This window comes from Calonectris borealis, chromosome 17, assembly GCF_964195595.1.
Source record: "Calonectris borealis chromosome 17, bCalBor7.hap1.2, whole genome shotgun sequence".
Classification (NCBI taxonomy): domain Eukaryota; kingdom Metazoa; phylum Chordata; class Aves; order Procellariiformes; family Procellariidae; genus Calonectris; species Calonectris borealis.
In genome coordinates this window covers 1,094,701-1,164,906 of record NC_134328.1, presented here as the reverse complement: position 1 = coordinate 1,164,906, position 70,206 = coordinate 1,094,701, and the positions used below count along the sequence as shown (strand labels likewise).

Sequence of the window (70,206 nt, the reverse complement as noted above, 5' to 3'; positions counted from 1 at the left end):
GCCGGCTGAGCTGATGCCACGGCTACATGCAGAGTGGCCTCAGCTGCCCTGGTGCAGGGACGTGTCGAGGGACATATTACTCCCACTGGCATTTGGAGGCACCTGAAAATGCAGATCAGCCTTGGTGCTGGCCTCAGACTTCAGGTCCCACAGAGCTGGGTGAAGATCTGGGCGGCCCCAGCACCCCTCCCCGGGCACAACCGCTCTCCTCCCCCGGCAGATCTTCCATCGCGGTGCTGTGGTCACGGACGCTGCCCGCTGCACGGCGCTGGGCACAGAGGTGCTCAACAAGCAGGGCTCCTCGGTAGACGCGGCCATCGCCTCGGCTCTCTGCGCAGGAATCGTCAACCCCCACACGTCGGGGATCGGCGGGTAAGTGTTGATCGCTCACCCCCGTGCTGTCATCTGCGGTTGTCCTCAAGCAGGTGGTTTCCCCACCAGCTGAGATGTGCCTTCATGGTAGCCCGAGTCCCAGCGCATGGTACCAGGTCTCTGACATCAGGCTATGGACGTGTCCACGTCTGCACAGGGTCGGGGACCCGTCCTGTGCACCGAGTTGAGAGCGAAGGACAGAGACCCCCAGGGAGGGTAAAGCTGCGTCTGCCATAGTGGCTGCCAGGAAAGTCCAAGCCTCACACTTGAGAGGGTTGAAAAAGTGACCACAGGGTGCTGAGCCCCTCTGCGAGTGTGCCAGGAGCTTGCAACACCCTGGGCTCAGTCCCAATGCTTTCAGAGATCGAGTGCTTCCCTCCATAAGCTCTGCTCCTGCTGCAAGAGGAGGCTGAGGTCCGGGCCCGGCTCTGGGCAGCAGCCAGGGGAGCCATGGCGGCGCGGGGTGGCCTCCTCCCAGCCCTCATTCCCGGGGCGGCATCCACGTGAGCCTGGCGCTCTCGGCTCTGCAGGAGGTCTTGGAAGCGTTGCATAAAACATTGCCACCTGATAGCTTCTCCAGGCTGCGCCACGGATTGCTGTTGTAAGCAAAACCCCTGTTTTGTTGCAAAACTGCTTGGATTAGAAAGAAAATCCCGGATAGTCACAGCCTGGCAGTGGAACAGAGCCAGTGGCCCTCTGGCCAGGCTGGCAGGGATTGATCCAGCCTCGCTGCAGGCTCAGCACGGGGGCTGCCTGCGTCCCACACCAGCCCTGGCTGGGTTGTCCTGAACTGCTCTTTGGGGAAGGGCAGCAGCGTTCCCCTGCACCACTGGCCAGCCCTGGGTCGCTGCTGAGGCTGGCGACCTGCTACGATGGCCCCATCACGCTGGGACTGGCCCCGGCCCCGTGCTTTTCACTTTGGCTTTACGGCAGCGGCTGTTGCAGGGACAGCCGGTGCCGTGCCGTGACCCCCGTCTCGCCGCAGGGGTGGGGTGATGCTGGTCCACGACATCCGGAAGAACAGGAGCTGGGTGATCGACTTCCGTGAGGTGGCTCCCCTGGGCATCCCACTGGCAGGGGACCTGCAGAAGGACACCAAGGTGAGGACCAGTGTCCCATGGCTGACCTCTCCAGGGCTGTAGCTGGCTGATGTCTCCAGCTCTCCTCTCCCTGCAACTCTCGGGCCGAGGGGGAGATGCCGGGGAAGCGACAGGAGGCCTCTCCCACCATGAGAGATCCTGGGCCCTACAGACATGGGGAATCCAGGGAAAACACTTCTTTGGCAGCCCCAAAACGCCTGGAGCCTGCAGGGCTTGGGGAGTAAAGAGGCATGTCCCTCCGGCAGCGGGGAGCTGGGAGAACAAGAGTCCAAGGAAGGAGCACAATCCTGTGTTGTTCTCCTGAGTTATTTCTCCTGACCAAACTGGCTTGAGACCAGGATTGAATTTGCCTCTTTCTTTCCAAAAACTTTTATTCCCTAATTTAGCGTGTTGCTACAGACCTCTTCCCCTCTCCTAAAGACCGTGCAGACACTTCCCATGTGAACATGACTTGCATCTCCTTGACTTGCAATCGGGGACCATGTCCCATGTCCTCATGGGAAGGAGACTACTCTTCCTTTTTGTCCTTCCTCTTTTACAGCCAGGTCTGCTCGTGGGCGTGCCAGGCATGATGCAAGGAATGCACCAGGCACACCAGTTACACGGGAGGTAAGACACGAGGCTGGCACAGGTGGGCTGTCCTCGTGCCGCACAGGCTGTGCCCTGGGGTCCCTGCCAGGAGCTGGGAGCACACGAGCCCTCGCCATCAGACCACGTTTTCAGCCACCAGTCAAAACCGTTAGCTAAGGGGTACTTGGAGGCTTGTGTTGAAAAATATGTTCATTTTTTTACTTCATTTAACAAAAGAAAGAATTCCGCTTAGTCAGGTTTTCTGCAAAGTGAAATTTTGCCTAACAAGATGGGCGATAAATGTCCTCTTAGAAATAGGCGCAGAACGTTTTCATGTATGTCTGTGTTTTTTCATTCTCTCTTTAGCTGGACCCTAACAGGGCTGTCCATGATGCCCTGTTGGGACAGGGAGGGAGGGATCTGAATGACTTGCTCAGGGCTGGGGCTTGGCTTGAGATTTTGCTCCAGAGGTGCCCCCTTCCCTGTCCCTGCACTGACATTCCTCTCTGGTGCACATCGTGGAGCACTGAGATGATCCTGCTAAGAAGAAACAACCCGCTGAAAGCTCAGTGCTCCTTTTGGTCACTGCTGGCCCCACAGCCTGGTCTTTCAGGAGCCCCCTGACCGCAGAGCCGAGCTGTGCCCCTGCTCCCCACCACCCTGCCCTGCTGCACCCCTCCAAGGCACGTTTCTCCTTGTCCCTTTCTCCTTTGGCAGACTCCCGTGGTCCGAGCTGCTGGGCCTGGCAGCCGGTGTCGCCCAGGATGGGTTTAATGTCACGCATGATTTGGGTGAGTACCTGATGGGGAGGCAAGGGTGGCGGCTCAGCATGGAGGAGCGCACTGGCCACTGCGCTTGGGTGCGAGGCAGCTGGGGACGTAGATGGTTATTCGTAGGAAATTAAGGCGCTCTGGGCCTGGAGATGGATGGTGTTGGGAGCTGAGCAACATGTGAGCCACGGTCTGCAAGGGGAGAGCGTGGTGGCAGCAAAACTGGAGCCCTTTCCCAGGGCTGGTTAGGGACGGGTCAGAGCAGCCCACGCTGGGCAGCCACCCAGAGCCAGCCAGGGAAGGGCAGCGGGGTTTTTTGGGTTTCCTTCCCAGCTCTAATGGATGCACGATCCAGCCTCCCTCTAGTTTTGAAATAGGGCAAGAGGCAGCAGCAAGTCTCCAACATCCCCATCAGGCACACAGTGATTCCGGGTCTCCTGCGCGTTCCTGCGGTCAGGAGGCTTTTCTGAATGTCCTTCTCGCCCGCAGCCAAAGCCATAAGTGAACTGAAGGACCTGAACTACTCTGACAAGTTTCGGGAGATCTTCTTGCCGGACGGCCAGCCCTTGCTGCCTGGCATGTTCGTGAGGCGCCTGGACCTCGCGGCTGTCCTGCAGCTGGTGGGCGCAGAAGGGGTGTCAGCTTTCTACCGCGGAAACTTGACCCAGGAGATAGTCTCCGAGGTGAGCCCTGTCTGTCCTTGTCTCTGCCCCAGACCACACAGCACAGCCCGGGCCGGGGGTGCCACCTGCCATGTCACCTGCTTAAGGTGACAACCTGGAGATAAGCCATAGCCAAGTGTCAGCACAATGATGGGGACAAATGCGTGGAACCTCTTTTTTCTTTCCTGTCGCTGTCACTGCAGTGGTGTAAGTGACACACAGGTCACTTCCACAGCCTACAGAAGTGAAACTCCATTTCCTCTATAACCAGGACAGACTGTTTTTTCTAAGGAAAAAAAATCTCAATTTCAAGACCCCCTCTGGGCTGTGTAAGTATTAGTGACAACCCCTTTTTCTCCATAATGAGAGGTTCCCCACTGTTGAGAAGCAAATTTTTGTTGCTAATGGGACTGTAAGATATAGACTCCGGGAAGATGGTTTAAAAATAAAACCGTGAGCCTTGTGAGCTCAGGATCAGACAAGCTTGGTCCCACTTAGGGTTGCCCTAGTTTAACTCCTGTTGTTAGAGGTGCTCTGGAAAAAATAGCAACAACAAACAAAGTAATTATTCTGGTAGAAAAAACCAAAACAACTTTTACAGCTGTGTAGCTGCAGTCAGGGTGGTTGGTGGCACCATTTTTCCCTACCACCATGGTTCAAGTGAGGCACCTTCAACGTGTTGTCAGTAATCTGGAATGGGTTCATTCACTCAAGCCTTAGACATTTGTGAGCTCTGTGTTTGGAAATCTTCTCCTACAGTTCACCTGGACCACAGCAGAGGTGGAGAAAGAGGAACAAGAAAAGTCCCAAGCTTGTGCTGCATCTCCACAGCTAAACCCTGCTTTGTCACCCTTTCCCCTGACCTGAGGGCTGCCGCAGGGAAGCACAAACTCTTTATGGAGGAGCAAGGCCCAGGGTTGCAACACCAAAGACCCTGGCAAGCTCTGGGATCAAGTGCGCAATTCCAGCTTTGGTTGGAGAGCAGAGCGAAGTGCTGGCTTCCCACAGTGTTTATTGTTCCAGCAAAGGGAGGGCATCGATGTGGTGAAATCAAGTAAAGCTCCAAAACACCCTACCCTTTCTTTCCATCCCATGGCAGGAAGGCACAGGTGCAAAAAAGTGCTCTCTGGGGAATTTGAGATGGTGTCTGCAGTGCGTGTGGCTGACCAGGGCTTCTCCCCTTTCTGTGCCATCAGGCTCCTCCTGCCCCACTCCCCGTTGCTTCGCCCGGGCTTTCCGCTGGCCGAGCTCCAGGGAGCCAGCTCCTGGCACAGGCACCTGCCTGCTCATCTCAGCCGTTGGGTTCAACCTGGCCAGTTCTCTGGGACCGCTTTGGGAGGCGGGCAGGGATCCCAAGTAGGGGATACGTCTTCTTTTGAGCTTTGGGGTGGTTTGACATGCTGCCCCCCATAACATGCCCTGCATTAGCTTTCCGCTCTAGCGATTCATCCACTTCTGCCAGAGAAGGAATTTTCCTGCCAAGTTAGCTTGCTAGTTTAGAAATCAGAGCATGCACAGGTTATTTGTTCGTGCTCATTTTTGGATGGAAATCCAGAGGACTCATAGCAGCAACTCACCCCAGCAGAACCTCTCACCAGGTTGTGTGGCTTCTCCCGGGTGGAAGGAAAGAGTTGGCCCATGAGCACAGTAGTACCTGAACGCTGACTGTGAGTATTACCTACTTCAGGGGATTTTAAGATCAGTAGAGTACAGTTATGATGGTCCTACCTCACCTCTATCATGACTCAACCACAGAAGACCTGCAGTGGAGGGAATTACCCATCTTTACTGCGTTCATGAAAATTACCAAGCCCAGTGAATTGTACCTCTAGGAGAGTCTTACAGAAAGACCAAGGGTACAGCAGATCCACTATCACCTGAAATAATTAAAAATAGGATGGGAATTGTATGCTAAAGATTTCTAGTGGTGGCGACCTGCTACACCCAGGTTCCTTCTCTCCTGGATCCATATATGTCTTTTAGCCTGGCAATACTCAAATGCTTCATAACCTTTAACACACTCGTGCTTGCCACCCAAGGAGAGAAAGCTGTGAGGCAGTGCCAGTCCCCATCCTCACAGGTAGGCAGAACGTCTTCAGAGCACCCCTGGGAGGGCTTTTGGAGGTGAGCTGCAGAGCCTTCCAGCGGTGGTGAATGGTCATGAAAGCACAGATTTTCAGGCTATCCAGGAACCTGGCACTTGGCTTAGGAATGTCAATGGTATTTTTTTGGCAGCGTGGTGTGTGTTCACCTGGGCCAGCATGAGGAACACCGAAAGTCTTGGCCCAGCTTTCTCAGTGTGCTCTGCTTTGCTCTTCTACGCAGGTGCACGACTACGGAGGAGTCTTGGTGGAGGAAGACTTCAGCAATTACAGTGTCACAGTGGAGAACCCTGTCCAGACAGTCTATCGAGGTAAACGCCTGACCCGTTGCCATGCAATTCCAGTTAAAAGTTTGCTTCACCTGGCGAGAGGTGGCGACAGTATTCAACAAGAGTTGAAGTCAAAGCTGCTCTGAGGCGTCTGCAGAAAAGCCTTCCAGGGAGTTTCCTGCTACTGCCTACTGACACTGATGCATCGTAGGCAGTTCAGGAGGTTTTCAGCACTTTGAAATGGGCCTGTTTTTTCCTTGATAGTGACCCATGGTATTTTGATAGTGTTAGAGTAAAGATGCAACATGATCACATATTGATGCAATGTCTAGATAAAGCTGGACGATAGGCTAGCACCTACATCTGAAGACAGTTCCCAAAGTTGATCTACAAAGGAGAAAAACTTACTGTATGCAAAAAGTTTCTAAAATGTCATTCCTTTCTAGAAATCCTTGTATTTACTCTCCTTATAGCTGTAATGTTGCAAACCCATTTTATCTCTGTTCTTCCATGCTGCAGTCCAGAAACCAACCAGCTAACCAACAGGAACTGGGTTTCAGATGTAAAAAAAGCATCACTATTTGGGCTTCCTTCATCCGTCTTAAAGAAACAGAAAGATACAACAGGAATGTTTTGGGAAGTCCTTTTCAAATCATGTTGCTTTTCATTATTTCCCCTCAAATCTAGAAAGGTTTCCCTGTCCTCAAAGACACTAGCTTATAGGAAAGTATTATAACTGGACAGTATCTGACAAAAGCAGCTTCATTCCTCTCTTCTTCCCTTCACAGGTCATCTTGTTTTCAGTCCCCCACCTCCACATGCAGGTCCTGCACTGATCACAGCACTGAACATCCTTGAGGGCTTTAACATCACAAGTCAAATATCCAGGGGGAATATCTTGCACTGGATGGCAGAGGTAAGAGGAGGTTCAACATTTGGCTGGATTTCTTGTGCTGCTAGAGAATAATTTATTTATTCCTTGCTTGTACAAAAATGTGTGTAGGTAATCCCCAGAGGAGAATGAGCAAATAGACCACTAAGGTGTAAATCTGAGCTGTGCTGCAGCCTCAGGTAGCTGCAGACGCTGAAGCCTTCCGCTCAGCTGAGTTCGTTCTTGCTCAGGCAGAGCTTTTTCAGAAGAACAAACTGTGGCTTTTGCCCATTTCGTGTCTGCGATCGTCCCTTCAGAATGACCCCACAAGCAGCTGAGGGTGGTCCCATCTATTTCCTCCCCCTCTTATGCTCCAGTGGCCCTGGCCATACCAGGCACTGCTGGGGCACTGCAAGGAGAGTCAGCAATGTGATGCTGCAAGCAAAAACCTATACGTGGCGATGACAAGGAAAACTGACCCAACACTTTATACTTTTTTAAAATCTTTACATTTTAGCCCACCTTATGATCTCAGTGGTCCAGATCATGATTTTTCCAGTATTTAGGGCTGTCAGCCCTACCAAAACATTGCAGCTTCCCAGGAAGTCAAGCAAGTGCTCCATTTCCTGCTCTGTAAGCAGAATTATGTTCTTAGATGCTTAATGGATCCACAGCTGGGTTTTACGAGTTGGGAATTTTAAGCAAGGATATAACCACATCCTTGTAGCAGACAGGACAGCGGGTGCTTGGAAGTTACTGCCTCTCAGCAAAAATGCAACAACTGGAGGTGTTACAGGCTGCTAGGCCTGTGCAGAGGCAGAGGAGGTTGACTCACATAAGTTATTTTTGAGCTCTCTTCAGGAAGCTTTGGATGAATCTATTTGCTCTGCGTTTGCACCAGGCCAAGAGTTTCACCCATTGCTTATCATGTCGCAGCTGAGGAACAGCAACCTCCAGATACAGGGCAGTCACTTCAGAAGATGTGTAACCCTGATTACTTAGGATCACACGGCTGAACACATGGCTGAGATTCAGTGCTAGGTCAGCACCAGATAGTCCGGTCCTGGGTCAGCCATGACCAAGACATCCTTAACCTGTGCCTGTGGGGTGGACGTGGTCTGCTTGTTTCAGTGCCACCAAGCCAAGGAAGTATATATACTATACATACAGTATATCCTCTGTATGGTATGTGGTCAGGAGACTATTTCATGGAAATGCCACCTTCTCCAGAAGTTAATCGTGTTCTACACTGTACATCAGAAGATAAATGATGACACTTCAGGAGAAGTTGTGGATGCGTGGCACATATCAAAACAGAAGTCACATCTAGCTATCTCCCTGCAGGGTAATGTACTGTCTTGAATCTTAAATGAAAATGGCACGACCTGCAAGCTGGAAGTCTAGTGCGTTTCTGTTAGGCACAAGCTAGCTTGACTGAAGAGCACATTTCTCCTTGTGTCTGTCCACTGTAAAACCAGGGCTGGATCAACTGTGTCTTTTGAAATTGCATCTTCCCATTTTTAATGGATTGGCTTAGGCAGGATTCTGCATGTGTGAGAAACCAGATCCCTTCCTCTTTTTGCACCATCATTCCCTTAAGTGTGCTGGGACTAACGCTTTCTGTTCAAACACTTTGGATGACTTACAGCTAGGAGCATGGGTAGCAGCTGGTGAGCGGAATAGCTCACTCCTGCTCGGCAGTGGTGCTGTGCCCATGGAGCTGCCATCCAGAGGCAATAGCGAGCCCAGGACCCACTGTCCCACTGGGCTTCAGTGTGATCTCTGCTGTTGTGGTGACCACTCAGGAATGGAAATAGAAAGTAAGTGGCATCCTGGTGACCCTGTCTGCCCGCTGGCAATGCAGCTGAACCACTGAGCTGGGCTGAGCCAGTTGGTCAGCTCCTGCCAGGCATGTTCCACCTTGTACAAACACTGCTGGAGACGCTCGGCTCCCTGAGCACACAGTTTGCCATGCCAAACTGATGCCCTTTGGTCCCCATACCCACGTGTGGCAGCCCTTTGCACTGAGGTATTTCCAGGCAGGACCAGGCTTTTAGACATTTTTCTTCATAGGCTTTAGCCAACATGCCAGGAGACCAGATACCTCTTCCTGTTTGGAGTATCAGAAGTTCTATTTCCAGGGCCACCTAAATGTTTTTTCTTTCTTTCTTTCTTTTTCTTTCTTCTTTCTTTTCTGTTCAATTTAGACATTAAAAATAGCCCTGAGTCTAGCTAGCAACCTGGGAGACCCATCTGATGATGTGTCCGTCACTCACGCTGCGGAAGGCATGGTGAGGTAGGTCTGAGGCTGACAGGCACGGTGACAGTTGCAACGTGTGTGGTTTGGATATCATTCCTGGAGTTGCTCTTTTCAGTGCACAGGGAAACATGTTTTACGGAGGAAAGGTCAGTCCTTAAGTGTCCTCCTAGGGCTCACTCTTCCACAAGGATCACAGCTGATACCACAGGGCTCTGGAGATGGGTCGTGGGATGTCCTCATACAGAGGCTTCCTGGAGCCAGCTTGATCTTGAGGGTTCCTCCAACCTTCTCACCCCTCTAAATATTCCTTCTCAGCAGGTCGGACAAACGGCCATCCATGTGGTCATGACCACACGTACAGTTTCTGGCTCTCCCTTCCCCACCGTGGGGCTCGGTGCCTTTGCAGTACACCCAGATGTGCGGGAGAGGCCAGGCCTGGCGTTTCAGCCCAGCCTCCCACCTCAGATCCAGGTTTAGCCACGGTTGGTGGCCAGAGCTGGACCTGACTTGCCTTCCTCCTGGAGGACTGGCATTCAGCCGGGTGGTGCCACCCCTTGTCCGTCGGGGGTGAGTTTACCACTGTAGACAGAGCCTGGGAGGTCCACGGCATTGCCCCTCTGTGCAGACTGAGCCATCTTGCCTCCTTCCATCGGGTGAAGCGAAGGAGCTCCCTGTCCTCGGTGCCAGCCCCCTCAGGGAGACACCGCCGGTAGCTGTGTAGATGTACCCCCCCAGAGAGACCAAGAGATGTTCAGCTTCCTAGCTCATGCCTTTCTCTCCTCTTTCCCTCCCTCATTGCTGAAGTAAATCGGAAGCTAATTCCCTGCGCCAGCTGATTAATGACTCCCAGTCCTTCTCCTCTGATCTCCGCATGCCTCACTTCTCTGTGGAGAGCGGACCCGCTGCTAGCCAGGTCCTTGTCATGGGACCTGATGACTTCATTGTTGCGGTTGTGAGGTAAAGGATTTACTTCTTCCCTCCGTGATGTACTCAGAGGGTGGGAGCAGAGAGAAGAAAGCAGGTTCAACAGGACAGGACGGGACCAGACCTGGAGCAGCTGGGCTGCTCTGTCCCAGTTAGTCCTGCAAGAGGAGAAATGGGGAAGATGGGGTGGAGGTGCTGCTCTGCCCTGTGCAGTCCGACAGCCCTCTCACAGCGCAACATGTCTGGATTGGCCTGAGTCTGCTCCCTGGAGAAGAGATGATGGCCAAATCTGAGGGCTGATGGGGGCATGGAGACAGACCCATCATCTAGAGGGGAATCCTTAAACACAGGGGGGACAGAGCTGCTATTGCCCACATGGTTCCTGCTCCTAAGTACGTGGAGACTTGCACTCCTCACATCCAACCAGCCCTAAAGGACTACTGAAGAGTCTCTATCAAGCCAAGATGGGACAGAAAATTGGAGCCCTGAAAGCCTCAAGGTGTACAAAAATCTCTGGGAGGATTTTTATGAGATTTCTTCATGTTTCTTTTCAGTTCTTTGAATCGTCCCTTTGGCAGTGGAATAATAACCCCCTCTGGAGTCCTCCTGAACAGCCAGATGTTGGACTTCTCCTGGCAAAATAAAACAATGAACCACTCCATTCCCAGGCCGGTAATGAATGACATGACAAATTCTTTATTTGAGCTGTCTGTACCATTTTTTTCAATTTTATTCTCATCTCCACAACAGGGAGGCTATTTAATGCCTTATTAATAACTGAGAGACAACAGCCTGTAGAAAGCTCCTATTTTTTCATTATATGAGCCACTGAAACAGAGTAAACAGAAGGCTGGATGTTATCGTTACAATGCAGTTTTGTCAAACAACACTGCACATCTCAGCTACCTATTTTCCCTGCAGTCCAGATACACTTTAAAGCAACCGTCCTTTTCTGTGGACTTGAATTAAGGACTCTCTTTATGAATTGCTGCTCTGCAGGTTTAAAAGTAACAGATAGCAGAAAAAAAATCTTCAGGTCTTGGAAAAAAACAATTACAGGTCAGTACTGGTGGCGTCCAGAACAACATTCTTCTTGCCATGTAAAACCATCCCACTTTGCTGGCTTGGTAGTTTGGAAGTGGGTGAATGGCTCCGTATACCTTCTGTAAAAGAGAGCCACGGTGTGAAACGGGACGGATGCTGTTAACATCACAGTGCATTATCATAGCAGTGAGGGTGTCAGCCTTGTCAAACTACACAAGTGCAAATGCTGGCTGAAGCATAAAGAGTAAGAAGTTAACCTGCACAACCTGAGCGCTAGCAAAGCTTTAGTCTGCTTGTTGAAATTTTTTGGTGTGTCTTTTCTTCAACTGCAGCAAAATCTCATTCAGCCTCGGAAACGGCCCCTGTCTTTCCTGTTGCCCACCATCGTGAGACCGTCCGAGGGGATGTGCGGGACATACCTATGTCTGGGAGCTAACAACGGGGACAAAGCCTTGAGCAGCATCGTGCAGGTCAGTGCTGTGTCTGGGCACCCGCCCTCTCAGAGCAGCTGCTGAGCTCAACGCTGAGCAGGGTCCCCTCCTGCAGTACAGGCTTTCCCTTCCTCGCGTCCCAGGCTGTGTTGAAACTGGTGGCCACAGGATTACCAGTTCAGTCTTTGATGTCACCCGTTCCATACATTTGGTTTTTCAAATCTCTAAGGGCTACCAGTTTACTTCTCTTGCACCTTTCCTGGTGGCACCACTCATAATTGTAGAAGAAAAGCATCTTGGCAAAATCTGTAATGGTTTTGTGTCATTCTAATACCTGTTCAAAGCTCGTCTTAAGGATCATTAGGAAAAAAAAGGAGCATTTTGTATTCAGAGAATTGCAGGAGACTGGCAACTCTTTAGCCTTTTCCCCATGAAAAGCTCCTTTTAGTGCATTCCCGACTGAATTCCTCCCTGCTCAGCACTTGCTATAAATTGGGCAGCTCCTTCTAACTTATGATTTGTAATGAGGTGAAGTATTTGCCAATAGCTTGACTGCATGCACAACAGCAATGGATTGCTAAAAAGAAAGGCACAACAAGAAGGGCTCCCATTTTCCTTACCTTTTGGAAGGCATTATTCAGAGCAAAACTAAAGCCAACCATTGCTTGCTAATGCTTTGTTTGGAGAAGTCACGTGCTGAGCTTTTGGCTGTAACAAACGCGTATCTAGAGATTACATCACGTTCCAGACACACAACTCTCCTAATTTAGCAGGAGCTATGTGACAAAAAGCCCATGCAATCCTGAAAAGGTACCACTTTCCCACCAACAATATACAGGCCATATGTGCAAAACCCTGCATTAGTTCATGCAGTTTGGTAAACAGTTCAAAATCTTCTTTGCCTGCTACATCTGCAGATGTTGGAGCCACCAGTTAGGGGGATGCTTGGGAAGTTGGCTTCTCCTGTTCTCATTATTCTTTTTTATTATTGAGGATCTTTCATTCTCTTGCAGGTTTTGGTAAATGTTTTAACATTTAACAAGAATCTGAGTGAAAGTTTGTCACTTGGTCGACTTCACCCACAGCTTCAGTCCAACACCTTGCAGGTTGACAGTGAGTATGGACACTGGGTGTGGTGCAGCCTACAAATCTAGCGCGTTTAGAACAGGAGCAGGATTTTCTTAGCACACTGCTGTGCCCAGCGCACAGCTCACCGTGTTCTAAGGTCTCCAGCAGGTGCGGGGGTTTTGGGGAAGACAAAAAGCAGCAACCTAGGTTCTTCAAAGCTTGGAGCCATGTCCTCTCCCTCTTGACTTGGGAATGCTCCCTGGCCTCTCCAACACCACCTGCCCAAACTCTGTCAGGTGCATCTCCCCAGCCCTCCCTCTGTCCCAGCTCACCTCATGGTAGCAGCCTTGTCCTGTCCGTAAGACCTTTTGGCAATCTGATGCCATTGAGGATATCCAAATAAACAAGACTACAACCACAGCTTCACCCAGACAGGTCGTGAAAGCTAGCAGATCTTCCTACCTTTTATTACCAGTGCCATAAATGATATTCTTTCACTTTCCAGTCTGTGTCCCTTAACTTCACCAGCTGGGGAGAAGACAAGGCTTATGGCGAGGCTTGTAGCTTGACAGTGTCGGAAATGCAGCATCAGTGCTGACACTCTGGAGACCGTACTGCCAGCTCTTGTCCTTGTTATTACAAGTCTTGGTCTGTTTGGTGTTTTTCACAAAACCCTGTACCTTACCACAGTGAGGTTCTCATTTCACACAAAATAGCCAAAGTTTCTAGGCCTTCCTGTTTCAGAGGAAAATCTAAAAATGTCTGTCGAGTGTGACCTGCAGACTTGGAAACTATAATGTAATTAAAACAAATCCAAAACTTAAAAAGGTCCTAATTTGTGGGTTTGGACATTTGGCGTCAACACGATATATGTTAAGACACATCTGCAATGTATATAGCTTAAATAACAGTGGGGTTTCTGTGTGTCTGCTTGGTTTGTCCAGCTGCATCCCCAGCTTCGTATCCTCAGGCACTTCTATTCATACAGAAATTACAAAACATCAGACAGGCAAAATAAAAGCAGAAGAGCAAGCAACCTAAGGTAGATGGCTGGAAGATTAAGAAATACGTGAAGGGGAAGTTGGAAGGCTTATCACAAAGTTTGTCATTTGGCAACTTGTTTTGCTATCATTTGTTTTGAGCTGCCTTGCATCTTATTTTGACTAATAGCTGTTAATACTATTATTTGTAACTAAGCTTTTAAGAGCGGGGACTGCCTCGTGTTCTGTAAGAAGAATAACTACAATAGGTGCCAACAACGTATTTTCCCCTTTTTCCAAAGAGGAGGATCTTCCACGTCTTTAAATGGCCTTCTGGATCCTCTCATTTCCCCCACCGCACAGAGCACTGCCCAGCTCTGACAGCCTTTGCCGCTGAGAGCTGAAAGACGGTGCTGGTGCTCCTCAGCCGCCCGGCTCCCCCCGGCTGGGCCACCTTCTGAAGAGGCTGCAGGCAGTTTCCTTCACACTGCAGATCCCAACAGGGTTAGAACAGAGCTTTGCATCAAAGGCAACAGCGGTTTCTGTTACAAACTCCTCTTTTAAAATCCCTACAGGTGAGTTTCCTGAAGAAGATATTGAATTTCTTGTAGCCAGGGGCCATCAAGTGGATAAAGTCAAAGTGGTCTCCCTAGTTCACGGGGCCAGGAGAACCAACAGTTTCATCATTGGCCTGAAGGACCCCAGGAGCGTGGATGCTGCCGGAGCCACAATATTGTAGCACCTTCCAGATGACGTGTTCCCTGGCTTAGACAAATCAACCCAAGTGACGTGCATGTTCAGAAATGGCCCCTTCTCCACCCCCAGGGCGGGAGCCCCGCATACACACTGCTGAGTAGACTTTCTGCATTCCCCACCCAGGACGACGCCAGAGGGGTTGGCAGCACCAACATAGAGCGCTCTGATTTTCTTTCTTTTATTTTTACGTGATTTGAATGGCAAGCAGCCCAGTCCTCGTTACAGGAGTGCAGGGAGCACACTTTTCTTTTGGCAGAGACTTGCTAATAACTTCAGTCTTTCCAAAAGCCCGATTCTAGCCAGCATCTTAATTTTAGTGAGCAGGCACATTAGCAAAGGAAAAAACAGCTGATGATACTGTCATCTTCATCTCCACATCTTTCCCAAGTTCATTCTTTGCCTCTTGTGTAAGCCAATAATTAATACAGCCTAACGTAGTGTTTGTAGGTGCTGGAATATCGGGGAGTCCTTTAATACTCCGTATGGGCCAGCTGATTTTTACCAGCGTGCAGCCTCCTGTGTTAGTTCCTTTTCTCACATCGCTACATACCTTGAATTTCGGGAGTAAGTATTTTGAATCAAGTGGCTGCGCAGACTCCCTGGCAGTCTGATTTTGTAACCGGAGCAATGGTTTTCAACTTCTAACAACTTGTGGACCCCCCAGTAGTTTTCTTACAGAGGATCAGCCTCCTTCATGGTGAGTTTAAGCTTAGTGGTAATGGGCTTATTTTTCTTAGATACTTTTTGAAGATATCTTAGGAGTACTCCACAGACTTGTAAAAATCCACAGACTGTAAAAATCCACAGACCGCGGCCTGAAAACCACATGGAGAGCGTTTAGGTAGGTTCAGGGCTTTCCTTACACTGCCTTATCTCAGTCTGCTCTGAAAGCCTGAATCGTGTAATCCCTACAGAGAGGCTTGGGATTTTCTGCTTACTAAATTCATGCCTGTACTTCAGCTCTGTATTTTGACACTGGTGGCTCTATTGGAAAAGCTGAAGAGAGTGAGAGAAAAGGTACAAAACAAACCAAACACTACTGAGATAATTTTCTGTCTGCAGCATGTAGTGCAAAATCTAAGAATACTTCTGCATTTCTTGTCTGAAATAGAGTGCAGAAATAATACCACATCTGACAGCTGCCCCACTTCATTCAACCCGCATTTGGACATTTCCTTCCTTCTTTTTACTAGCAACTTAGAGACACCTGGCACTAAAAAATTCTGGAATTTGATCATTTTCTGTGGTCTAAAATGTGATGATTTCCTTCAAGGTGCAAATGCATCTATGGCCACTGTACATATTATATATGTATGTCTGTTATGGTTGTCTTGGTCTTTCATTTGATGATTACACCAGTCACCCCCAACCCTCCTCCTGAGGGACGCCCTAACACCCATCTGTTTGTCATGCACCTTCTAACACTCGTTGCCGTTTGACACGGCGGTCGTTTTGGGGCGGTCAGGGTGCTACGGCGCATAATCGGACTAATCGTTCCTGCCACCTGCCAGCTGAGGATCTCAAAGCATCTTACGTGAAGCCTTGCACGTTGCGCCGAGGAAGGACAGAGATGCTTTTATGCTCCACTGAAGCGCAGCCACCCATGAGAAGAGCACGGCAGCTACCTAGCAGACGGGCGCATCAATGGTATTTTCTGTTACAAATGCATCAGTGGCCTCAGCTGAGAGACGGGCGAAGTACAGTGTTGTCTTTGGGAAGTTGTCTTCTGTGCCACCACACTGCCTGTAGGGCAAGAAGAGACTTTCTTCACCACAGGGACATGAAATCTATTTATTTATTTTTCTGTCATCAGCACTAGAGTTGGTCACTGCCCAAAGTCAGAGCACTCATAAAACTTCACGTGTCTTAGAGCAGACCTCTTCAGGTTTCACGGGAAGGGAAGGATGCAGTTTTGTGTGTTGAATCTCACTGCTGGAAATTTGGGGGTTTCTGGTACAGTCCAGCAGTGATCTGTCCCTCGGGCACGGAGGTTTACTGTGCACAGCTGCAAAATAAGTGGTCAAGTCATCGTCGCTTCAGTAGTTTGCATGGAATGTCACAAAACACTTTGAAAGATAAAATTCCTCCTTATTAACTGAATTCACTAACTCACTTCTGATGCTGGAAACTGTGTATGCGTTTGGGAGTTAAAGACTCTGGTCTTGATTCAAACGGGCACTTACACGCCCCAAGGTACAATTTCACAGCAATTATTCAGAATCTTAAAATAAAGCATGTTCCTAAGTGCTCTGCTGGATCATGGCCTATGTTGCAAAAAAGAGAAAATTTAAAATAATTGGAAGATGGGACTTAGGCCCCTAGGTCATGGCTAAGAGAAGTAAAGCTATTTTGAATTATTTTCCATTTACATCAGTATAGCACAGACGTATTCAACACGGAAACCTTTAATCTGCTAATTGGCCCAGTGTCTCTGATACTTTGAGTCCATCTGTTGTGATGAGATCTGATTAATTTAATGTGAGGTACCAAGAAATACCCGACGTTTCCTTCTGTACAGGTGAGATAGACATTGTGAAATAAAGGGCCGGGTTCTGGAGACGTGTGTGTGGAGTAACTGCATTGATTTCAACCCGGCTATTGCAGACATCTAACAGTTCTGAAGCAGAATTTGTCCTGAAACTTTTACATGAAAGTGTCAGTGAGAAGCTCAGAACACAAAATACAACATATAAAGTTGCTGAGAAAAACAATAAAGACAATTTTTAAAGGAACAATATAAACCCCAACAAAATAAAGAAAAAAAAAAAAAGATGCCTTTGCCAAGTGTGACTATTATGATCTGGAACGCGATCAGCTTCTCTCTGCCCACATTTGCATTGCTCCCCATCGACATATACTGATTTTTACGTCGGGATAAGCCGGAGACAGGCTCTGCCGCTAAGCGTGAGCTGAATTTATCAGCATTTCTCACAAAGGCTCAACACCATTCATGAGCACAGATAACAAGCAGTGCTTTGCTAGCTTTAGATGCCGCTGGTCACCTGTGTGCATCAACACTGATCGCTGCGTGTAAAAGCCTAAAGGGGGGACAAGGCAGAAGTCAGCGCCGCCGTCCTGCAGCTGGGGGGACGGGGATGCTCCGGCCCCTCAGCTGTGCCATTTTTGTTCCCATCACTGTCCCGTTCAGGGCCCAGACACCGAGAGGGGCCGGAGCCTGCCTTGCTCCCACCGGTGCGGGTGGGGGCAGATGCTGCTGGGTTGTCGGGGTGGTTAGAGCCACGCTGCCGGTGCGGCTCGGTGCTGCTGGGGTTGTCGGGGTGGTTAGAGCCACGCTGCCGGTGCGGCTCGGTGCAGCGCCCAGCACAGGCGCAGGAAGGGCCGGGGGTCCCGGGCTGCCCCTGGGCACGGGTGTGAGACCAGCCGAAGAGCGGCCCTGGGCACACCGGGTGTTCTGCACTCCCGCGGGCCGCTCCGGCAGCCTGCCTCCCTCCGTGCTCCGGGACTGGGGCTGCCGGGGGCGGGTGAGGGCGGAGAGCAGCCGCTGCTGCCGTAGCCGGGCAGCAGGTTCAGGTCCCCAGTCTCCAGGGGTGACGACGGGTGTCCTACAGCTCTGCTGCAGCCCTGCCAGCATCTCTCGGGGGGGTCCCTCCGCTGGGGCGGCGGGGACCTGTGCCTGCTCAGCGTCAGCCGGTCGGCTGGCTGCCGGGGGGAGCTGGACCCTCCGGGTGGCTGCTGGGTCCCTCTGGCTCCTTCCACCCGCTGCACAACTCGACAGGCTTCCACGGACGGATCCTGGACACTGACTTGTTGGAGAGAAAGGGGACTCAGGCCTCGGTAAACACCATGAGATGGAACCTGCAACTCCTTCATGAACACATCAAAAACACTGAAGATCTTGTAAGGTTTTGCAAAGAATTAGGTGGAGCAGGAAGAGCTCCTGTAGCACCCAGGTATTTTCATCACAGCAGTTTTGGAAAGATCTTCCATACTTCAGTGATGGACATCTGCACGCTAGCCAGGGAAAGGAGAGCTCTGCCAGGCAGAGCTGGTTTTCGGAGAGGCAGGGCACTATCTAAAAATGAAACACATCTGTGCGGAGGGCAGAAGAGCCTATGGAGTAGGAGCACTCGAGCACTGAAACACGCTGCCCAAGAAGGGCCCTCCAGTGGCCGCAGCGTTTTTAGATGCAGATTGTCCTCGCAGAGCTGACCCTGCTGCCTGGGCGATACCCGTTCGACCACAGCTACTTGGCAGCCGTGACCCTTCGTCCTCGGACTGCCCCCAGCACGGCCGGGGCTCCCCGCCCGGCGGCTCTCACCCTTCCATCTCCTCGGAGCCGAGAAGGAGAGGATGACTCCTGTGTACCCCCACCCTGTCTATCACATCTGTAGCCAATTGCCCACCCCTCCCTTTCTCACCACACTCACAGTTTAACAAAATCCCAGCTCAAAAGTGATTGTGACTGCAATGCAACAGGTCTCCCTTCCTTCTCTCTAAGTGAGCATCGTACCGGTATTAGAGGAGAAATTATTTTAAGTTATTGTATAATATTTAAGTTTGGAAAAATCTAAAGCTGGTCATGAGTCTACCTACTTTTTGTGTATAATACCTTTACTTTGAAAGTAGTCATACGAAAATCCGTGTAAATATAACCACAATTTTGATTGTCATCAAATGCATTTCTCTGTTCTGTTTGTGGACAACGAAGCAGCTCAAACAGCTGTCTCTGCGTGCTGTATGTAGCCCTCCTCTGCAGGTGACGTTGTGTTAGTTTTGCAGCAAAGCTTCAGAATCCAAGCCAAAATGAGGGTGTGCTCGTGGAGGGGCTCCACAAACACAGAATGACGGGACAGATCTAGCCCAAAAAAATCTCCTGCCTGGGTATGGTGTGCAGAGGCCAGGTAGTTTAAGCTACACAGTGTGGATCCAGGCTGTGCAATGACCTCGGCTCTGGAGATCTGCTTACAGCGCAGCTCGCTGCAGAGTCACGCCTCTGGGGTGGTAGTGCTTGACCTGTCCCGTATTTCTTCCCCCTCACAGTCCTCCACATCACGTTATTCCCTTCTCACCACTGCCAGGTGCTTGTTGGTCTCCTGCCACATGCATCGGCGGCCAGTGAGCCGCACGCCTTTCGCTAGCTGCAATATGCAGGATGGCAAACCCACTTCAGGTTCCTCCAGCTGCCCGTCTTAAGCAGAGATGCCTCAGAAAGGTCCTCGGTTGTGTCCTGTCACCCTGGTGTCCCTTCAGCTCTACCTTCCTTTTACTTCCTTACACGTGTGGCAAAGCTATTTTGAGAGAATGGGGATTAATTTTAATCATGCGGAGACTGTGCCACTTCTGGTCTTTCCCAAGAGTGAGCAGAAGCATAAGGAAAAGCCATCAGAAGCATCGTGCTACAAAGCGCTAAGTGGATGTACGAGGCACCAAGCTGCTAACGAAGGAAGGGCTTGTTTGCAAATTCCTGTGTGATCAGGCACAGGAAAGTTACCCGTGTGGGACCTCCCAAGCCCAGTCACAGCACTTAGATGGCTCAAGCAGATCGCAGTGAGATGCCGCAATATTGTGCTTCCAGAAAACTCGGGTTTTGAAAAATAGTGTTCTACTTGTTCTTGTTTGCTATGGTATATGAGATGTGCCCAGTATTAATGTAGATAATATATACAAAAACAAGCAAACAAAAAAACCTGAAGGACAATCTTGCAGGACAAGCACAGCAGCATCGGTGGGAAACACGGGGATTTTTTGGAAGCGTCACGCTGATCTAACTGCGCCAGCGCGGGAAACGCATGAGCCTTTTGGGGAAGATCAGGCTGGAGGAGGAGGATGTTAAATGCAGCTGGGTTAAGAAGCGTCTCCTGAATTAGAGGAAAGCATGAAGACAAGTGGGGAAGAAAGGTAATTCTCGGGTCCTGAAGAAGTCTTCTCTCAGCTTCCTCGCGTTTCCAGCCTGGCTCAAAAGACAGGAGCAGAGTCAGGCAAAGCACGGGAAACATCCACGCTACTGCAAACAGAAACTCCCTGACAGACGGTCAGATGCAATGAACGTTCCTCGTTACCACCCTGTGACTGACGCCCCATCTCCTCTCCTGACACCTCTGAGGGTCTCCCGGGGCTTGGGGAAGGGCTTTTCCCTTCTCGGTAGCACAGCGGAGAGGTGCTGGAGGCAGGGTCCCTATCCCAGAAACTGGCCAAGACGTAAATAAGCAAAGGCATGGACAGACCAAGCCGGTACTAAAGAATCACTCAGTGCTTGTCTGCCGGCCGGCAGCTTCAGAGCTGCAAACACAAAGAAAACAAGAAATCCGCTTGCAGCTTTCCACACACCAACAGTATTTAATTATTAAGATAAGTCATATACTAATCATGATGTTCATTATTTTGTTTTGTTTTTTTATGGAATGCATTTATATGTCAATTTAAAAAAAGAGATTTTTTTTCTGTGTTGCGAGCTATAGTGACAAATGAGATGTGGGATTATTGTCTTTAAAAGGTTTTGCAAATAAAAAAACGCGTTTTCCTCTTTTCGTGCCATTTATCCTGCAGTAATCGGCATAAAGCCAGTGTCGGGGGTCTGCGAGGGCCGGCTCCAGCCGTGCAGCCCCAGGGGCCTGCACCACCCCCCTGCAGCCAGCAGGACCCACTCGTGTCACTGACGTTAGTCACACGTATTCTTGCAGGACCAAAGTCTCCATTTTTCCCACAAAGGACTTTTGATTATTTTACTAGCCTGAAACAGCAATTGCCACGTGTTTCTTTTCTTTACCCCTGCCAGGTAATCGCTTTCTGCTTAAAGCAGTGACTGGCAGGAAGAAAAACGGACATTTCTGCAGTGCCATGTCTTTTTAACTGATTTCTCATTTCTCATCTTAATCAAGGTTTGTAGGAAGAGACGACCTGGAGGGCTCTGTGTCCTGCAGGCTGTTCTGTGGGGATCATCTCCGCTGTAAAGCCCCCCCCCCGTGTGCTGAGGTGTCTTTTTAGGGGGCGAGCATCGCCCACTGGGGACTGTGGGCCTGTTCGTTAACCAGATAAAGAGACTTTTAATTAAAACTCAGCATTGTGGCCTTTGCTGAATCCGTATCAGGTCACTCTCTGGCTTCTTCCCATCTCCCCAGTGGTGAAACTAAATCAAGCGTATTTCCGAAACCTTCAGATGAGGAGTTCCCCTGCATTAAAAGCCGTGTTTCCTAGTAATTGCCTATAAAGGCCTTAATTATTATTTTTTTCTTAACCTTCATCCAGGAAATCCCTTTTATTCACTTACAGAAGCGCATGCCACCCCCCGGTGGCACCCACTCGGGGCGATGCACAGGCTCTCCTCAGGCGGGAGGACCTGCCCCGACAGCCCACCCGCCGAGGACGCGCTCCCCCCGGGGAAGGAGGCTCCCACGCGGCCAGCGGGTGCCTCTCCGTGGGGTGCGCGGGACCCCTCCCCACGAAGGGGGCTCCCTCCTGCCCCCCGAAGAAGGCGGCGGCCCCTCCCCCCGGCGGGAAGGGCTCTCCCGCGGGCCGGGCAGAGCGGAGGAGCCAAGACGTCCCCACGGGAGGGGGTTCGGCCCTTCCCGCTCCACGCGGGGAAGGGTCCCCGACTTCCCCACGGGGACCAGGCCCACCCTCCCACGAGCGAGGCCGCCGGCGGGGGAGGGCTCAGAGCCCCCCGCCCTCCCGGGGGGGTCCCGGCGCCTCGCCTCGGTCACGCTCCGCTCCGCCCGCCCACGCACCGGCACCACGCGCGGGGGCGCAGCTCCCCCCGCCCGGCTCCGCGCGCTCGGACGCAGGCGCGCGCGGGCGGCGCGGGGCGGGCCGGGTCACGTGCCGCGGCGGCGGAGGGAGGCGGAGGCGGAGCGGCGCCGGCCTGCGCTGGGTGTCCCGGGCGTCCCCGGGCCGAGCGCGACCCCCGCCCCGCGCCCGTCCGCCCCCGCCCCCGCGGGCCCCGCGCGCGCCCCCGCCCGCCGAGGCAGCCCCCGCCCTCCTGCGCGCGCTCGCGGCGCGGGCGCGGCGGCGGTGGCGGAGGCGGCGGCAGCGGCAGCGGCGGCGCCACCGCGGCCGCCACCAGCGGCGGCAGCGCCAGGTGAGGGCGGGGCGGGCCCTCGGCGGGGCCTCTCCGCCGCCCGCGGGGGCGCGGGGACCCGGCGGCGGCGGCGGGCGTGACAGAGGCGGCGGGGCGGAAGCGGCGCCCCGGCGGTGTCAGGGCCGGCGGCGGCCCGGGCAGGGAGCAGGCCGGGCCCGCGGTGCGGCGGGCGCGGGCCGCAGGCGGGCGGCGCGGCGGGAAGGGGCAGCGGGGCCTGGCGGGGCGTGGAGCGGTGCGTGGGCCCGGCCCGCCGCCGCCGGCGGAGCGCCCCGCGGGGCCGGGCCGGGATGCCCAGGCTGCGGGGTGCCGGGGGCTGCCGGGCCCCGCGGGGCTCCTCGGCAGGAGCCTGTCAGCCTGCCGAGGGGGGCCGCGGCCTGGGGCCCCGGCGCCGGGTGAGCCCGCTCGGCCGCGGCCTGCAGCCCGCCCCGCTGGACCGGAGCTGCCCCCGGCCGGGGCGGCGGTGGAACCGGCCCCGCTTCTCCCCAGGCTCAGACCTTTCGCCGCAACCTGTTAAACCCCGACGTCAGCCCTGCGCCCGCGGTGGCGGCCCGAGGCGAGGAGGTGGTCGCTCGGCTCCGCAGCGCCGGGGAGCGCTTTCATTTCCCGGGGGAGGAAAGCGCCTCTGCCCTAGACGTGGGCAGCAGTCGGGGCGCTGTCAGCCACGGGGACTTCTTGGCGACTTGGGACGTTGTTTCTGATTTTAGTTTCTCAGCCCTGACCTCATGCGGGCGTTGACGTCTTTGTAAGATGTCAGCGAGGATGCGTTGACGTTTCTTTGAACCCGAGCTTTTGTTTGAATTCCTCGGCAACTCTTTAAAACAGTCAGAGGAAGCCTTCTTAACTTACTCCCTCGGTTTGATTTCTGCGTTTCTCTAAATTTCATCTACGTTTAGAAAACTCAGGGTTCTGATTCCTTCAGTCTCCTTTGGGGATGGGAAGTAGAGAGCTTTTCTGTCGCTCACCTCGGCATGGTTCTGAAAGCTGGCTGCAAACTGCAGCTTGATGAGCGTTGTCTCTTCATAACCCCTCAGCTTCTGGATACGCACATTTGTGCTCATTCCCCTGACTGAAAACTGTAGTAAAACCTTTCTCATTTGAATTTTATTGGAGGAAAGGCATGCCTCTTGTTGGTAGTTACCTTTATAATTATTGTGCATTGTACTCTCTCTGGCTGGTTCTTTAGCTAAAGCATCTTTCAGTATTTCCCGTATGAGAAAACAACCACAGAGAACAAATTTGGCATTTTCAAAAAAGGTCGCCAAGTGTAATAACCACAACTTTTGGATTTAGCAGCTCTTTTCCAGTTACAGCAAGCGTTCCCAGCTTTTCTATGCATCTTGCGGAGAGAGAAACAAAGGTCTCATGGCACCAAAATGGCCAGGTCTACGAGCCTCTGGACTAAATGCACTACCTACCACAAGACATCAAGGTGTTTGCTAGAAATTCCTATGCTGTTCAAACATTCACTGAGCCATGGGGCTTCCTTTGAAAGTTAACTGGCTTTACCAGGAAATTTTTCACAGTAATGCTGTATCCTGACTATGAGGAAAAATAAAATCAAAACGAGGGAGGGTGCACACAGACCTGTTCTTCTATTGAGAAATGACATTTCTTAATATTTTAAACCTACAGAAGGGTATTCCATTAGGCTCTCCAGCTCTTCTTCTGTAGTACTTGGAGAGAGGAGTTTACAACAGGCTTCCAATTGGTGCAGTAATTTTACACTATTCTAGTAAAAAAATAGGTGCTTCCGTAAAAAAAAAAAAACAACAACTGTGTGGGGAAGCCTCAGAAATCCAACCCCCCCCGTGCATCTCTAAACTAAGTGTTTTCATTTTTTCAGTGGCTTAAATACTTGAGAGTATGGGAGTGTAGAGGTAAATTCTGCTGAACAATCGTAATGCCACTCTTTGTTCTGTTTAAGTATGATACTGTCAAAGATTGTGTGCCTTTGTAATAGATGTTAAATATTTCAAACTGATAACTAAACTGTTAAACAGATTTACAGTATATTTTTATTTTCTAATACCATATTGGTTGCTTTTGGATGGAAGCTGGAGTTACAACTGAGTTACACAGACATACTAAATGTGATAGATTTGCAGTGGCAAAGGGTTTGCTGCTGAAGATATCGAAGAGTTAACGTGGCTGTAACGGTTTGATTGCATTGGGAATAGTGAAATTTTATTGGTCACTCCTGTACCTCTGAAGGGCAGAAGGCGTGATGGTGGTGTCTGTTTCAAAATCGTGTGGTCTCTGTTGAGAAATACAAACGCTGTGGCGTAGAGAGAATAGGAGGGAGCAGAACGCCTGTTAGCCCGTAGACCGTTGAACAGCAAGACTTAACCCTGTGTATTGCAAAAACTGTGCTCAAGCATAAACTTGTTCCTTAACACTGGGCTAGAGCAGAAGTAATGGGAGAGAATGCGTAGGGTTGGGAGAAGTTAAGGGGCAGAAGCGGAAGGAGAAGTAATCCTAGATGACACAGACCTGAGGCAGAGGAAATGCATCATCAAACTCCAGGTGAGATATTTTCCATCTGTTAGCCAGACGACAAACTCACCTTGGCTTTATTGAAGCCGTGGATATTTTGTGTTTTGCCTTGACACTGTTACGAACTCTGCTGTCCCCTCCAGAGCAGATCACGGATGTTCTTCAGCGGGAACTACTTGCTGCAGATAACTGAGCATTTCAGCCACACAGTCAGTGTGTTCCTTAGTTTGTACGCATTGATAGCGAAGGTTTGGCTCAAGATGGTGCATGAAACTCAGGTTGTCTAGCGTCCTGGCTTATTAGAAGGAAGGAAAAAGTCTTTTCAGAAAGTTCGTATAAGCTTTGGATTACAGTAGTGGAAGTTTTCCAGAGGTCCAGGAACGCGGGATTTTTCTCAGTCCGTTGGGCATTGGGGTCATTTTCTGTCCAGTGTGTCCTCTTATTAGTTGATGCTATTAACAGCATCCCGCCTGCACTCTGAATAGCACGTAAAAAATTGCTTTTGTCGTAATTAAAGATAGAAACAAGAAGTGAATTCTGTCATGTATATATTGCGGCCTTGAGGTTGTGTCACAGTTCCCACCCTTTATGTATGTGGGAAAAAAGAAGGGCGACGAGTGCATGTCACAGGTAGCTGGTTTGGGAGCTGGGGTGAAGGAGGGGGACGCGCAGAGGACTCCCCAGCTCGTGAGAGCCATCATCTTTTTGGAACTGAGAGGACAGTTGCCTGCTTCTCCAATTTGAATGCGTAGTCTTGAAGCAATAGCCCTACATAAGGACTTGGATCAGATTTGTATGAAAATTGGAAAGTACAGGAGATGAATGATGCCTTGTCTAAATTCATTTGTCTTCATGTAAACCGGTAATTTGGGACGGGAAGTTGCTTATACGGAGTTGCATATGTGGGAGCCGGAGCATTAGGTTTGATGTATGAAAGGGAACGATGTAGTTATTCCCACTGAAAGATGCATGCTAGTGAATTCTCCGAGTCCTATGCATATCATTTTAATTTTATAATTTTTATTCTTTTAAAAATCAAATGATCTACCAAGGCTGCACCGTTGGTATGAGATTGCGTTTCTCATCACGGTTTCTGCGTAGTACTTACAGAGACTGAACTAGATGTACGCCTCTGTGTTCTGCAGACGTGTGCGCAGGCACGCTCTCACAAGCCTCCCTCCTTGCTGGATGATACAAGGAAAATGCGAGGAGTTATTTCTGCCTTGCTTCCTGATAAATTGGCAGTTTTGGTGTCTGTAATAACATCGTTTTTCCCGGCAGAGTGCAGAGCACATGAGAGGTGAGATGCAAGGCTCATGTTGGCACTTCTGATCGGTCTCTTTCCCAGAGAAGACGAGGAGTTCGCAGTTGCAGGCTTGGGACTATGGCTGTAGGAGCTGAATCTCCCAAGGCAAAAATATTACCAGGTTTTTTTAGTAAGGCTCAGTTAAGAATAATACTGGACAAGAAATAATGCCTCATCTTTTGGTCGCAGCATGGGAAAGTGTTTCTTCTAAGGGTTTTTTTTGGAGTGCTCTTCCCGTCCCTGCAAGAATGCATTGCTGTTTAGTTCCGTTGCATCCTAGTTTTACCAGAAGGTGCAAAGTTGACCAGTGATTACACGGTTCTTAATAGCAGCAGTGACAATAAATAACACTTTTGAAATTTGATTCTTCCAAAAGCCCAGAGCAGCACAAAATAAGCTGCAAGTTTTTATACAATCAGGAAACTCTCAGAACAATCTTGATTTTAACAAAAGCTATACCTACTTCTGTTATATGAAGATTTTTTTTTTTTTTGGTCAGGCAAAGCAGTCTCCTCATTAGTGAGTGCCTCATATCAAAGGAATTACTTTTCAGCTGTTTTGTTTTAGCTTAAATCTTTCCTTCATACGTTATAACATTTCAGAATTTTAAAAACTTTAGTGAAATTTCCTAGACTTTTATTACATGTAAGAAGGAAGAATATTGCAATAAACAAGAGGTGCAGTTTTCACTCAAACCTTAGTTCAGGACTGGTAATCACAAGAATACCTGGACTGGTTATATCGGTGTTTATGAAGCTCAGTGACAATTTGGTGATAAAGGAGTACCTGTGGGGTATGTCAGCCCAGAAAGGTTTGGTAGCGGTTAAATTCAACTTTAAATAAAAAGCTTGTCCAACATAATCAATGAATAGATTGCTACTTGAAAAGGAGTTTTCTCGTAGCCTTTGGAAGGCAAGATAAAGTATAGTTTCTTGTCAAGATGCATCTGATGTTAAATAGCATCTCATTTTACTTGTTTGCCGATTGCATTGATGGATCTTTGTGAAAAGCTACATACTGCAAAGCTCTGTCATAGTGTTTATCTGTTACAGGCTATGGTGCATTTCTTCCAAATGGAAATATCCTTAACATGTGAAATTAATAATTCAGCTAATGGGAATTGATTGATCAAATATTACGCTGTGTAGACTACAGCTTCCAAGAAAATTGCTGATTCCGAGTTAACTTGTGATTTAGGAAGAAGACTGGCAGCCTTCTTGTGTTGGTATCTCAGCTGCCGAAAGTGGGAATTTCTATATGGCTAACTTAGCTGCAGTTGAAACTCGTTCTGGAGTTACCATCTTGCTTTTTAAAGCAACCCTGATGATCTCGTTGAAATAAATTCTGTTGAAATAAAAATTAATGGCTCAGTTGAGACATGTCCATTGCAGCTTGGCATGAGTTGTGGGGTTTCAAGAAACTTTATGAAACTTTAACAAAGCAATGTTCCACTAAACCTGCTGTCAAAATACATCAAGATATCACTGCAAAAGGTCATATGCGTTACAACAAGCTGTAATTTTCTCCTTGTCGGAAACACTTGGGTTTAGGTGTTTTATGCTTGAGGGCTGTGGGAGTGCAGCAGAACAGTATGAAGAGTGGCGAGCAGTTCTGTATCCGAGTGAGTGAATGACGCCTGCCTTCCTGTGGACTGACTTCTTTTGGTTTCTTGATGCTTGGGAAGGCTCTAAACAAAACTCTTTCTGTAGATGGAACGCTTCACAGGGCTGTTTTTATGGATTCCTTGGCATCTGCTAAGATATGCGTTCAGTCTCTAGGCATTTCCAAGGTCTCTATCGGATAACTTACTGTAATGAAAGTTGGAGTTAATGAACCAATGTTGATTAGTTTTTTTCCTTAACCGAATTTGGTATCATCTCGTGTACAATGGGAATGGAGACAGCAGCATTGTTCTTCTTCCCATAGCCTGGGCTGACCATCCTCAGTTTCTTACTGGAGCTTGCTAGGGCAGCCCGTTTTTCCCAGACCTCTCTTCTCTGGAGCAGTTGGGTGTCTGCAGACCATCTCATACCCTCCACCCGTGGTGCGGGAGGGTCACCCTTCCCCTCGGAAGGGAGAACTGGAAGAGCAAAAGGCCCCTCGGTTTCTTGCACTAAGGCGTTCAGATGATTTTTCCTGCACTTCACCACTCTTCAGCCAAATGTCGACTCTTACCCCTGCCTTGCTAAGGCACGGACAGTGGGAGTGGGGGCTGGCTTCTCTCAGCTTTGAGGCCTTCTTAAAAACAGCTTTTACTGGGCAAGGAAGGACTGTCCTCTCACATGAACTCTTACATGGCTTTGGAGATTACCAGCCAGTTTGTTTTAGGCCATCTAAAATAGTCCATGGAACATTCTTTTATAAAAAGCGTGAAAAAATAGAACAAATGCAGTATCTGCTATAGAACGTGGAAAGCTTTTTTAGTTTTGGCTTAGACTTAATAAACGATACTAAAATTTCATATTTCAGATTTTGCTTGTCAGCTTGGTGTCCGGTCATGGTATTTAGGCAGATTTGCAGATAGCTGGAAACAGCAAAGTTACTGCCTGTGATTTAGCCATTCAGGTCTTCTACTTGGTACTGTACTGCTGCTTGAATTACAGTGCTTATTTAGAAGTACAAGAAGATACCAGAGGTTGAAAAGTGTTAGATGACTATTAAAAGTGCTACAAAGCATATATGATCTGATTTAATGTAAATACTCTTTCCTTCACTTCGAGCTGCTGGGCTGGCAGAAGTGCAAAGGCTATGGCACAATACTAAGGCGTTTAAAGCGATTTTACTTTGTTGTCTAGCTAGAAGATAGCAAATTTCTGCGTTGTCTTTCTGAGTCTTCTTCCCTCTTTTTCGTTTTTGGGTAGGCCGCTTCCCCACTGGTGAGCAGGCTGGCATGCAAGCAGAAAATTTGCTTGAAAAACAGCACTGGGATGTTAATATAAATCATCTTGATTTGAGGGGCGGTGTTTTGTTTTCGCTGAAGCCATTAGCTTTACTGCTGCGTTTTCATTACCCTGAGAAGTTTGAGTGCAGCTTGATGAGACTGTGAACAGGAGCAGGTTCTGGGGACGGAGTCACCTCGCTTTGTTGGCCACCTGCAATAAAAATGTCTGTCTGAGGTGGTCGTGTGGGCTCATAACGTGTTCCTGGAACGAGCTTAACCCGAGCTGGATTAGGCGTCTGCTTAGGATGAGCTGAAGTGCATCCTAGTTGTGCCAGTTTCTCTTTTCTGAAGGTGAATTTAATTTAGAAGAGTTTATCTTAAGACTTAAATAAATACATTATTCTAGATAAAACTTGCCCTGTTTAGAAGAATAAAATGTTATTTCCAGCCAAAAGGAATATTCAGTTTTTTGCCTATAAGGAAAGGTTGATTTTTCCAGATCCTCAGTTTTTGCTGTTAATATTTGAATATAGTAACACGTGCTTTTTACGTTACTAAGGAGAGAATTCGATTTGGTGCAAAACTGCATATTAAAAATCAAGGTATTCACTGTTACATTCAGTATTTTTGTTACTTTGCATCATTGTCTGATGAAACGTGATGGTTTTCTTTCAGGGCTACTTTTTTGGGAGTTGCTGTTTAAACATGTTTGCCAGTCTGGAATTACCTGAAGACCTGTTGCATGCCACAAAATACTGAAGTTGTACAATTTGTTTTGGTAGGTAAAATAAGCATATGATGCATTTGTATATCTCTCGTTCTTATATATTCCCCTCCTAACTGTCCAACTAATAGATCCTTGCCTCTCGTGTTTGCGTGTGTTTGAAGGGCTGGGCTGTCTCCAGAGCTGACTTTTCAGCCTGCCATAGAGCATTTGCCATCAGGTTTGTAGCTGTTCTCAGACCTTCCTCCCAGAGAGGACAGCTGAGACGCTTTCATGGTGTTATCCCTCTTTAATGCCAAAGTTTGAAGTTCCAAATTACTGGAACTACCTCTAGCTAAGTTGTTTCAGAGGAAATTTTACTGCATGTTTAAGTTTATTTTTAGGTATTCTTTCGTATTATAACAGCGATTCTTAGCCTTATTTAATCTCCTTGTGTAACAATATGTCACTTGTCTAGAATTTGTTTAAAAGTCTTTTTTATGTATTTTTGCCAAAAACAATTATGTCATTTTAAGCTTTGTATCATAGAATGATTGTGTGTATATAGATTTATTCATTGGTCAGATTTAACAACCTCCAAGATGACTATGCTACGCAACAAAATGGTTGAAACAGTTGTAGGAGGATAATACACTGTTTTGCAATAAAATAATACACAGATTTGCAATAAAAACAGTGTTATGAACAGAGTGTTTCTGGGTTTTATAGGTGGTACACTTTAAAAGCATGCCTGTGGGGGGGATGTGTGTGTATGTTATGTATTAAAAGAAAGCCATATTCTCAACAGTATTCTGGCAATGCTGAACCTCCTCTGTCCCTATCCTGAAAAACTTAATAAATACCTTTACATATTTTCTCACTGGCACCTAAAACAAAGGAAACAAGAAAACTTTCAAATGTATTATTCAAGACATGCTTTGTTTCTGATTTCCTTTTTTCTCTATTAAGTTGCTTGAAAACCTTTTTCCAATGAAGGCAGAAGCAAGGAGAGTTCTGTATCCTTCAGAAATTATGTTGCTCCTGCTATCAAAGACTTTTTCTCCTCACTCTCAGTTCTGGATTCACCAAGGGACTTGATTGTAGTCTCATTTCTGGACTGATTTTTCTTCCTCTTCCCTGTTGCAGCTTTAAATAATGGTCAGTGTGAGGATGAGGACCCTGCTTAGTGCTAACTTCTGCCATCTGCTAGCGAAGGACATCAGTCCATCCTTCCTTCTGCTCTTACCCTTTCCAATCTTTTGTGTAATTTGGAAGAGTACTTTTCAGGCATAGAGCAGGATTTTAGTACTTTTTATTTAATTGGGCTCCCTGCATATTTGTTTTGAGAGGGTGCATGTTCTGGTGTGACATCAGTTGTGAAAGTGTTTATTCTGAGTTGCCCAAAATGTATAAACAGCTTGTAAATCAATAGACTGTGTCGCAGAAAACCTCGGACAAGTTATTAGACAAAGCCTTCCTTTGGTTTATTCGCTTTGTGTAGTGCAATGGTTAGAATAAAGCAGCACAAGAGGTTTCAAGTCTGTTTAAGAAACAAATTGACATAACCTTAAATTTGGATCAGTTGAGCGGATCTTGGGATGAGGATACCAAGATATCAGGGTTTTTTTTTTTCCCTGTGTTTTTTTTAACCCCGAAGACCAGTACTTCCCTCTGGCGGTGCTGGCACTCCAGAGCCCGCTGGCCTTCCGGTGTTCAGCTGCTCCCCAGTTAGCGACAACTGGCTCTTCCAGATTTTGCTCTGGTCTCATCTCTCGCAGGGACTGGATGGGATTTTCTAAGTATTGCCCAGTCACACAGCGCCGGGTTTGTCGTGCAGGCTTCCTTTTACTGTCAGGGCTGTTGGTGGGGACAGCACATGCCATGACAAACTGCCTCTGGGTTCCCGTGGCGTGTGGTGGGACCCAGGTGCCCATCAGCCCAGATCTAGACTGTGGCATCGCTGTATCCCACATGAATTCTTCCTCTGGAGAGTCTCTGTCTTGCACATTTTAGTCGGTCAATTGTTTTATCCATATGCTAAGTGTAGCCGGGAGCTCCAGCGTCCAGCAGCCCGGGGTGTGCCCTATATCCTTCAGTTTGGACATTCTGGTCTTCGTGGCCTGTCCCTTGCCACCCTCTACCCCCATACGATACTGCAGGTGCATTCTGGTTGTTAGTCTGTTATCTGGCTATTTATCCCCACCTCTCTTACTTCAGTTACGTATTTTTAATAATTAGACTATACTGAATAAGACCAACTTTATAATAAACAGGCATAACACTTTTTACGCTGCTGTAGCCTGTCCCAGGCCAGGTTCATGGGTAGGTGGTTGCCACCTGGTAGCACTGGACTTGCTCTGAGTTTCCAGAAACAATTGTGTAATGGGAAATATTAAATTGGAAACTCTAAAACAACAGGGTGCGGGGGCAGGAAGGAGACCATGTGTGTTCTTTGAATGGAGGATGATATTCAGAGACCTTTTTGTGCTGCCATGTGGGCATGAATGGTCAAGTTCGTGAAGTGTGCTGTGGTTATGCAGATCAATTCGGGTATGGTTCTCACTCATCCGAGATACTCTATAGCCTGCTGGGAGTTCATCTAGTTTACAGGAATTGTTGAATTTACCTGCGTGTACTTACACTAAAGGCTTTTTTTGTTTATGTGGAAGAGCGTTGAGCGAAGGTACATGCTAATTATGGTCACGTGCTGGCTCGTGATTTATGGAAGTCAACCCTATAACCAGGAGATTACAGAATTTGTTAGGACGAGGGATGCAGCTGGGATTCATTTGCTTTGAGATGGACGGCGTGCTGTGCTCTGCCTGAAGAGGAAGATTTCGCAAATCATTACTTCCTCCTGTCATACTTGAGATAAATTATACCTGAATATAGGAACGGACTAAACTGTGTGTGTTTGAGAGGGAGAGGGGGAAGATGGATGTAGCAGAGATCCTGGAGGAGCGTAATGTGAAAAAAAAATGCAAAGGGAGCTGTAGCTATATGTTCTTATCCAGAAAGTAAAATTTAAAGCTCAATCTTGGTTTTTTTCCTTAACTCAAGTTTTCCCTGCAGTCCTATGATTTTCTGCGTCAAATGAAGCAAGGCCTGTGGTCCTTCGGGATTTAGCAAACTGTATTTTAATAGTGTTTATGAAGGGCCATAATTTTAACAAATCCTGTCAGGTTTTGGCACGCCGAGGCGAGGTTGGTGGAATCTGGTCTAAGCTGCAGTGCTCTCATGAAGTCTTTAAAACTACGGTTTAAGCAGTCTGGGAGTCTTCTGTTCTTTCACAGAGAAGATGGATGCTTCAGACACTTCCATTTAAAAAAAGATTTGAAATGTCTGTGTTCTTATAGAGAAATTTTTATTTCTTTGGTGTCGGGGATTGTCAGAAGTACTTGTGTTTCTTGCTGCAGGTGGAACACCCCATGCCCTCCAAGTAATTGTGCTTTTTTAACACGTAAGAGCCTGTATATTGAGCTGCGATTTCTTTCCCTGAAAAACTCGAGATTTTCAGATAAATAATCTTCTGTGTAATTTTCTTCAAAATATAGTGCTTATATTTCACAGGATGCTTGCCTCATTCAGTGCACAGAACGACTGTGCTTGGTCATTAAAAATATTATTTGTGTAGGACTCCCAGCTCCTTTCTCCCTGAAGTCAGCGTATGTGTAGTGAATGATGTAGGAATGCAGAAGGGGAAGGAATTCTCTCCTGGTTGGTGTAAAGCCAGCTCTGGTAAGGAGGTTCCCTGCCCGAGAAATGATGTGTGAAAATCAATTAAAACAGCTTTTCACAGATGCTTATTAATTGTCATTCTCATTTTCTGGGCACCTGACATGAAACTGAGTAGTTTAACTTAATGGAGGTACTAAACACTCAGACCTGTAATTTAGATACAGAGCTGAGCAGCAAGGAGTCTGGGGAAAAAAAGAAGATGTAATTGTCTCCGTGTTCACCTGGTAATGAATTTTTAAGTTTTTTGTCTCTATTCCCCATCTTTAAAATTTCCATGGTGATACAAAGTAACTTATGAAAGCACTACGGAAATAGATCAGTGACTGTAAAACATTTTTACTTACTTTCTGTTGCAGGACTGAAGAAGAGCTCGTGAGACAAAATTAGCTTTGTTCTTAATCCGAGATTTGAGTCGTGTTTGAGAATGAAGGCCTGGTGCTGCAGTATGAAGAGAGTAACTATATGTAAAATAGATGATTATTCATTAATGCCATTTAGCCTGCCTAGTATGGTGTAGGGTTGCAAGGGAGAAAAGAAAATGTATTTTGTAAAGTCACAGTGTGTATGTAGAGAGCTGACCAAAAGCTGAGAGTATTTTGTGACTTCTGAGTCCTTGTTTTTTCATTTGTAATATTGTCCTTTCAGCAACGTTACGCGAGTGTGCAAACAACGTAGAGCTGCATCTAAGCTTGTCTAACATAGTTACATTTTTTTATTAAAAAAGACTGTTTTCTGGCCAGTATCTGCAGCTCACCTTTAATCTCAGAGTTGTGGTTTTAATTTGTGTTGGGAACTTGAACCTCTGCCAGAAACCCAATCTGTATCCTATTCAAGGGTATGTTGTCCCAAACTAAACGTTTGGGTGGGTTGCGCTGAGTACCGACAGCTTTGGAGTTACGAGGTCTTGACAGTCCTGGCTGTTGAATTGATTTGGTTTTGACAGCGGTGGTCAGGAACAGGTCCCTTTTTTGGTTTTGACATCAGCTTTGGCTGTTGGTGTAGATGGTTTTAATCTTTTTGCAATACTTGCAAAGCGTTGAGTCCAAGAATAGAGGTCTCGCCTGGAGGAGTCAGTGCTGTAGCCCTTGTAACGGCTTGTGTTGGGGTGGAAAAATGTGTATCTTAACTAAACATTGGTATTGTTCACCATAGATGTAGGGATAACTTTTATCGTAGGTTGTACTTCTGTACACATAACAGCTTAGATTACTATCATAATGTCAAGGAAAATTTATTGCAAAGTCTAGGCATTTTATAAAGTAAAAAACATCAGGTATGTGACTTGATTTACTGAATTAATTCTTATCGAAGCTCAATAGGAGTATGGGGGGAGTTGTGGGCTAGCAGAGGGGGAGCAAAGTTCAGGTTGTAATGTGCATAAGCAGCTGAAAACACCTAAATCTTTATAAACTTTTAGAAAGAAGGCATAGTATGCCTGAGATTCCCCTGCATGTGAGTAAAATATTTGTCAAATGCTAAATTTCTCCCACTAAAAATGTGCTCTGGCTTTCCTACTGCTTTGCTGGACAAAGGAGCGCCTATTGCATCTGCAGTCTCTACAACTAAATTTGATGGTTTTTCCTATCTTTCTGTAATTAAAGTATTGCTGTGAGTCTTATAATTTCCTGATAGTCAGGCACTGCAGAATTGGTACTGGGTGCTTGCTTGTCCTCTCTACGATATGGAGATGAATGTAATTAATTTTCTTCTTCCCCCCCCCCCTCCTTTCTACCTGACTATCGTTTAGGTCAACTGGAATATTTCTCAAGTCACGTGCAGCAGGATTTGTCAGGAAACCGCTTCTGTTTGTTCGAGTGGACGAACAGCTTGGATACTGCAATGGCCACCATTTTCAAAGTCGCACAGTTTGTCTCGCAGACCCTAGCATTAGGTCACCTGGTAGGTTTTTCTGTCAATGATCTTATGTGCCATTGAAAGCAGTTGTTAATGTCTTTACGCACTATTACAATTATTATAATTCTTTTCTTCCCTTCCAAGCATCATCTTAACGTCTGACAGGCTCCCATTGTTGAAACAATGGTTTTGGATGGTCTACCTAACTTAAAAGATACATGTGCCTCCTTGTACTCCTCAGCTATGGAAGACTTAGAGGTGGATTTTGATTCAGGACTGGAGGAAGATGAACTGAAACAGGAGGCTGCTCCTGAGGATTCCACGATCTTTGTAGCTTTTAAAGGAAATATAGGTGACAGAGACTTTGAGCAGAAGCTAGATATCATACTGGAGAATGTGCCTGGCCTTTTACACATGGGTAATGTACCTTCTTGTCATTTTTCAGCTGTCCTTAAAGTATTCATTTACATAGTCAGGGTGCTTGTAGAAAGAAATAGATTATATTGTTTTGGAGCTACTTAGTTTGTAGTAAGATTTGTTGGGGTTATTCTTAGTGAATTTGGGAGCTGTTCTTCTCAGAGACACCGAGTACAAGTTTCTGCAGTTGTTTTATTGTTTAAAACTGATTTCATTAGTGAGTTTATTTATTCCTATTCAGTTCCCATGTTTTACTTGTTTTTTTCTCTTTCATTTCCCTCCATTACACATTGCTGTGTTATGTGAAAGTGAAACCAGGCTTGTCCACACAGGACATGTTTTTTACTACCAAAGCCATCCAATTGAAACCACTGCAGTTCATCTGAGAACAGGTTCACTCTTAACTAACTGTGTCAGTTCAAGATGTTACTGCCCCTTTGCTCTTACACTGACCTACACTACCTGATTTTTTTTTCCCCCTGATGGGGGACGTGGAGTGCTCTCACATACCCCTGGATGCCCACCGAGGTCGGGGACAGCTGTGTAGCTAGTGAGTGATAACAGGCTTTGGGGACAATAACATCTTTTACCAGCACATCTAGGTCTGGAAAAAGACATCTGTCCACTGTCCGAGCATCTTTGCAGGGGGTCTTAGGAAGATTACTTATAGCTGCTCAGTTATGTAGTCTTGCTTGTGCAAGTACAATCTTTCTTAATAGACAGCCCTCCCTTGGTGTTGTGATGGTTTGGGTCAGCGTGCGTGGATCAATGATATGCTCCCTCCCCATCACCAGTTTCCCCAGCAATGCCCCCCATCTGATAATACTTGAACAGTCAGGTTAATGGTTTAATTTCTTGCCATTAGTATAGTTTGCTATAGAAACAGATAAAGCCAGGCAGGTTGCCTTAAGTGCGGTGGCAGGAACACATAACCAGAAGAGTCCTGGAGACTGGGACCACAGCAGCGCTGATCTGACTTGGCATGATGTCATATAACTGCAGTCTAAAAGCCACGTAATTGCCCATACACTCTCTCTCCCTCTTTCTGCTGTTTGTGAACCAAGCTTTTCCTGTAACTGTAGTCGCCATCCCAGCATGCTGCTCTTCTGTTGCATGGTCTTTTGAAAATCACACTGTACAGTGAAGAATTCACCTTTCTTCTTCAGGCAGGCAGTCTTTGTGTTTAAACAAAACTCATTTTCTAGATTAGGTTTTAAAATTTCGTTGCATTGCTTGTTGTTTCAATAATGTAAAATACCTTTTCAGAAAAATAACCTATGACTTCTGAGTAACCGAACTGAATTTCTTTGTCACTTTGTTCTTTTCTTTCCATTTTGGCCAGTTGTAGTCAGTTGGGTCTGGCGTCAGTTGTTGGGGTCCTTGCTGTTATCTCTTGGGGAGATAAAAAAGCTGGGATAAGACAAAAATGCTATGAAGAAATACCACTGTTTTGAGCTGTATCTTACAAACAGTTGGAAGTAGACATAAAACCAACAGATAGTTACTGGTGTAAAATGACGTGTGTTAATACCATAGATGAATTGCGTAGTTTTTGAATGGAAACAAATTCAATCCGTAGCTGTACAGAGTTGCCTCTGTTATATGGAGGCATCTGCATGCTGGGTTTGTTATAAATATTAATGGCAGGGTTAATAAACATGATTCAGACCTCAGCTGAGAAAGCAGAAAGCAAATTTTTAAAATCAATGTCAAATTAATTTGAAAATTATCCATGTGACAAGTTATTTAAACTGATTCAGAGCAAAATAGGATATTCAGAATGCCAAGTTAGAGATAGCATTGGTTTAGACTTAGCAGATGCAACGTTTGAAAAACGAGAAACTCCTCGGGTATTAATATCTAGAAATACTGAAACTGATAATGCAGTTTTTATATGTGAAATATTGTGACATTAATAACAGTAAATATAGGACTGTTCAAACCTCCACAAAAGGAGGTTTTAAAACTACTGTCACGTTACCAGCCAAAAACATCTTTATAGGTAGAAAGAGGATTAATTTAATAATACCATTACTGTAGCAGCAGAAGGGACTTGGTGAATTAGTTAAGGACAAGAGATTCCTAAATAGGAATGAGTTATTGGCATTCTTAAATGACATGTTCTTCAGAATTAAAAAGTTAGCAAGCTTTTAGTAAATGTGATGTTACAGTGGAATACTGTTTTCAAAGGGACTTTCTTTTCAGAAAGCTAAAAACTGGAAGCTTTTAAACCTGTATTAGGAATATATTTTTAATTATCCTTAAATGCATTTTGTAGCAATAATTTAGTTAGGTAGCACTTCAGATAAATATATCCAATGTGACTGCCCTACCTTCTTGCTAATTCCCACATGTTACTTTTAAAACAACTGATCTACATAGAAATAGTCATATGTAGAATAGGTGTTCAGAAAACCTGCGACTAAATATTTTGCACGACTTTAATATGCTTTTTTTGCAGTGGATTGAACGTACCTATTCAGAAAAACTAAATAATATGGTAGAAATTAATGAAATACTGCTGGGACTCTGTTGGCACTGGCCTTCTTAAAAAAAATGGTTTCACAAGCATTTGTAGGGCAAATATTTCAATGAGGGTTTCATTCTTGTAGTCAGTTTTTTCACACATCCATCTGGTTCACTACAGATTTAGTAAATCTGTTTTATTAGATTTTTTTCATATCTTTCCAAAGTAGTTTATCCACAGAATATTTCAATTTTTGAGTAATATTATCAAGTGATTGTGTTGGCTGGTGTGTTGGTTATCAATTGGGTAGTTTTTATATTGCTAATTTTTGGAAAATACCTAAAGTGGTTTGGCAGTATTGGTCACCATACGCCTGTGCTGGAAAAATCTCCTGTACCCGAGACGAACCACCGATAATTTTCAAAGCCAAATAATTGTTTCAGTTTTTTCAGCTGTGCTTTTTTACCAAGTTATTTCATCATACATGTTTGAAAACTGCCTTTGCACTGTCTCTGATTGTTTTTCTTTTAAGAATCCAACAAGTTAAAACTGCAGAAGATAGAGCCTTGGAACAGTGTCCGCGTTACCTTCAATATACCCCGGGAAGCTGCTGAGCGGCTGCGAATTCTGGCTCAGAATAATAACCAACAGCTTCGTGACCTGGGAATTCTCTCAGTTCAAATTGAAGGTATTTCACACCTAATTTGCCTCCAAAGGTATTAAGCTAAAATTTAAGTCTACTCTGCAAGTGATTTTGTGTACTTGGTTCATGTTGCAAAACTTCTGATTTAGTAATTTGGAGAATGACTTCAGTGAAAAGGTAGCTCAAGACTTTTATTCTTTCAAGGATAGGTTTAATAATAAAAATGATAGCTGAAAATCCTCTGAGCATCAGGAAACCTCCTGAAAAATGTTTTTTGAGTGTTAGCTAGCAAGATGCAACCTAATTTTTTTTTCCCTTATCGTTTCATATGAGGCTTTCTTAAAAACAAGTTTTCAGTGGATTTCACAATTAAAATACCTGTTCTGGACAATTGTCCAAGAGTGCACTCAGGATGAAACTAAGAGCATTTAATGCTTGTCCTGGTGTGTGTTTGTTTTTCTTAAAATTGAAATCCAGAAGATAAGGGTAGTATGATGCATAACTGTCCTTCTAAAGGTAAAGTTTATTCTTCCTTCCTTGACATCTTTTAAATGTCCTTTTGAAAATGTCTATATTCTGCTTTTCTTTATCATTCAGTTCACCCAAACTGTGCATTCCTTTTAGGGGAAGGTGCTATCAATTTAGCTTTAGCTCAAAACAGAAGCCAAGATGTCCGAATCAATGGGCCCCTGGGAGCAAGCAACTCAGTGCGAATGGAAACAGGGTTTCCCATGCAAGGGGGACAAGGTAAATTCCTTTGGTTTTTATTTGTTTAGCTTTATACACTTTGAAATTTGTTACTATTTCACTGATTATAGTGAAATATTATAATCATAAATTATAATCATAAAATTTCACTGATTATAGCAACTATTGTTTGCAGAATTATAATTGCCATTTTAATTCATGTGTGTTCTTGTTTCTGGACTGTCAAACCATGTCCCACATTATGTAAACTAAATAGTTGGCTGCATTTTGTCCCACAAACATTGGAGTGATTTGGGTGGGGCAGATTGGTTTGTTTTGGGGTTTTTTGAGGGTTTGGTGGTTTGGGTTTTTGTTTTGGTTTTAGTGGTTTGGGTTTTTTAATTTACATAAAGGCTGTTAAAGCAGATGAGTCTAGTGTAGGGAATTCACTTTGAAATGTGCACAAATTATCACAGTTTTCTGTTTGGCTACCTTTATGAAAATGAGCATAAGCCTTTATTCAGTGTACAATAATAAACTATTTTAGATTAAATCCATTGTAATTGTGGGAAGGACAGGACACTGTCATTGTTAGTCTCTCTTTTTATTTTCTGATAAACGTTTGAGATCTGGTCTTAGAGAATTAATTTTCATGGAGAGGTGTAATTTTATTAAACTCTACATTTTAGAGCATTGTATATGCATCGTAAGTAATTTTTAACTACAAAAGTCAGATTTTATGAAGAGTTAAAAGAAAGCTACTATGTAATTTATTTTAATAGCTGAATCGTAAGGCAAAATAAACTAATTAGTATCTTAGTAAATAGGATTTAAAGCAATTAAAAAAACCGGGAGTGTTTTTTGTCAGAGTTAATGTAAGATGCATGTGTGGCTGTTGATGAGAAGGAATGGAAAGAACACTTCACCTCTGTAGAAACCTGATTAAACAGGAGTTAAATCATTGTGCTTCACACGGAATGTGAAACATTTAAAGAAAGGTTTACTTTGACAGCGGCTGCTCTAATCTTCTCTGTGACGATCATGAGCTTCGTTTTCTCCCTGCAGGTCAACAGTATAAATATGACAACAATATAACCAACAGGTCAACAATATAAACCATTTTATAAAACAGCAGCCTGTGGAAGTGAAACATTGAAATTTTTCTCTCTTACACACCTCAGTTACTCTCTAGTATCAGATTTTGCAAAAACCTTAGTACATGTATAACTCTGATACAATTTTGTCACTTGGTGACCTTTGTGGCAGGTCAGGCTCAAATAATTCATGAGTCGGTAGTGTTTCCTTCTGTTGCCTTTTTAAAGGTTTGGTGCTAAAGAAAAAGCTTCAGCATGACCTTAACTTGATTGTTTTATACAGGGAATCTAAGCTTTCAGACAGAGATGTGTGTCCTCAGCTTATTTCAGACAGATAATTCTTAAAGTCTAAAGAAATGTTCTATTACCAAATACAATTTTTTCTTGCTAAAATTCTTCTCTATGTAAAAACTGCAAGACTTGATAATCTTTATTTTTATTTTTTAAGGTTTAATAAGAATGAGCAATGCTGCGGCTGTCATGATGTCCCAGAGTGGAAATGTGCCCTCCTCTATGGTGGCAAGTGGTGCCAGTGCTGAGCTGCAGCCAAGAACACCTCGGCCTTCCTCACAGCCAGGTGGTAAAATTTCGTCACAGTACTGACCTGAGAATGTTCTTGAATTTTTACTCTTCAGCACACAAGCTTGAGTGTGTACTCATAAGAGTACTCCAGAATTGTTCTGGAGTATTTCCCCTGCCCTTTCTGGGAGTTACTCTTTCTGTGGAACCCTCCCTGCCCCCATTAATCTGGTAAAACTTTTCAAATAGTTTGGGTGCCTAATAAGTCACCAGCTTGCTTGGTATTTTGTTCAAATGCGTTGAGCAGCGGCAGTGGTATTTTTGCAGTAGGACTGTTGTGACTGAGCTTTGTATTTAGATAAAGCTAAGAGAAGGATTGGTTGAATGAGGTAGGGAGCAAATGCACCAGACTGAGCACAAGTGCTTTTCGGGAGGGGGAGGCAGCTTAAGGATTGGGGATCTGAGGGGTGTGAATGTTTAGGGTTTATTCTTTACAATTCTGCCGGTGAAAGTTACTTGCATTTTGGGACTACAGAAAAAGAGAGGGGGTTATTACTTGTCCCGCCATAAAATGGTGGCAGTACTTGCCAACTTCTGTAGATCTCTGCAGTATTTATTCTTACAGGCAGCATTTTTCATAAATGTTTTAAATATTCTGTGAATATTAGTTTATGATACTACCTTAATTCCTCGTTATGCGACTTTTTTTAACTGGTAAGGATAATAACCGCAACAGTGGGCTATACATACAAACTGGGGGACGAGAAGCTGGAGAGCAGCCCTGCGGAAAGAGATCTGGGGGTTTGGGTTGACGGCAAGTTGAATATGAGTCAACAGTGGCAGCCAAAAGGGCCGGCCGCGTCCTGGGGTGCATCAAGCACAGCATAGCGAGCCGGTCGAGGGAGGTGATTGTCCCACTCTGCGCTGCAGTGGTGCGGCCCCACCTCGAGCACCGTGGGCAGTTTTGGGCGCCTCGATAGAGGAAGGACATCAGACTACTGGAGTGTGTCCAGAGGAGGGCGACCAAGATGGTGAAAGGTCTCGAGGGCAAGACTTACGAGGAGCAGCTGAGGTCACTTGGCTTGTTCAGCTTGGAGAAGAGAAGGCTGAGGGGGGACCTCATCGCAGTCTGCACCTTCCTCAAGGGGGGCAGCGGAGGGGAGGTGCTGATCTCCTCTCTCTGGTGACCAGCGATAGGACACGAGGAAATGGAATGCAGCTGCGTCAGGGGAAGTTCAGATTGGACATTGGGAAAAGGTTCTTCACTGAGAAGAACAGGCTCCCCAGGGAAGTGGTCACGGCACCAAGCCTGTCAGAGTTCAAGGAGCATCTGGACGATGCTCTTGGTCATATGGTTTAGTTTTAGGTAGTCCTGCGAGGAGCAGGGAGTTGGACTCGATGATCCTTATGGGTCCCTTCCAACTTGAGATACTCTGTGATTCTACGATTCTAAGTGTGTAGAAGGCTTACATTAGTCTGTAGCAACAAGTGCTGTGGAGCGATCATGCTTTACTGTAGAGGTTATAAATTGATAAGACCTGGCTTCTTAGGATTCCCAAACATTTTGAAAGCTTTTAGAGCGTTGCCTGTTCTGTCTGTTGGAGAAATTGGAACACTGGAGCATGGATTTTTATGCAGAATAAGCAAATGCAAGCAAGCAAGCAATTTACCCTTTCTTGTTTTGGGGTGGGTTTTGTCTACAGTAGGTTATTTTTTTTTTTTACTTTTCTTTGCTATTTTAATAGATGCAATGGACCCACTCTTATCTGGGCTAAATATCCAGCAGCAAAATCATCCATCTGGATCTTTAGCTCCCCAGCTCCATTCAATGCAGTCAGTTCCTGTAAACAGGCAGATGAACTCAGCCAACTTTCAGCAGCTACAGCAGCAGACGCAGTTGCAGACACGTCCTCCCCAGCCACATCAGCAGCCACAGCAGGGTATTCGACCTTCATTTACTTCACCAGCACAGGTTCCAGTTCCCCCTGGCTGGAACCAGCTTCCTTCTGGAGCACTTCAGCCTCCTCCAACCCAGGGAGCATTGGGTACATTGACAGTAAACCAGGGTTGGAAAAAGGCCCCGTTGCCTGGACAAATGCAGCAACAACTTCAAGCAAGACCGTCTCTAGCAACAGTACAAACTCCTACTCATCCTCCACCTCCATATCCTTTTGGAAGCCAGCAAGCTTCCCAGGCTCACTCAAACTTTCCCCAAATGAGCAATCCTGGCCAGTTCACTGCTCCTCAAATGAAAAGTCTTCAGGGAGGGCCCTCACGGGTTCCTACGCCACTACAACAACCCCACCTGACCAACAAGTCTCCTGCTTCCTCTCCCTCCTCCTTCCAGCAGGGATCTCCTGCATCATCTCCAACAGTTAACCAGACGCAGCAGCAGATGGGACCAAGGCCTCCCCAGAGTAGCACGCTTCCCCAGGGATTTCAGCAGCCTGTCAGTTCTCCTAGTCGTAATCCTATGGTGCAGCAGGGGAACGTACCCCCCAACTTCATGGTGATGCAGCAGCAAAACCAAGGTCCACAAGGTTTACACCCGGGTTTAGGAGGTAAGAAGTGCTGAGACCTTCTTTTATTTTAAAAAGAAAAGAAACATAAAACGGCTAGAACTAATGTTGCTGTAGTAAGGGTAGACTCTGGGCCACTGCAGAAAGAAATTGCTGATTGCAGTTGCTGGTTATGCCTGCCAGTCGTCCTCTTGACAGTTCTTCTGTTGCCTTTAAGCAAGTTCAGGATATTCAGAGATGGTACGGGTTTTTTGTTTTGGTTTGGGGTTGTTCTTTTGGGGCGGGGGGGTGGTTTTGGAGAAAGAGAGAGAGCGTAATAAGAACAAACGAACATTTTCTTTCTCTCTTCAGCTTCCTCTGTCACCGTTTACATTTTCTACTGCAGAAGTGAGGCATTATTTTGCATCTTCCTTTCTAAGTTGTGGATGTCTCTTCTTGACCCTGTCTTTATTTGTCATCAGTTTCTTCCCGTATAAAAGAGGAAAGACCTATTATTGCCATGCTGTTGTACTCCCTATTCTAAAATTAAGAGGTCAAGGGATGTTTTAACTTTCTCTTCAGCTGTGTTGTCTTTAGTTTTCTCCTTGGACCTCCACACTCACATCTTTTACTTACTACTCCTAGAATTCTTCTCTAACAGTGAAGGAATTTCATTTGTCAATCCCAAGATCTCTTTTGTGTCCTTGGTGTTTTTTTCCCCTTGAGCCTTTTGTAGTTCTGTGCCAGACTTGTAGCACTTCTCTCTGCTCACTCATTTGTTCATCTTTCTCTTGAACGGCTGCTCTCAGATACCCATACACAAACTCTTGCTTAAGCCTTTGAAATATTTTCTTTCTGTACTTAAAAAATATGCCCCGTACACTTTGTCCACCTATGCACATATATATATATATTCTAGTCTCTTGCATTCTCACATTGTATGTCTGAAATCTGTCCAAAAAGCTGTAAGGAATACCCGTTTCTTGGTCTGCTGATCTGGAACAAGCTTCTTGTTTTCACTGTTTGTACCGTGGGTCTCATTTGAATTCAGATGAATTTGATTCAGATGATTTGTCTCAGTTTCAAGGTTCTCCTTTTCCAGACTGTTCTTAGGATCTGCCAGTGCCCTATGCTTGGTATATCTTATCTTGTCTCCATCTGGAAGCATTATTGATTATAGTCACATTTCCCTACAGTTTTGCCTCACCAGCCGTATGTCCCCATCAGGAATCATTTCCTCTAGGTAGCATAGCCATGACCTCTAGGTAGTATATCCTCTGTATTCTCCTTCCTTTCTAAGTAAACCTACTACAAACAAAACCCTATTTTTTTTGAGTGAAAAATGACACGCCAAGTAAACTATCAAAATATGTTATTTGGACTCACTGTAGACCTTATTGCTAAAATCAGTAATCCTGCTGTGAGCTGTATCTTCAGCTGATTTAAAAAGACAGGGGTCTGTTGGTTTCAGCAAAGCTGTGTTGCTTCCAATTGCTGAGATTTTTGCCTGGCTTCTGCGCATGCTCACTCCTTGCTGCAATTCATATGTTAATTAAGTTGTAATTATGGATCTTTCCATTTTTAAGCCATCTTGCATTATGTTAACTCAGATGTAATTACAGATTTTTCAATTTTTAAGCCATCTTGCATTTAAAGGTATGGTGTAAATGAATACATTCAAATGCTTTCCATTTCACCTAGTTAATTTAGCAAATCAGAACCTATATTAGATTTGGAATAGGCCAAGTTAACACTTCTTTTTTCTCAGTTCAAGCATTCCGACATGCAAAACTTTCCTAAAAGCTTAGCAGAACTAAAACTAGAGTCCAGTGATGTGACGTTTCAAGAAGTGTATGTTCCATATTTGCAAATGTGTCTTACTGTTTGACCCGTAAACTTGCTTATCTTGAAATATTAATTACAAACCTAAGACTAGATTAATTAACACAAGCAATACAGTTAAGCGTGCAAGCTGTATCTGTAGAAGGAACCAAAGTCAAATTCTGGCTGTGTATCATGGGTCAGAAAAATAAGGGAGGGCACGGTTGCTTCTAGGTCTGTGGCATCGTCTATTTGACAGTGAGTTAAAAAGAAGTGGGTTCTGTTAAATCCGTTTATACTGCTGCCCACGTTGATAAATAGAGGGAAGGTTTTGCTCTCTGTCCCAGGGCAGCAGTGATTTTTTTGATATGTCAAAGCGTGGGCGTTGTGCCTGATAGGGCCTGATAGAATTACTTGCTCTTGCAGTAGGCATAGCAGGGTGACTTGAAAGAGCAGCCGTTCTGGACTCTGGACATGCTGTCTCATGAGGTTACCCAGCCCGCTCTGGATTGAGAAGTTATTCTGAGTGCGCGTACACACAGCAGCAGTGCAAAGGGGTGCTAAGGAGTGTGTACCTGGTGTGTTACGGTGAGAGGAGCACATCACAGTAACAAAAATGCAAGTTATTTGTATTTCCTTACATGGAGTAAGTTAAGGGCCTGATTGGAGTTGGGATGCAGTAGAGAAGAAAACAGCAAACTATATTACTTTAATTTCTAGTTTCTAAAAAGTCAAACATGGACTTTACGCCTTCTCTGTGGGGTAAGTTTTGTACTTAAATTACAGTTTGAACTGAGTCATAGTAGCTTGTTAGGCAGAATTATTGCACAGATAAGAACTGTAAATGTCCTCAGCGGGTTTCATTTATTGGTAAAAAACACTTTCTGCCTAAACGTGTAACGTGACAGTACAGACTCAAAGGTGTTCTTCCTATCATACTCCAATTATAATTTTTCTCTTTTTTTTCCTTCCTGTTTTCCATACTTACTAATAAGAAAATTCTTGTGTTCAGGAATGCCCAAGCGCCTCCCCCCGGGGTTCCCTGCAGGCCAGGCTAACCAGAACTTCTTGCAAGGTCAGGTGCCTTCCACAGCTCCAGGAACACCGGTGAACAGTGGAGCGCCGCAGCTGCAAACTAGCCAAAACGTGCAGCACACAGGTCTGTTTGGAATGTGGTGTTCCTCAGTTTTTTCTTTTTTGTAGAAAATTACACGTTTACTTGTGTAACACGGGTACCAAAACATTAAACTCTTGTCACTAATAGGGAGTTAGCTAGCTGGGGCTGCAAGGGCATTCTGTGCGTATTGCTAAATGAGGAAAAGAAAAGCAGGAGGCTGCTCGTGTTTTTCAAACAACCCAGCTATTACTGATCAGGACTGTGGTACTAGGATCCAGAAGTATCTGTTAAGAAATTGAATGGAAGTAGCACTGAAATTTGGAGGCTGGGGGTAATAAAGATTCAACACAAAAGGAACTGCTTGTCCAGAAAAGAAAAAAAAGAGTGTTATTATCTTAGAAGCAGAACATCAAAATAATCTTGTTCTGCTTTGAAAAGGTGATTAGTTCCTTTGAAAGCTTTGGAAGTCTACTTACAGTCAGTCCTATAAAAATTAAATCTTTAGTTCACAAGTGTCTCCACTAATAATCTCCACTAATTTGATTATTAGTCTTTTGTCTGGATTATGGATACCCTGGTAATGTCATTTCATCAGTACTCCATGTGTATTTATTTTTTAACCCATTATAAAATAACCTCAAGGTTTGAAGCTTATTTTGGTTAGGAATTATTCTGTTGAGTTAGGTGATATTATGGAAGATTTTCAACTGATTGACAGATAACAACTAAAATTAAATTTCTGCTATGTCTTCTGCAGTGGGGTACACGGAAAGTACCAGTCTAAGGGTTTATTTTGAGAAGTATGATATTTTGTTTCGACAACTAACATGTGTCTGTAGCATCAAACACTGCATCCCAGGACTGCAAATATGTCAGATATTCCAGTTCATTGGAAAAGAGAGGAAAAGAATTTTGGAGTACTTACTCAACGTCAAAAGTTGTGAAAACTCTTATACCACTCCAATCAGTCTCTTACTGGCTATTTTTATTTTTGTTAAGGTGGCCAAGGATCTGGACCTCCTCAAAATCAGATGCAAGCACCACATGGCCCACCAAATATGATGCAGACCAATCTAATGGGGCTTCATGGAAATATGAACAACCAGCAGGCTGGTGCTAGTGGGGTGCCACAAGTTAACATGGGTAACGTACAGGGTCAGTCTCAGCAAGGACCACAGTCTCAGCTTATGGGAATGCATCAGCAAATTGTATCCTCTCAAGGACAGATGGTAAACATTCAGGCTCAGGGATCGCTGAATCCTCAAAACCAGATGATACTTTCTCGAACTCAGCTCATGCCACAAGGCCAAATGATGGTGACACCACAAAACCAAAATCTTGGTCCTTCTCCCCAAAGGATGACCCCACCCAAACAGATGATTCCCCAGCAGGGACAACAGATGATGAGTACACACAATCAGATGATGGGACCTCAAGGCCAGGTCTTGTTACAGCAAAACTCGATGATGGAGCAGATGATGACCACTCAGATGCAAGGAAATAAACAGCCTTTTAATACTCAAAACCAGTCCAATGTTATGACGGGGCCAGCTCAACTGATGAGAGGACCAACCCCAAACATGCAAGGAAACATGGTGCAATTCACTGGGCAGATGATGGCACAGCAAGGCCCTGTGAATGGTAATCCTTCTCAGGTTATGGGAATTCAAGGGCAAGTTTTAAGACCCACTGGACCTGGTCCTCACATATCTCAGCAACTTGGGGATACTACTACAACAAATAATGATGTGAACTTGACACAGATGTTACCTGATGTTCCTGTGCAGCAGCCAAACATGGTGCCTTCTCATATGCAAGCAATGCAAGGAAACAACAATGCTTCAGGGAGTCATTTCTCTGGCCATGGGCTGCCTTTCAATACGGGGTTTAGTGGAACAGCAAATGGGAATCAGATTTCCTGTGGGCAGAATCCTGTTTTTCCTGTAAATAAAGATGTTACGCTCACGAGTCCGCTCTTGGTTAACCTTCTACAAAGCGATATATCAGCAGGACACTTTGGTGTGAACAACAAACAAAATAATCAGAATGCCAACAAGCCAAAGAAGAAGAAGCCTCCAAGGAAGAAGAAAAATAATCAACAACTAGAACAAACAACGTAGGTTTAATATTACATTGTTTTTGTAAGGGGCATGGGGAAGCTCCACAGGCAACTTGTTGATATTTTTTCAGCAAGTATGGGGTGAGAAAGGACCTATATTATTTTATATTCTAGTAATTTCTCTCAAGAGGTAAATGATAACTTACTGGCAAGTCTGCCACTGTAAATTTCCTTCAAGATTAAAAAAAGCCCATGCAAACATCCCAGCTTGGTTATAAACCCAACTATAACAGCACCATTCCTTACATTTACTGGGTAAAGGAAGTGTAGAATGTGGCACATGATGCCACAGCCCTTGGAAGAGGAGGCTGCCTTTTTTAAGCAGTCTGACAGCCACAATCAAAGGTTGGGAAGTACTTTCAGAAGAATTAGAACATATAACATATAACATGTGCAGCAGAGAATTTTGGGGGGTGGTTTCCTGAATTATATGTGTATCTTGACATGTTTCTGCCTGGAATTGAGCTGGACTTCTCCCGTAGTTGAAGCTGCAACTAGAATTTAGAGGGAGGAGTCTGGTACTTTCTGGGTATGAGGATAACAAGCCCAAGCAGTGCTGGTCTTCCTGGCCTAGGAGAGATTAGGAAGGGAAAAAACCCACAAGTCTTGAGAGGGAAGAGGCAAATGGATAATATTAGAGATAATGAATGAATATATCTGTTTAGTGGAAATATGAGATTGCTGAATCTCTTCATTCCTCTTTGGCCAGCATATTCTTCATTGGCCAGGTGTCCTGTAACCTTTTGCTGTTGGTAGTCTACTAATACCAGCACAGAGTGGTGGACTACTGCTGCTGTACCATTACTCAGCTAAAATGGTAAAGGCAGGTATGCTATATCTAATTATTCTAATGGTGCAGATGAGCCACAGGGGCATTGACAGGAAACCACCTGATGGAACTTCTGGGGATTGTTTCCAGTTCGCTTTAGAAAAAAATGGAAAAACTTTGCACAGAAAATTGTATCTAGGAATATCCAAATTTCAAAGCTAAATTCTTAAACAAACAAAAAGGTAGCAATGGCACATTAAGCTACCAGTGTGGCTCTGCTTCCACCAGTCCCACTCCTTTGAATAATCATTGTAAGTCTTTAACCTGAAGTTTATGCTACCTTTTCCAGAGACAGATGTCCAGTTCAGTGCAAAGAGTGGATGGCATCCAAGTGCTAAGCGACTTGTTCAATGTATTTTTTCCCTTGGTTATTCAGCCGTAGCCCCAACCTGCATTTTCTGCACAATGTCAAGATTCCTTTGTGAAGATGGAATTAATTTTCTCATGGACATTTTCATTCTGGACTGAAACGACTCGCATCATCTATAGCAAGTGTTCTTTTGTGACAATCATTAATTGGCTTAACTAGTACTGAAATAAAATGCAGGAGCTGTTAGGTGCATTTTACAGGTGCAGAAATGCTGAATAGCGAAGGTAAAGCAAAGCATGCTAATTTAATAGGTCTTGAACAATGTCTTTCAAATACGTGCTATATAATTATATATGGTCATGGTGTGGCCTATCAGCTCAACACTGCTGCAAAACAGGCCATGTGATTTCAGATTAAATCTGAAGGAGTACAGAGTCTTTGGCCAGCTGTGAAAACCTGGTTAAAGTAACTCAGTTGGAACCAAGTGGCCAACATGAGGGTAGACTGCAACTTCAGGGTGACTTGGGAACCGTAACTGAGATACCACTGGTCTCTTGCAGTTCCTAACTCGTTATGCCTCGTCAGCTTCTGAAATGCATAGAACAGGGCTCCTTCGTGCCCAGGTGGGCGGTCGCGGGCAGCCACGATCCGTCCTGCTGCAGTGCTGCCGCCAGGAGTGGGGCAGGCCTGCAGGGAAGGCCATAGGCAACGGTGTGCCGAGCTTTCTAGCTTTGATAGTCTTTGGCTACTGGAAGGGAGGTATATGAGGGCACGTAGGTGTCTGCATTTTGCCATTCCAGAAATTTGAAGTGCAAGTAATTTGGCAAGAGTGGGCTGTAACAGCATACTGCACAAGGTAGTGTCATGTGGTCTAGTTTTAAAGAATAGTGGTAGCATAATGGTAGAACGTGCATCTTCCTGCGTTTTATACGTCAGATCCTGCAGAGAGTCTCAAATAAATAGCAAGCAGGTATTTTCCTGTTTGTTGTTCACCTGACGTTCAAAGCTATCCAGATGTCTTTCGAACAATAACAACATCTTATTTTTCTTTGTATCAAGAACATTCGTGTTGCATAGCAGCTACCCCACAGCAATTTGTATAGGACCGGTAGACACTGCTGACAATTTGCAGCAAAGTGAAATAGCAAACCTTGTGTCACTATTAGTCATCTGCATCTTTCATGGAAAGTTGTGGGGGGGTTTTTTGCCCCAAATGAAAGACAAAAATGGCCTTGTGTTTCTAGGTAGGAAAGATCTGGTGCTATGTGTAAAAAAATAAAATGCTTCAATTCTAAATAGATTCCAGTAAAATAATAGTGACCACTACTGTAGCAAGCTGTCTTGCCATGGAAATGACAAAGGATTCAGAGGGAGCAGATGAGTTGGCACTCTCTTCTGAAAAGAAAATCCGTTAATCGTTAAAGAAAAGCCTTGTTAGGCTTTTGTTTTCATTGGTCTTACTGATGATCACCCACCTTCATTGTGGCCTGGGAGTATCAATAAACAGATATATAAAGCTCTCCTCTGAGCTTACAAAGCCCCACAAGACTATTTGCTTGTTAAAAAGTTTTCACAATGAAAGAAGCCTAAATTACAGCTTTTCTATTGAGCTATGACAACTCAAAAGAATTCCTAGCTCTTAAATAAGGCTTTTAATCAGATTTGGGTGTACTTAAAGGAAATACCACCTTGTACTTATTCTATCACTTAAATTTTCAGTGAACGTTCTGTTGGCATTGCTACCTGCAGAATGCTGTTTTGGCACCTGATATGGATTAGCATTATGTTTCTTAATGGGCTATACATTAATGACTTTATCCTTGCAGGAGCATTAAGAAGGGAACTATCCTTATAAATGTTTTTGAGATTATTCTCCGGAAAAGGAGGGCGACTGCAATGAAAGCTGGCTGTAATTCCTGCCTCATTCGCTCTCGGCTTCCCTAGTATCATTAGGCAAGCTCAGCATTTTCCTGTCTTGGAATTGCTGATTCTTTAAAATCTGATTTGGTTCACTTTCTTTTGCGTCAGACGCAAATAGGATGCTTTTCATCTTGGCTTCTTCTCTGTCATTCTTCCTCAGAAATTTTAGAGTTCAGAGCAGCAAACCTTGTGTGGAAATGCAGCTAATTTGATAAACACACTAAAAATGATTCTGTTTTTTTTCTTAGAAATAATTTCTGAGATGTAATAATATAGTAACAGAAGTACCGTTAGTAATACGGTTTGTAGACTGAGCCATATTGGAATGTAAATAGGATAAGTGAGCTATTGAAAGAGTTTATTCAGCTGAGTCTAAAATAGTTTTAAGGGTTTGCTTAATTGAACAGCTCAGCGTTGGAATGACAACCAAGACATTTTGGAAAAGTAGGTTGTTTAAAAGTGACTGTGTCTGTTTTCTGAACCTGAAGACTGTAGGTAATGGGATGTAAACTGAGGAAAAAGGTGCTAGACGAAATATGATTGTAGATAAAACGTATTAGTTAATTCTATTAAATACATGCACAAACAAACAGTTGTTTAATGTTCCCCTCTGCGCAGACCGTAAGTATCTTGTGTACTGGTAGAACAGAAATAATACACTTGGTAAACTCACTGCTGCCATTCAGATTTGCAGCATCCAGTGTGAAGTGTGATGTGCAGCGGTGATGTGCAGGTGGTGAACAGCACTGCAGGACAAAGAAGTTTTTCTCAACCACATTCAGGGAGCTTTTAACCGTAGGTCTGGAGGGACAGTCCCCCTGTGTACCTGGGAAGTGAAACTCATTTAGCATCAGAGGACGAGTGCCTTTCTGTAAAAGCAAAAGTTGTTGCAGAGCCTTGTAGTGTGTCGGCAGGGCTGGTTGTGCTTGCATCTGTACTGTAATTTTATTTTTGCACACCTTATTTCGACATCTGCAGTCCTTTTGTTTTTTGGGTTGCGGTTTTTTTTGTCTTCTGGAGTTCTCTCTCCACTCTAACGAGGGATTTTGTATCTGAAGGTTGTGCTTGAGAATGCAGCTGGTGGAGCAAAGGGTTCACGTATGACAATCCATACTCTACCTAATGGGCAGCTGTTTTTTTATTTTTTACATCCAGAACAATAGGAAAGAAGAACAAATGTGGAATATTTGTCCTTCTCACACAAACTTCTCATCTTGCTTGTTATTCATATTCAGAATTTGGGGTTTTTTGACAAGTGGTGGTTGCTAAATACGCCCAGTGAATTTCAGCTACATTCAAAATTCAAGTTATGTTTAAATTTTCCAGCAATTACAGTAGCAGTCTTTCCCACAATAACTGCTCTTCTTTGCTAGCAAACAAAACTCGTGTCTGTTTTGCAAGGTTTGTACAGCTTGCCTGATTATACCCATCTGGCAGGAGGTGTTTTCTAAGAATCGATTTTGCACCACAATTGTTTTCTAGGTTAAACCTGTTTGTGTAGTTAAACCTGTTTGTGCAGTGATGCTCTGCATCGGCTTTTTATCTAATCTTTAACTGTAGCATTTTTAATCTCCCACCATTATAAAGAGATCATAAATGGCAAAATTACAAATTTAAGATTGTATTCACAATTTTAGGCAGTTATTCTAGTTCACGTTTGCTGGCACATACATCAAAGGCTGTAGCTCCTCTGGGTGATTTTGCTGCCAGAATTTTTGTTCATTTGTGGCTGCTAATATAATGCTTCTGGGGCATGTGTATGCGTTTTGCCAGTTTTCATCAGATTTATTGGTGGACGCATGTAAGCCTACAACAATTGCATCACAAAAATTGGTGATGTGCTGGGTTAGACAAAAGGTTTAACTCCAAATACTTTCCTTGGCAATACTTGCCCGTTCAGCAGCAGTGCTTGGAACGGTTCTGTGTTTGCCCCATTTCAGTGGGCTTATTTTGATGTCTTTAATTTTAACTCAGAGCTTTTATTACATAGATCTCCCTACAGCCTTCACACGTTCATGAAGCCGATAAGCAGTTAAGGTCTTTTACTCTTCATCTCTCTTTATCTTACGTCCTCTGACCATATATATTGATAGCTATAGAAACTTGTTTTTTTTCTAAGTCTGCAAAAACTGTCTTGATTCAGTGGAAGTATTGGGCATTGAATCTGAATCATTTTAAATTGTCCTAGAGAGTCTCCTGGAGCATCAAGTACCCCTGGAGAAGGACCTGGGGGTACTGGTGGATGAAAAGCTGGACGTGACCCGGCAATGTGCGCTCGCAGCCCAGAAGCCAACCGTATCTTGGGTGGCATCACAGGCAGCGTGGCCGGCAGGTCGAGGGAGGGGATTCTGCCCCTCTGCTCCGCTCTGGTGAGACCCCACCTGGAGCACTGCGTCCAGCTCTGGGGTCGCCAGCGCAAGACAGACATGGACCTGTTGGAGCGGGTCCAGAGGAGGCCATGAAGATGATCAGAGGGATGGAACACCTCTCCTATGGAGACAGGCTGAGAGTCGGGGTTGTTCAGCCTGGAGAAGAGAAGGCTCCGAGGAGACCTTATAGCAGCCTTCCAGTACCTGAAGGGGCCCTACAAGAAAGCCGGAGAGGGACTTTTTACAAGGGCATGTAGGGATAGGACAAGGGGTCATGGCTTTAAACTGAAAGAGGGTAGATTGAGATCAGATATAAGGAAGCAATTCTTCACTATGAGGGTGGTGAGGCACTGGAACAGGTTGCCCAGAGAAGTTGTGGGTGCCCCACTCCTGGAAGTGTTCAAGGCCAGGTTGGACGGGGCTTTGAGCAACCTGGTCTGGTGGAAGGTGCCCCTGCCTGTGGCAAGGGGTTTGGAACTAGATGATCTTTAAGGCCCCTTCCAACCCCAACCGTTCTATGATCACTTACAGGGCCTCAGTTTCCCACAAAGGTCTGTACTTTGGCGGGTGACTTGCAATGTCTGATACGCCAGTGCATTTTTGCTGTGATGTTAACAGAGGTCTCTGATACCCTGACCTAGTCACTTCTGGGTACAATACTGGAAGAAATGGTGCTACCATTAAAATAAATTTCAATGCATCTACCCATGACACTTACTTATCTATACAGATGTCACAGCAGTATTAGAGGGAAGCCTATTTAGCTTAAATATATATATCTATATCAATTGGAATATCCATTGGGATTCTCTTACTTATAAAACTCAGATCCAAGCTAGAAATAAAGGAAAGAAATGTTTAAGATCAACAAGAGCACCAGGCAACTTGTTTCCTTTTTGGTAGTATTTAAGGCACAGGAGTGACTGTTGGCAGACCTGGGCTCTGTGTTCAAGTTTGTCACGTTATACCAGAGGCAGTGGTGCATTTTAGTCAGTGAGCTGCAGTCTGTGAAAAGTGCTAGGAATTAATTACTTGTGTACTTAGTTATGGAAGCAGAAGTCAAACACTGATGTGAGGGCTGGATCTTAATTGCAATTATTTTTCTTCCAGTTCTTCAGAACCACGTCCAGCTGGCCTGGAGGAGAGTGATCAGTCATCGACGTCTGGAGAGCAAGGAATGAATTTAGATAATTCAGGCCCTAAAATTTCAGAGTTTGCAAGTAGGCCACCAGGTAGTAGGATTTTTCTGTGGATTATCTGAACGTAATAACTATAGGAGAGCTTTTAACTGATCTTTGTGACAGTTCTATGTTATTTGTGTTGTCATACATTCAAGTCTAAAGCTTTTTTCCTTCCTAGTAACTAATTGGTACCATAGTTTAAGCGTTTGAATTGGCTTAGAATGAAGAGGTGGCCAGATTCTCATGTATCATCCTGCAGGTATCATATTGAATACTGTGGAGTTACTCAGCAATAACATAATTGATAAAAATGTCTGTATTTCTAGCTGTATCACAGACTGATGCCTTAAAAATTTAACATTAACCAATAGCTAATTTTTCAGAATTAAGAAATAGAGGTTGCAGTTGGAATTGCTCTTTGCACATAGGGAGGATTAAATCCACAGTCCGCAGAGGAATTTGTATTATAAGCCACACGGGTGGTTCTTAGCACCATTTTTGGCCAAGTAATACATGGCAGATTTTACTTTGTACACTAGAAGATGTCACGTCTGTAGCAGGTATGCTAGTCCATGTCCCACAGGGTCTGTCAAACTCTTAAGTTTGTTTTGATTAGTATTTATTAGTGAAAGTACAACTCTGCATTTGTAAGGGAAAGCAAGCCCATGGACAGTTGCAGAGACTTTTCAGATGGCATGAATCTGGAGTAATAGCTAGTAGCTGATATGATATGCTAAGAGATCTTCAGTTCAATGTCATGCAAGTCATTCATACATTAAGTAAAAATATTTTTAAGAGTTAAGTAAAAATCTTTGTCTTTATTTGTAAAGCCTGTTTCATTAATGTGGCTCTCGCATAAGATAAACAGGCTCCTGGCTATACTTTCTGTCTGATCCTGTTCGTTACAGAAATTCTGCTTTCTCTGATCTTTGTTTGGTTTTAATGAATGTATCATCTTGTTGTCTTAGGTTATCCATCTCAGCCAGTGGAACAAAGACCACTTCAGCAGATGCCACCTCAACTCATGCCACATACACAGCAGCCCCAGCAGCAGCAGCAGCAGCAGCCACAGCCACCACCACAGCAAGCCCAGGCACCACCACAAACACCGCAGCAGCAGCAGCAGCAGATGATGATGATGCTTATGATGCAGCAGGATCCCAAATCAGTCAGGCTTCCTGTACCCCAAGGAGTTCACCCCCCTAGAGGGCCTCTGAATCCAGATGCTCAACGAATGCCGATGCAGCAGAGTGGTAACATGCCAGTAATGGTTAACCTCCAAGGTCCTGCATCAGTGCCTCCATCTCCTGATAAACAAAGAATTTCCTTGCCAGGCAATCCTCCTCTGGGAAATAATGCAAGAAAAATGGTTTATCAAGATAATGTACAGAATCCTTCCAGCTCCCCCCTCGGAGAGGTTTCATCAGTATCCTCCCTTCCAGAAGGAGGTGCATCTGAAGGCCCCCCAGCATCAGGAGCTCAGAATAATTTGACGTCTCATTTAGTAGTTTCACAGAACCAATTAATGATGACAGGACCCAAACCTGGACCATCCCCACTTTCAACTGCCCAAGGTGCAAGTCCCCAGCAGCAGTCTAATTCTCTGCCTAGTGCTCTTACACACCATTTTCCAAATGTTGCCACCCCATCACAAACTTCAAGGCCTAAAACCCCAAATAGAGCAAGCCCAAGGCCATACTATCCTCAGACTCCTAATAATCGTCCACCTAGCACAGAACCGTCAGAAATTAGCTTGTCTCCAGAAAGACTCAATGCTTCTATAGCTGGTCTGTTCCCTCCCCAAATTAATATTCCTTTACCTCCCAGGCCTAATCTCAACAGAGGATTTGATCAGCAGGGTCTTAATCCCACTACTTTGAAGGCCATTGGACAAGCCCCATCAAATCTCACAATTAACAATCAGTCTAGTTTTGCTGCTCCGCAGTCACACAAATTGGAAGGCGTGGTCATTAATTCAGGAAAACAAACCAACACTGGAGGAACAAAGAGAGCAAGTCCAAGCAATAGTCGAAGGTCCAGTCCTGGGTCCAGTAGGAAAACGACACCAAGCCCTGGCAGACAGAATTCAAAAGCAGCTAAATTATCATTGACAACTCAGCAGAATCCCTCTCTCTTGCAGAACATGGAATTACAAAGAAATATGATGGCTGGTCCCTCTTCTTTGCCAACACCTGTGACTACAAGTTTTCAAAATAATAATGTGCTAAGTAATCAGAACCCTGCAATTTCTGTTCCTGCTATGACTGGCATTCCCGAAGACAATAAAGAGAGCCTTAGTGTGCCTCAAGATAACGAGTGTCAAAGTGCACAAGGTGTCCAAGGTAACAAAGACCAGCCCGGTATTGAACTAAAAGGTATCCCTACTCCAGAAATGAAAATGTTAGTTCCAGAAGAACAGTCAAAAAAAGACGGGCAAGCCTTAGACACCAGTAAGCTTCCAGTCTTGGAGGAAAGTAAAACCGTGGTATCTCCAGCTATGAGGGAGGCACCAACTTCTTTAAGTCAACTTCTTGATAATTCTGGAGCTCCTAACGTAACCATTAAGCCCCCTGGGCTGACTGGTCTTGAAATGGCACCGATAGTCACCGCTAGTGAGGAGCTAAAGAAGATGGCTGTCATTCCTCCACTGCAAGATTCATCCTCGAGCAAAGAGCCATCTAATTCACTTAGCTTGCCTCAAAATAATGAGCCCTGTTCAAATCCAGGGCACCAGGAACTGGGAGAAATAAACTCAAACGCTGCACAGAGTGTTCCTCCAGTAATGCAAAGGCCTGTCAGCTCTTCTTCTATTTCAGGTCCTTTACCCCCCAACCAGATAACAGTTTTTGTAACTTCAAACCCTATTACATCTTCTGCTAATACATCGGCACCATTGCCATCTCACTTGCAACCTGCGTTAGTGTCGACTGTTGTCACAATGCCCAATGTGGGGAACAAAGTTATGGTTTCTGAGGGACAGTCAGCAGTTCAGTCTAACGCCCGGCCACAGTTTATTACACCTGTTTTTATAAACTCATCGTCAATAATTCAGGTCATGAAGGGCTCCCAATCAAGTACGATTCCAGCAGCCCCAATGACTTCTAACTCTAGTCTAATGCCTCAGTCGGTCGCAGTCGTTGGTCCTCTGCATATACCGCAGAATATAAAGTTCTCCTCTGGGCCCACTCCTCCCAGCACGTCGTCCAGTAGTCCCGTCTCTAGTATTCCCACCAGCAGGCCATTGGTTCTTAATCCCTTGGCACCTCCTGTTCAGCTGCCTTCCCCCGCTACAACTCCTTCCAGTGTTCCTTCACATCTTCCTGCTCAGCAAGTCAAAGACTTCAGCCCAGAGGAGGCTTCTTCTCAAAGCGGTGGGTCGAGTGACCAGTGCTCTGTTACAGCAGCGCAGTCTGGACCTGTTGTTTCACCTCTTCTTACGAGTAGTCCGGGGTCTGGGAACAGACGCAGTCCTGTTTCATCGAGTAAGGGAAAGGGAAAAGTAGACAAGATTGGCCAACTCTTGCTGACGAAAGCATGCAAGAAAGTCACTGGCTCCCTTGAGAAAGGAGAAGAGCAGTATGCTTTGGATGGAGAAGCAGAAGGTCAGGGACTAGAAACGTCGGTCCCAAGTAGTTTGGGAACAGAGCAATCGCCAGCAGAACTAGATAATAAAACTGTGACCCCTCCAGCACCCAGTCTTATAAAACAGAGCACTTCTGGGCCTGGCAGTTCGAGCGTCAGCGCTGCGGCTGCTGCTCCTGCCTCCGCGTCTCCAAGCCTGTCAACAAGCACTCCTCCTACGAGCGCGCTGCCGGCGGTGTCCGCTCCCGCCGTCCCAGACCTCGCACCTGCAGCGCCAAGCACTAATGGTAGTAACCACGGCGGTTTACCAGCTGAGCAAACTGGGGTTGGTGTGGTGGAGGAAAAAGCCGGAGCACATCAGGAGCTGCTACAAAGTGCAGGTAAGTCCGGTGCTACCCTGCGTGAATGGAAGAGATGAGATCGCGTTCGTAAACTTCCTAGGTGCTTTTTTCCATGAACATAATAAAACTTAGACACTGTAGCCAAGGCTGACAACTGCTTTTTTGTTTCTAATATCCGAGTGATACACAGGCTTGTATTCAAGCTAAGATTCACGTTTCAGATGTTTCATTTCAAGTTTCCATTTACTGCATAAAAGGGGTATTTGTCATGAACATATGATGCAATAACAGAGGAGTGACTTCATGTAACTGCTAGAAATGGGGAGAAAAAGCGGATGTGTCAGTAATGACAAAAGTAATACTTAAAGTGCCTTTTGTACAGGTAGATATACTGGTATTCTGGTTCAGTCTTGCCAGAGACTTGTTATTGTTGTAACGTACTTCAATTTATTGACTTAATGATGGTATTCTGAGTTAATCCTAATAACATCCTCTTTGAAGAATCTTAACCCTCCAGGGAAATAGCTGAATAACCTCCAGAAGAAAAAAAAACACCAAAACCCCTTATGTCTAGGGAAAAATTAAAATGCTCATTTCAGAGAAATATCTGAAAAAGTGATTATAAGGGAACTGCACCCAATTCAAAAACGTAAAATACTGTAGCACCTGAACTGTTTTCTCCTTTACTATTTTAATTTGAGCATCTAACAGACGTTATTTATGACATTTCTGCCATTTCTTGATGCCATTTTTAATCTAATGAAAATGGTGTGGAACTAAACCATCACTCTTGAAGTAAGCTGTTCTGAATATCCGTTGTGCTTTACATCGTGAATTTAGACACAGAAGATAAAATAATGGAAGATAAAATCCACAGAAACCAGTGGAACTGAGAACTTCAGCTTGAATGTGACTTTCCCTGTGGCTGTTAGATGTATGTTGTAGCTGTATGCCACTAGAAAATGGAAATGGTTAATTTGAGCTTCACAGAAGGAATTCTGGTTTGTTAGGAGAAAAATGGAAGTGGATATTCTTTATTTAAACAGGAATGTTTAACTTTTTGTCTTCATGTTCTTCATAAGTTCATTATCATATATAAGAGAAGACTAGAAAGCATTAGCCCAACAAGAACTGTTTTTCCATTTTATTTTTTAACTTGGCAACCTAAGAAATGTTCAGTCACATCATTTTATTGCCAAAGGATTTCAAGGGAGCCTCTGGAGCATATTTTGCACTCTTGAAATTTAATTGAAAGAGTGAGGGCATTGATTCGTGAACAAAGACGCTGTTTTTCCGCAGAACTTCTGTTGAAATGAGCATTAAACTGAGAGAGACTCTTTAATTTCTAGGACTTTCTTTAATTTCTCACCTTGGTGAAAAACTCTTACCTTTAAAAACATGTTTTATGATACTTAATTTCATCACTTATTCTAGTTCGAGAAAACGGTTTTGCCAAAGTTGTTTTTTTTTAAACTGGGGAGGTGGGGGGAGGGGGGAAGTAGAGGGTAGGTTAAAAAAATTGCATCTGTAAGCTGGAAGATACAGCATTTTGTAAAAGCAGCCCGATCGCACAACAGAAAATCCTTGTGACTCCCTTTGAAAATAATGCTTTTTCCCTCCCCTTTTATTCTAGCATCCTCTCAACATTTAACACAGAAAAAAAGTTCAGTTGCAACATCAGAAAGTACTGTTCAAAGAACAGGTAAATCTTACTTTGGAAAAGCAGAATATAGGTGAACTAAACTCTTTATGTTTGTAACTGAAAATACATTTATTTAAATGCATATTTAATGGTCACTAATATGCTTGGTAGTTTGGGGGTTGGGGTTTTTTTTAATTATTTGTGCTTTTTGGGATTGCTTTGCTTTGTTAGATACATTGTGCTTTAGAAGTCTCCAAAGCCTTTTTGGAAAATCAGTATGAAAACAAATGAAAAAATCACCAAGGCCGTTTTTAGATATGCAGTCATAAGCTGGAGGGACTGGATTTCTAATGATAGGTTGTGTTTGAGTTTTGAAGTTTTGTTAAGAGCAAATAGGAGTTTTTCTTTTATATTTTGAAAATATTTTCAAAAGCCATGCTGGGAACGTAAGTTTTAGAGTTGTAATCCTTTTTTTTTTCTGTTCAGCTTTTAATGAACCCTCGGCCGTGTTTCAAGGATGGAGCCCTGGCAGATGACTTTTTGTTGTCGCCATCTATTATCATGGTGTTTCACCATCAATTCTGTGGTGTTTTAAAAAAATAATTTCCAAGATACGTAGGGAAAATGGATAGACGTGGACTTGCGCACGGGAAGTGCCACTCTCCATCAATTTGACGTCTCTAATATGATTAGAAGTGGAGCTTTCAGAAAGTAAAAATCGTACTAAATTGCTTTCTTTGAACTTCCACTTAAACATGCACCCTGTCCATTTACATCCGACTCATTGCCCCAGTGCTGATGTGGCTGTACTAGGGAGTTCCTGCTGGGGGGGAAGCACTGACATTATCAATTTTTACTATTGGATATTCTCCCCTTTCAAATTTTCCGTAGGAGGAAAAGTAACTCTTTCCTTATGTTGCTTAGTCTATTTTTCTTTTGTTACCAAGATACCTGTTTTTCCCAGATGGTGCTATATACACTTACACTGAGGAGTCTGATGTTCCCACAGTACAGATTATAAGGGGTATTTACCATAAGGGGACAGATGTTATCTGTTTTCTTACTTTTTTTTTTTACACCTTTATTCCTTGTGCACACTCTAGCAAACTTTGGGTACTAAGTTGATCTTAGAGGCAAAGCCACAGTTTTGTGCACCTCTGTCCCAAAGGTTGTAGGGTGTTCAGGGGTGAGGTGGAGTATCCTATAGGCAACGTGACAAACGAACAGTGAGTTAATACCTTATATTGTAATGGTAATCCCTAAACCATTGGCAGTTTCTCACGAGAGGTGCTGTGTTTAGATATAGATACTCCCTCTCCACAAAGGATCTGGTGGATATGGGGAGAATTAAAAGATGGACAGTAAAAAGATTAGAAATCTTACATGATGAAAAGAAGACTGTGGTGAAGACTCAAAAGGAAACCTGACCTCTATGTATAAAAACACTAAGAGAGAGAGAGAGAAAGAAGGCAGGTCAGACTTCTCTTTACATCGTCTCCCAAGAGATTTTTTTCCAATTCAGTAGAAGTATAATCGGGCTTCAGAAAATTGGCTTCCTTTGCCTTAGAAGATATTGCTGTGAGAGGTGGATGGGTTAAGGCAAAATTTTACATGCATAATAGATCCAGATTAGTATTTTTAAGGTTTAAAACTAATAAAACCTACAAGTTTTAGAAGTAATAAACTGTCTAAAATGGAAGTTAAAAAAGGGAGAGGACCGTAGCCCTTGTCAGGAAGTTTTCTCTACAGTTTTCTTTTGCAGGGTTCTTTTTAAATTCTCTCTGTCGTAGCTGGTGCAGGCCTTAATTGGAAAGAGCGCTTGGCTGATGTGGTACTTTGATATGTTAGCTTGCTTTGCTTTGAGAGAAACAATAGATGAGAAGTTTATTCTTCAGACCTACTATATAATGAGAAAAATGTGAGATAGTCATGCCTTGTCAGCGGGTATGTACCTCTACAGCAGACTTTAAAATTATCTTTTTCTCTTGTAGAACTTGAAACAAATGCTCCAGTAGTTGCTGGTCAAAGGTAAGGAGATAGTTTGTGTAGATTCAGAATAGATATAGCTTTCATGGGAGGAAGTCCCTTTCTCTTTGCTTAGTTGCACAACTTCTGCTATGCTTTTCATTTTCTTGTCTGTACCCTTTCTGACCTGCTAAGAAATTGGGCTAGTTGAATGTTTCAAAACATTGCTGAAATGCAGAATGTAAGGTAACTTTTTCCTGAGTCCGTCTTCGTGCTTTGGGCAGTGTTTCCTCTTATCCCTTCAGGCCTGAGTGTTTCACGTCCGGAAGGGTCTTGATGGTTCCACTGTTTGATATTTTCTGAAAACAAATCAAAACTAAAACCCCCAAAGCCTGCAGCTTACCTGTCATGTGAATTTTTGTTTTCTGAAAGTAAGTCTTTCTAAAGTTTGTTCTTCTTCTGCCTTCATGGCCGTTTTCTCCAGATTTCTTCTGTGTTTGCTTGTTGACACTGCCAAAGCCTGATAGGAAAGCCAGGTAGAAACTTCATCTTGTCCCGATTAAGACATTCAGTAATTAAAAGATCAAATTGCAAATGGTTGTGTTCTGTCAGAAGAAAATACGGTTTCCAAGATCTATTTCTATTAGAGTCTAAACCCACCAGTCTGTTAAACTCAGTCGAGGCAGCTGTAATGACAGACCTTGTAAGTTTTTTGGACAACTGTGCTGGCACAACTGGCCGGGTTTTTGATGCTGCCCTGGTTGGTGGCGTGATCCCCTAAGGCAGGGCGAGAGGTGCCATTCACTCACTTGGTTCATCAGGAAATACGAGAGTGTCTTCTTTTGTAAGGGAGGTAACGCAATACACTTTCTCGGATCAGGAATGACTCTGAATTGAATATTTAACTGTATTTACCTTCACATGGACTGGGATCTTTCTAGTTGTATCAGAGACGAACTGAAATTTCACGACAGGTTTTTTTTAGGGTAGAATTTTTCTAAAAAGCTGAAGGTGCAACACTTGGCAGATGCCGATTCTCCAAACGAAGTGTCCTTGTGTGACCGTTCTCCAAACTCATTCAGCACATCAAATTACTGCAAGTGCATTTCTGTTTGGATTTTTCTGGACTGATGCTTTTCTGAGCAAGACTGGAAAAGAAGGAAGGTTTTCAGGCAAACTGTGCATCTACTGATGGCTGGTTCTTACAGGAGCTTTGAGCTCCTGGCGTTAAACGCCATTCGGTACAAACCGTAGAGGAACCTTGCAACCTACAAAGCACTGGAAATATTTTTACTTGGGCCAACTCGATTTCCTCCTATAAAAGGAGAGAAGTGATGTGTTGGTTGCTATGAGACAATCCAAGCTATGGATTAGTCACTAGAACCTGTAAAAATTACCTGTAATAACTGAACTTAGCTGATGATGCCTGTTTGCTTACCTCCAGGTATCCTCTGAAGTAGGTGGCTGTTGTTTCAGCTGCCCGGGTTACTTAGCAGAAGACCAGTTTGTGACCTTTTGGGGGGATTCGGTTTATAGATTGCCCATAATACTGACTTACAGGGAAATAGATTTCAATATTTATTTTGTATCTGAGACAATCCACATGCTTCCGTGTTCTCCTCTACTGTGTGTTTCCTTGCTTGAGAATGTTTGTCTCTCCTCTCATTGACAAACTGTGTTTTATTTCAGATATCTGTTACTTAAAACTACAAGTATTTGTAGTAGTTTTTCCTATCAAAGCAGGACTTCCTCTGAAACAGTGACACTGTAGCGGAGCCTCTGTAACGCACAGATCTGCTCTGGGTGTTTTCAGTCAGTTCTCTGATTATGGCAGCCTTTCTTGAAATCTTGCAAGTATCACCCAAAGGGCATGAAATGAGTTTTCTTCCTCCTTTTCCATTATCAGCAGAATGATTTATTTGATTAATTACTTACCTTTGAGTTCACAGGAGATAAGTTTAGCTTAATCTTCAGAAACCTAGTCATTGGAAATAGTCTGGCATTAATGCATTAAGGAGAAAACACCCAAACCTCAGGATGAGTTTACAGGGTTAAGAGTGATTAAAATAAGAGAGGAGTTTAATTACAAAATGTAGCACTCCATTTATTGTCTTAGTGACAAGAAACACGGATTTCCACACTACCTAAAATTTTTTTTTTATAGCAGAAAAAGCTTTCTGTTATAAAAAAAAAGATTTTAACTCCAAGCTTCAAAGCTTGAAGAAAGTTTTAAATAAACCTTAAGCTTTTTAATATGTGAAGAAATCACTTGGATCAATGGAGTGAGTCTTTTTAGTGAAAACAAAAGCTGGCATACTCACTGAAGAGTTCATAATTCCTCCTTATGTTCATCTGCAATTTCAACTCTGTATTCCCATATCGTAGCGGTCTCTAATGTAACTTGTTTGCTTTTCCTAGACTTCAGTAATGGTGGCACCTGTGGAAAACAGAGCAGACAATTTATAATGCATCTAATTTCTTGGTCTTCTAATGTTGAAAATATTCTCTTTGAGGACTTCTCAATTCTGTATCCTCTGATAATTTTTAATAGAAATGGACTATACTCTGGCTTACTCAGGTCATTCTTCATCTGATAAAACTTCTGGTATCTCTAGCATTTCATATCTTCAGTGCTAATAGTCCGGAACTGGTACCTGTGTCGGTCCATCCTCCAGCTTGTCTGAGTTGCATAGAAAAACATAATTCTTCTTACACTTCATCAGAAATATTTTGTCCCACTTTATTAGTAATGAGACAAAAGAGAATTGTGAAAAGTCTAAAACTCCAAATAGAAGAAATTCAAGAACAGAGGATTCTGCCGCTTCACAGGAAACTGTAGAGAACGGACAGCGCAAGAGGTCCTCCAGACCAGCGTCTGCATCCAGCACTGCAAAAGGTAAAATGCACAGCCATCATTTTTCTGGAGAGGGCAGGAAGTAACGTACTTGCCCAAATAATAACCCTTTCAATAACTGGCTCATAACGATGCTTTACAGCTTGTAAGTGTTGTGTGCTTTTAACACTGGTTTCGATGATTTAGCCACAGGTTGGTCTTGAAGTATTTTCCGGCATCTGTACTGGCAGTAAATCTTGTATGAATTTCCCATTGTTAAATTTGTGGAACTTGTTTTCTGCAGTACTCATCAACGTAGTGTTCAGCAAGCTTGCCTAGTTGAAGTTGAATTCTCTTGGCAGAAATGTGTTGCCGTTAAAAGGACTGTACTCAAGCAAAAAAGTGACTTTTTTTTTTTTCCTGAAGCCTGAAAGACACAAGACAAATGCTTAAGTCTTCCCAAGTGCACGGTCAGCTCTTGCGAAGCCAAATGCTGTGGTTCAGGCACGCTCAGAACGCTGCCTGGATGGCAGCCTGGAGCATCGAGGAGTGCTGTGTGCGAGCACACAGAGCCTCAGCTGTTCTTTCCAAGAACATGTGAAATCCTAAAGTTACAGATATTAACCCGTGGCATTAGCAGTTGCTGACGTGCCTTATGTCTACACAGGTTACAATCTTTAACAAAGTGTGCGGCATTTGTGTGATACACGTGGTCGTTACCGGAATGCACGGTCCACGGTGCCATTCTGCATTTCTGAAGCTAACTGTGTCAGCTCCTTATGTTTAAGGGTCAGAAAAATTCTGATGGACGAAAGTTGTGCGAGAGGGTAGAGAGACCGTCAAGAGGCAACATTCGACCAATATTTTAAAGATAAAACATTCAGAACAAAGAGGTATTAATATAAAATTATTATAAAAGGAAGTCAAGTTGAATTCAGCAACCATTTTCCATACTGAAGATACTAAAGTTTGATGGTAAGAATATTTGCATTTTAAGAGTTTCAGAGAAGACTTCCAACTATACGTAATGGTGCAATGACTCTCAAAGATTACACGGAGGGACCTATATGTTCTGCACTCTTGTGGCTGCTGAATTTAATTCAGTTTACTTCTTGTGGCAGGATTGTGCAGAAGAATCTAAGTCTGTATTGTAAAAATAAATTATCTTTCATGATTGTGAAAAAAAGTTTGAAAAATGTGAAGCCAATGTAAAATTGATTTGGTGGTACTTTCCTGAGTTTGAGGTGATCTGAAACATATGACCTTCCCCACATACTGTAATGAATAAACCTAAAGATGACAACCAGTGGCACGTCAAATTCTGAAAATGTGGGAACATGAAAGTACATCAAATTTAAATAATACCAGAATTCACTTAGGGGTTTTATACTGACTGTATTATTCGTTTACCTCTGTAAGTAAAATCATTGTTTTTAAAATACGCATCTGAAACTGCCGCAGTATCTGAGGGTTTTGCTTGAAAACATAGGTCCAGCTTGCCGTGTAGTACCGTGGGCTTTGATTACCTGATCTTCATGCAAGCAACTGCCTACTTCCAAGTTGTAGAGAAAATGAGCAAAACAAGGCTCTCTTCCACAAGAGGACAGGCTGGAGGATTAGTGAGGTAGCTGAAGAAGTGTAATGAGGTTTGCCACTTGTGCCTACTCTGTTCCACGTTTTTATTGGTGAATCATAGCTTAAGAGAGCACATCTGTTTTGTATGCTCCTGGTCTTCTCCTAGACATCTACGGTTACGTTATCTGTGTCCTGAGAAACTCGCTAATCCATGTTAAAGAGAATGTGGGGCTGGGAGAAGTTACCCTTTGAGATAGAGGCTGATTAAGGTCGTTATAAAAATGGCGATTAGGAGCAACTTAAACATAACAGGGAGAGAGAAGAAGGCTTTGACCAGTTCATGTAGGAGTTCCCTTGCTAAGCCTCAGGAAGGAGGAGGCAGAAGGATAACTGTAAGAGAAGAGGACACGCTGGAAGTCAGCTCTCGTCCATACGTACACGGCCGCTTCGGTCTGCGGGTTTTGGGTAGAAGCAGGCGAGGGAGATGCTGGTGATGCTCACAAGGGACTGGGACAGGTACTGGACACTGCTGACCGCTGACCCAGTCGTTCTCCCAAAGACGGAGACTTCAGCAGCAGCAGGGATGGTTACAGCTGCTTAGAAGTAGCATTGCTGCTTGGAGGGGTCTCTGGTGACTGGAAGTCGTGCCTGTTAAGATGCTTCACTGCTGAAAACTGGTACCGTATTGGTATTTTCACTTTTTGGAGTACCTTTCCAGCAAGGGCTGTTTCAGAATTTACTGTAGCTTCGAGTTTGTTAAATTTTGAAATGTAGAATTTTTTTATTTTTTTTTAATACAACATTTAACAGCCATGGAGTTGTACCGTTGCTTTTCTAGTTTCAGATGTCTTGGAAGTTTTTTCCCTTTTGACTCTTAAAAAACCACACAGCTCTAATAGCTTTTGGAAAATATTGTAAAGAGCCAAAGATACATTGCCAACATTTAAAGTCACATTTTTCAAAAATCTAAAGATGCAAATACCCTTGGTCCTTACTCTTTTTTTGTTTTGGAATGGAAACTCAGTGCCTTGGTAAGTGCACGGAAAATGTCATCTGCTTTCACTGTAGCTTCTGCAAGTGCTTCTGGTTGTTCTGCCGCAGGGCTGCGTAGCACGTTGTACCTTTCTGCATAAGCTCTTTTTCTATGAGTCACAACGTACACTGAAGAGACGTGTTTTCTAGTGACCTGACTTCCCAAGTAGTCAAACAACTAGATTCTTAACTTGCGTGGCAGGCTCCAAAGTATCTTCCTAAGCTTTTTTTACAGCCGTCTCCATGACGCTTGGGCCTGATTGACGCAGTTTGTGCCCAGGGTTGTGCTGCTGTTTCACGGAGGCTTCCTTCTGTGGTGCGGCTGAGCAAGTTGTGGCACGTGGGGAACTACAGTTGAAGAACAGTTAAAAATATCCGGCTCTTATTTTTAAGGCCGTTATATTAGGACTTCATAGATGGTGAACTCACAACGCTCGGAAATAGTGTCCTAAGAGAAGCTAGGGGGAACTTTGTGCTGTGTCGCTGCTGACAGCTGTCGGCAGGGTCAAGGGTCCATGTGTGTTACGTCCTGTGAAGAGTCAGGCCCGGCTCTGTGGAAACCCTGGTCTTCAGAGGTTTCCACTCTGGTATGGTTTTGGAAAAATAAAAGGGCAATCTGTACACCTCTGGTTAATGGCTTACCGACTTCGTATCCATGCTTTTTTTCTTCTCTTAATTTCAGAAACGAGTGCCAGTGCAATGCAGTCAAAAAGAAGAAAATCCAAGTAAATTACTGCATGGAAACATGAAACTTGTAAATGAGTGTGAATTTACCAATAGCAATTTTGAGCTGTGATTTTTCTTTTTTAAATAAAATTCTGTACAGTAAGTCATTTTAATATTATACTGTTCCCAATAAATGATTTTTTTTTTCTAAAAAACAGATAAATAGATATAAAAACTGGGTTCTTCTAAAACCCCCTGGATTTACAAAGTGAAGTCCAGGGTTAGCACATTAGGTTAATGTGTTTGTATGAAATGGAAGGGGAGGGGAAGACAATTGTAAATTTATTTGTTTCCACTTTTCATAAACAAATTAGAATACAGGGTTGTCATTTTTAGGTATTAAAATAATGTATTGTGCTGTTGTTTAAGTACTGTATGTGAATAGCAGTAAGAGGGTTTATAAACAAACCCGATCTTGTTTGGAAATGTAAATAATTTTATTATATAGTAGATCTGATGTATTTGTTGTAGAAATGGACCAGTGAAACAAAAAAATAAATTTAAGGGTTTGTATAATGTGGAATCCCTCATGCTCTAAATAAATGTTATTGTCCTATAATTCGGGTTGTATTATTATTAGCAGCAACAGCAGCATCATTCCAAACAGGAAGATTGAAGGGATTATTTAGAGCTCTAGGCCTTCAAGCTCCTTATATGGAGCTTTAGAAAGGAATTTGTTTAACCACAAACGAATTAACTGATGCAGCTGTTCTTGCAAAGCAAGAAAAAAAACGCAAAGGCCACCCTCCTGCCCTCGGGATACGTGCAGTGAATACGTGGTGAGGAGACCCACAAATGAAGCTTCTCAGCAGGAAGACACGGCAGAGAAAAATGCCGTATTAAATGGTTTGAAGACTTCCTGAGATGCGGTAGCCTGAAGTGTATTTATCTGGATAACTACACTGCCGTCAGTGGTGGCTGGTTTGTCTGTACGGCCGCGGAAAGTAGGTCAGCCGCGTTGTTCTGGGAAGCTCTCACGGTGGGAAGCTGAGAAGCCAGGCTTTCCGGATTGCTTGTTGCTTTGTGCACAAATAGATACTCCTACCTTTTTTCTTCTCTTACGGCATTTTAAAAATCTATTTATGTATATCAAAAGGCTGATTAAATATAAATTGTCATTAAATATAAATTGTCACCTTTTATAATGACAGAAATTACCTGTTTGTGCACAAGGTAATAGACACTGAGCGCGGCTAATGTCCTCGCTGTCACAGTTTGGATGCTCTGTGTCTTCTGCATGGGAAAAGTCAGGTGTTGGTACAGGAATGCTGCCTCCTCCCGCGCCCCGCGAGCCCCTGTTCTCCCCCAGGTGCTCCCACTTCTCCTGCTT

At 44.6% G+C, this 70,206-nt stretch overlaps 2 protein-coding genes across 6 annotated transcripts in view; both read left to right on the top strand.

Moving 5' to 3' along the window:
- Positions 1-15,500, top strand: part of GGT7 (gamma-glutamyltransferase 7) — a 20,313-nt gene extending 4,813 nt beyond the window's left edge. The window contains exons 3-15 of the mRNA XM_075166222.1: positions 221-372; positions 1,358-1,472; positions 2,014-2,081; positions 2,760-2,833; positions 3,302-3,495; positions 5,800-5,887; positions 6,634-6,761; positions 8,924-9,012; positions 9,781-9,933; positions 10,455-10,572; positions 11,277-11,414; positions 12,389-12,488; positions 13,999-15,500. Coding sequence (XP_075022323.1) covers positions 221-372; positions 1,358-1,472; positions 2,014-2,081; positions 2,760-2,833; positions 3,302-3,495; positions 5,800-5,887; positions 6,634-6,761; positions 8,924-9,012; positions 9,781-9,933; positions 10,455-10,572; positions 11,277-11,414; positions 12,389-12,488; positions 13,999-14,162 — 1,581 coding nt within the window. The 3' untranslated portion in view covers positions 14,163-15,500. The remainder of the gene's footprint in view (positions 1-220; positions 373-1,357; positions 1,473-2,013; positions 2,082-2,759; positions 2,834-3,301; positions 3,496-5,799; positions 5,888-6,633; positions 6,762-8,923; positions 9,013-9,780; positions 9,934-10,454; positions 10,573-11,276; positions 11,415-12,388; positions 12,489-13,998) is intronic.
- A 6,629-nt stretch (positions 15,501-22,129) lies between these two features.
- On the top strand, positions 22,130-69,435 carry NCOA6 (nuclear receptor coactivator 6). Of its 5 annotated transcripts, XM_075166217.1 has the most exons (17): positions 22,670-23,744; positions 24,619-24,737; positions 29,570-29,672; positions 35,083-35,234; positions 35,334-35,607; positions 38,606-38,761; positions 39,341-39,463; positions 40,946-41,074; positions 42,762-43,577; positions 46,348-46,494; positions 47,452-48,568; positions 55,110-55,231; positions 56,149-59,142; positions 60,737-60,805; positions 62,737-62,773; positions 65,434-65,606; positions 68,833-69,435. In XM_075166217.1, the coding sequence occupies exons 5-17, from the start codon at positions 35,373-35,375 to the stop codon at positions 68,877-68,879; spliced, it is 6,165 nt and encodes a 2,054-aa protein (XP_075022318.1). In that variant the 5' UTR covers positions 22,670-23,744; positions 24,619-24,737; positions 29,570-29,672; positions 35,083-35,234; positions 35,334-35,372; the 3' UTR covers positions 68,880-69,435. The 5 variants fall into 5 exon arrangements, with proteins under 5 accessions (XP_075022319.1, XP_075022318.1, XP_075022322.1 ...); XM_075166218.1 differs by lacking the exons at positions 22,670-23,744; positions 24,619-24,737 and adding an exon at positions 22,130-22,214; XM_075166219.1 differs by having other exon boundaries at positions 22,671-24,737; positions 65,458-65,606.
- The last annotated feature ends 771 nt before the right edge of the window (positions 69,436-70,206 follow it).

Coding starts and splice junctions, on each gene's coding strand:
- NCOA6 (XM_075166218.1), top strand. CDS start 35,373: ATGGTTTTGGATGGTCTACCTAACTTAAAAGATACATGTGCCTCCTTG. Junction 43,578..46,347: donor TTTACACCCGGGTTTAGGAG/GTAAGAAGTGCT, acceptor TCTTGTGTTCAG/GAATGCCCAAGCGCCTCCCC. Junction 65,607..68,832: donor TGCATCCAGCACTGCAAAAG/GTAAAATGCACA, acceptor TCTTAATTTCAG/AAACGAGTGCCAGTGCAATG.